Genomic DNA, 72,089 nt, shown 5'->3' on the forward strand with positions numbered 1-72,089 from the left:
TAAAAATAAAACAAAATATTATACATCTGAATTGCAGCAAGGCATATTCAGATGGCAATGCAAGAAAAAGGTTCCTCGAAAAAGACAAATGGAAGAAAAAAACATTAAAAAGTGCAGCCACTTGATTGACCTTTTCAATCAGTCAAAGAAGTAGGGAGAAGCATATCGCTTTAAGACAAAGCCACCACGTGGTAAGAGTTAGTTGAAGCAAGGTGTTAGTTAAATACACAAAGCATAAATTCCAGGACCGCTGCACACAAATAAAAAGAGTAATAGTTGCCATATTGCGATAACCTGTTTTAAATAGAAAGGAATCAGAAAGTGGAGTGTATAATTTTCCCAATTTATGTCTGAAAGCTTCACCAATTCTCAGTCCAAGAATACTATAAAATCTATGATCAGCGCAAAATGCTCCCCCAAATGGCCAGTTCAAGGGAACATTTCTCGCATTCATTCCATATATTAAATATTTCTTCTTTCTTAGACAAGGAAATAATGAAAAGCTTTCAGATGTCACATATATCATAGAGAGATTTCAAAAATGAAGGCTTTATATTAATAAAAAAAATTAAAGAAGTGAATGTCACATCAATTTATACAGCCTAATAGTTAAAGCAGAAAACATTTTAACAATGAGCAATATACAGCTTTTATTTAAAAGGGATCTCGTATAAAGTAAAATGGCATAAATAAGTCAGTTCAGGTATATATATAAAAATAGACATAAATGAATATCCTCTGGGGATCGCTTATCCCTGCAGTTGATAAGAACTCCCCAGGGAAGGTATGCATAAAAGCAAATAATTAACTTGCTGACTTAGTTAGGTCATTTGTATGGTATAATTATACAAATGCAATGAAACCAAGAGAAATATAAAATAAAAACATGTTACCTGCAATAGAAACAGAAACATCACACCAACACATATACAGAGAAATGGTTTCTGGATACTAAATGAGGAGCTGAGTACTATGAGTAACTGTGAACTACAAAATCAGATCGGGTTCGGAATACGCCTAGTCATTATGGACGGGTGGGGTGGGCGATTTTGATTTCTGGGCCAATGTTGAACTGGCAGAAGACATTTAGATGCATAATGTCCAATTTGACGGCAACGGAAACATGTCACACTAGCACGGCGATAGGGACTAGATTGGGAATCCTGGTTTCCAGCTTTAAGGCCTCTGCGATTGTCAGCATACCTGAATTGGGGGTTATGTTTTTCATAATCTGGCAAATCAGGGTAAACACGAGGGCAAGTAGTAGGTGAACTGGAACTAAGGATAACAGGGTACCTAGTGCCATGAGGAGAGGAAACCAAATATAGGGTGGACGGGGTGCTAGAACTAGAAGGTGTGGAGGGGCTGATCTTAGAGGACATCTTAGCCTTCAAATCAGCAATCTGCAACATTGTGAGATTCCTGTGCAAAACCTGGTCCCGGCGGACCTCTCTTTGCCTATTCTCAATTTGTTGCCTACAATAGTGAAGGACATGTTCCCGAACCTGTGGCCATTCCATGTGTTGTAAACCTATCGTCTTATCTAGGTTCTTCCTGACCTTAGAGGGTAAGGTCTGTTTAAGTAAGTAATAGAATACAGGGAGAGCATTGTCTGAGTCAAATCTTTCCTCAATCTCATCATGAAACAACTGCTGCATCCTAATTAGGTAAGCTTCAATCAGTTCTGACCCCACCTCCCATCGTTGTGAAGTGATGACGGAGAAATCTTTCTGGGCAGGGAAGGAAGTACGTATCTCTTGAAACAATTTTTCTTTAATCACTGTCAAGGGGGCACTATCATACTGATTCTCAGTCACAAGTTCAGCATAGCCTGCTTGTGTGAACAAATCAGTGATGCTAGCATGGGCGGTCCTGCCCAATATGGCCTTCATATTTCCTACTGAAAGAGCTGTCCCTAGAGTGGCCTGTTGTAGTTTTAGTAGCCACTTGTTCCCTCCTTTAGTAATATTCGGGAGTCGCAGAACAAGGTCATTCAGCTCAGTTGCAGACAGGGGAGTAGTAATATACTCTGTATGAGGAAGACCAGCTGACATTCTATTCAGCAGGGGGAAAAGATTTGCAGCTCGGGAAAAGTTTAGCACCCTCTCCCCAGGAGGGGGTGGTGTGAGGGTGATCATATTGATTAAAATATCCAATGGTGGAATTTCAGCAATGATCTAGAACGTAGGTAGATAACTGTGGGCTAGAGCAAATATACATGAAACCCAGGCCTAGAACCAGTGGTTTGAAGCCATAAGTTAAGGACGGGACAAAATAAGTATCAGTGATAGTTGTATAGTTGTATAATAGTGAAAATAAATTATATAATAATTTTTTTCAGAGCCGCTATAGAACCCGATTTTGAACACAGTCCTAGGACCAAGGTTTCAGAGAATACAGTAGAATTATGAAAAGAGCTAGGGGCGGTACGCCAATAGTTTACAAGAGCATGCGATACTCACGTGTCTTCTATTATACTCAAATTCTGTGTAGGAGGTCTAAAATATAAATGATCAGTCGGCATAAAGATCTACATACTAGTCGACATACAGAGGAGAGGTATAGATAATTCATATTAAGATAAAGGTAAAGATAAGAATATACGCTAGTGTGTATGCAACTATGTATAAATACTGCCTTCCAGGGTAAGCCTCTGGTCAAGAGCCAAATAAGCGCCTCATCAACCACTCTAGTCAAGAGCCCACTAAACGCTTCATCAACCACCAGGAGCCAAAATACACGCATCCCCGGTGCCAGGAGCCACAATACACGCTCACTGGTAGAGCCCTAAATCAGGGAGTGCACCCATCAAGGGATTCAAGTACCCGTGAAAAAGGTACAGTGAATCCGGAAGGCAGTAACCCAATGAGTTTTCACGTGCTAGGAGCCTTAAACGCATCAAAAACGCATCAACTGTGACAAGAACCCTAAACGCTTCAACCAGCTCCCACTGGGTTTTCAATTAATCAAACTATAAATTTACGACCTCTGATTAGACTAGCTAGTAGGAAACGGTACAGAGGCGTCCCTCAGGAGTACCGGTGCTACAGGTTCTAGCCTAATTGGAAAAGAGGCAAGTGTTATAGACTGGGGGGCCGGGCACACCCTGAAAACTGGGTGGTATTAATGGCCCAATCCCTAACAATTTAGGTACCGTCATCCATCCAAGGGACAAAAATTTTGCCCCGTAGAGGGGTGTAAGCCCTTCCCCTTACCTTTCGCCGGGCATCGGTACGTAAGCCAATGGTTCTAGCGTAACACAAATAGGAATGAGAGTAAGGGTATAGTATGTATCAGGGAAGAGTCCCTAAAATATACTTCAGAAAAGGAAAAGAGGGGTGGGTGTGGATCATTAAAAGGAGTTTAGCCTGTAACAGGAAAAAAACTTTTGGGCACCTTATGGGCGGCGGCCGATCCAGAAGACTTTAAGGATCCAGCCACGAAATAAAAATAAAGTGTACATATTATATGGAAAAAACTGGGCCTACCTAATTTGTAATGTAAGGCCAAAATAAGCTGTAAGGGTAGGTTGGGAGCTGTATATGGCATCTAAATATAGACTTTAAACAAGACATGAAACTACTACATACTATAATAAGAGGAACAGGGGAGAACCATATATATAACTGGAACACCGATTTCAACAAAAGGCAAGAAAATGTATATTAACAAAGACATTATAACATGTGTAGTCTGGAGCTATAGCCCTAGAATAAATGAAATAAAGTTAAATACATATTAAATGCTTTTGGGGCGGGTACCGGATAGGTTGGAAGTAGCATCTAAACAGGAAAATATAAGAGAAGCATATAATTCAATAAATTTTGAAACAGGACACTAGAATCGTGGTGTAAATATGACAAGTTAATACCCATAAATATGACAAATTAATACCCATACACTCAGAAAAGGAGGAAGCTTTTGTGGATAAACAGGTAAAAGGGAAAAAAAAAATAAATTAAAACATGTGATTCTTACACCAAGAACTTCCAATGATACGGCATAAAACATACATGCTAGTCAGTGACTATGTGTCTAAATGATGACAAACAGGACAGCTGCAGCATTAGAAGGAAAGAGAAGGTTGGGTTATAAAGAACCAACAGGAAATAACTGAAGAAGTGAAGTAACGCTGTATTATCATGGCACGCAGCCATCATCTTCTCAACCAAAAAGGTAAAACTTATTTTATATGCATATCTATTAAGGTAAAAGTAAAGGAATGCTTCTATATAGTACATAATACTTCTACTATCATATAAGTTATACAAGGGATTATCTAGCTCTTAATGTAACAATAAACCACTGTAATTTTATGTGACTTTCTGTGTTGGATCCCGGTTTACAATGCTGTCGAGTAAAAACAGAAAACTTTTTATAAAGACTTACACAATTTAATACATTATAGAACCATATTATTTAAAAGTGATTGTCATTCTTAGAACGTGGAAATATTCATCAAGAAATATTATAACCTAACTCATTATTACAAGTGTTTAAAATAAGCCAGGACGAAAATCACAATGCAAGCGAGGAAGTGTAGTATTTCTTGTAGATAACGTTATAATATAGTCCTTAAAATGGGACTTAAATATGAGGACAATTTATAATTCTGACAATCTATAATACTGTTCAAAAATCAATGTTTCCTGAAGATAAGCAGGCTTGTATTAAACTAACACGATAGTACGGTGCTGGGGCTGTAACTTATATTTCTTTTAAACGAGTACACCATTAAAATAGAGTACAAGAAACTAGAACCAGAGTATCGGAGATCCAAAGCATACGAGAATCTTATCTAGAGGGTAACATTGTGGTTAAAAGACTGCTTCTGGGAAGTAAAACTTTTAATATGATTTAGCAGTAATCCTGTAGAGAGTTTAAGAAGAACCAGAACATCAAAGAGGTTTACAGAAAATTGTTATAAGGATTTAATGTTGACGTGGATATTATAGGAAAAGGAGAATAAAAACCAGAAGGGAAGTGTGCTTCCTGTGCTTAATTTGAGTTTACTGCTCACTGCAAGCATTGGACATTACGGCTACTGAAAATAGAACTATACAGCACATAAAAACTGTAAGTTTAATTTTCATATTAAAACTTTCTGCTGTTATAATTAATCAGGATAGGATTTTATCAGATCAAACGTATTGCAGTTCTTAGGAACTATTGTGTAAGGAACCAGGGAGTTAATGTTTGAGAAAGTATGACAATTCTAACTGCGTTATTACTTTACTTACTCAGATAGACAGCCGTAATCATTATGTGTTCATATGAAAGCTGAAACTGTCAATTCTACACTTAATACGACAGCTCCTTTAAGGCAAAAATTTCTAATGTCTTCTACTGTGTTTTTTAAAATAACGGCAATCTAAATTTCATTACTACCAGCATATCGCTTGATTCTGTTAAGTAAGGGTTAATTTTTAGTTTCCGGACTAAGGCTTCCTAGAAGCATTGTAATGTGATCACAGGAAACCACACTAGGACAAAGAAGGAGGAAGCTGGGTTTTTTTAAAGGGGAAAGTCAAGTAATGTATGTTTGAAGGAAAGATACCCTTTTAAAACTTTGTAACCACATGGTGTGGCATGATAAGGTCTATCAAACTGTCACTTGCAGCACAAAAAGAAAGAAAAACCTGTCTCGGGGTTAAAATCACGGCTCAGAGACAGAATGAGAAAGCATTAGAGTCTCAGACGGTCTATTGTTTAAGGGAAATGAGATAAAAGAGAAAGAAACGCTCAAAAGTCAAAGCAATATGAGCAGAAAATTTTGGAAAGTGGGGGACAACGTCCTAATAAAATGACACAAAAGAGGAGAAAAAAGTATGCCCTGATAAAAGGAGAATGCAGAGTAAGACTAAAATGCAGTGCCATAATTTTAAAAGTGAAAGCAGAAATACATCCGTACAATCTTACATGCTCAGAGGTGCACGTATAACGGACTTGGCAGCATGAGGCATGAAAAGATAAGTCATTTTACAATTATGATACCTGCTAAGGAAACATACCAGAGAATCAGATAATCTCATCGGCGTTAAGGGAAGGACCCTTACATAAGTCGAGAATATGTTAAAGAAAAAGTTGTACCAATTTCGAGGGGAAACCGGAGTTGAATGATATGAAAAAGATATGAGAGGGAGTTAGTTAGATGGATTTAGAAGCAATACAGTTGACAGAGGGTTAAAAAGAATACCTGTGTAAATGACTGTTTAACTTGTACCACTTCAGCATAGAACAGGGACAAAAAACGAACGGAAAAGGGGAAAGAAAAAAAAAATCACTTTTTTGAGCTTTCAAAAGTGAACTGTAGAGCCTCCTCTGCCAAAGCAGTGCTGGACTGATAAGGCAGCTAAAGTGGGCAAGCTTCCCAGATTCTCATGTCCTTGAGATAGTGAACTACAGCACTTGTTAGGGAAAACCTTTAAAAGCTACAGAAAGAAATGGCAGTTTCGGAAGCCTGGATAAGGATGTTAAAAAAAATGTGAGAAAAAGGGGTTTAGAACTTACAACTCTTCGGGCAAGTTTAAATAGATTTACAAAGGCAGATTCGAAGCCCAAGAGGGAGTATATATTTACTAGTAATGTAATAAGCTTTGTTCCGGAAAGAGAATCAAACCTCACAGCACATGGGACTGAGAAGGAAAAAGAAAAGTTTTCTAGGAAATCAAAAAATAAAAAAAAATGATTTCTGGTTTGCACAGGAAGCCAAAAAGGTGTATGTAAGGTATTAAGTTACCCCAATTGGTACCGTGCGGGCCACACCCTTATAAATTTTACACGGACCGCAGACATATAGTGTAGGAGTCGGTAGAGCACCAGAGAGGAGGGCAGGGAGGATTATTGTGGCAGAAAAAGGGGGACAAGAACAAAATGTTGTGGAGGAAGGGATTCAGATTGGACTTAAGGAAAGAAAAATGGCTATGGGGGTGGGGTGAGAGCACAGGACTGAACAGCTGTGAAAAAGAGCAATCAGTTGAACCACGCAGTAAATAATAAAGATTTTGACAGGTGGAAATGAGAAATAAGAAAAGCAGAGACGGCAGACAGAGTGCAAAGACACACACACAGATGCAAAAGGAAAAAGAACGGAATAAGAGATACTACGCAGTTATTCATGCTGCACTATGAAAAAGAGCCGAGAAAAGTGTGGACAGGAAGGGGGGGTGTGGGCTGAGTGGTTAGAGAGAAAGCATAGTTCAGAAGACTGAAGGAACTGATTAGATAAGAGGAAAACAGCAGTTGGACGACGGTAAGCAGCTACAAAGCTGAATACCGTAATTACTGTTTCCAATAGGAAAAAAATGAGGAGGAATAATAAAAGGGACAGTCCCGAGACGTAAAAAGAATCTCGTGGATAACTGTCGCACACACAGAGTGAAGGCAATAGCAGATGTGAAAAGGTGGGGGCTGTCAGTTTTGAAGAGTGATTATAAGAACAGAGAAACCAGAAGGATTTTTAAGGGAGAGCAATCTTAAAGCGTGCTGTTCTCCTAGAGTAAAGGAAATTCCCTCGATACGGGAACATACAGAAGAGAAAAGAGCAGGATTAGACCCAGGGGACTAATAGGAGAGATAGGTAGAAGAAGTTAGGATGAAGGAGAACAGGAAAAGGGATTGGGGAGGAAAATAAGGTCGACAGAAGAAGAAAGAACAGAATACATGATAAGAACAGGGGAACAGGGATTTGAAAAGGAGGGATTAAGACAGAACACAGGGTGGGATTGGAAGCAGAAAATGCGCAATCTCTAAGGATTGTTAAGCGAGAATTGCTAGCATAAAGACCAATCCAAAGATTTTGAACATTGAAATAAGCTTACAGCAAAACCCAAATCGCAGTCGCCTGGATTCGTTGTTATGCTTCATTCACACAACAAGCACACACTTGCGCACATCACGCAAATCAAAGAGACGGACAGGATAGAAGAAATTTAGGGAAGCAGGTGTGTTAGTTCAGCGCAGGGCAAGAAGACAGCAAGAAGGTAAAAGAATATGTAAGATAGGGGTCAGAAAAAGTGTGCAAGTGTAGTGCTAAAGAAGGGAACCTGCAAAGAACAAAGGGAGAAGACAGAAAAAATAGAAAGACAGGGGTAAGAACAAGAAAATTGGACAGAACAATAGTGCCCAATACCCCTAAAGTGGGCAGTGACCATGATAGAGAAAAAAGGAAGGAATAACAGCAGGGAGATTAGGGAAGAAAAGGTGAGAGAAAAAGAGATAAAAATTGATAGAAAGTGATAAAAAGGTAACATAGAACATTTGAACGCACAAATTTAAGTATCCCCTCTTGCGTACAAATGGAGGACGAGAAGGGCAGCGAGTAAGGGCAGCGTTCGGGGTCCACCACTGTTTAAATCCCCCCCCCTTATAGACCTCTTTCTGACTCCGTCACACGGGGGACTAAAGGTACTTAGTTCATATATCAGGTTCTGTATAGTTTCTCTAACCTCCATTGTCACCCAATCATAAGGGGGTGGCATTAGGAGCCGTAATTGAAAACTAATTCCCATAACTACAGCTTTCTGTCCAAAACTGAGTGTCACTTGTATGTGATCTACCTTAGGCTAAATGTTAGGTAAAGAGAAGATAGAATCAATAAAAATAGAGACAGAGATAGGTTTAGATAGATAGGTACATTTTATTTCTTACCCAAACACAAGTCTTCCAGTTGATACAAATACAGACATCAGATTCTGGGTTTATCTGCACAGCGCCCTGCCGTCTGAGAGAAGCGTTGGGGAGGAGACCAAAACTAAGGCAAAATCTCCCCTCTTTTATACACAAACCTCTCCATAGAAGTGAATGGTGAGAAACCTTGCTCCTAATCTTTCTCACTTTCTGAGATCATACTTTCCCACGCGGTCTTATCAGCATGTTTTGGGAAGCGTTGAGATAACAGTTTCACATCTCCCTGTTGCAATACTTTTCACACCATCTTAAGAACTCTGTATGACCTCTGTATCATTTTATACAAAATTAATAAGCCCCATTTTATTCATCTGATCCATCATTCTTTCATTACAGGTGCTGTATTTGATTTAAAAAGTTGTACCAGTTTGTGTCAGGACTCATTGTTCAGACCTGCTTTTTGCAGATTCTCAAATATTAAATGATTTACTTGTTGTTTGGCCTAGTCAGTACTTTTTCAGTTGTTTTAGGCTGCATAGCTTTGGCCATCACTATTCCAGTGGTAGCCTTAAAGCCAGGCCATATATTAACATTCCCCTCTTCACCCTATCCCATAGGGTGACACCAGGGTTAACGTACCTTGGTACCATCCGTTCCAGAAGGTATTCTATGAGGCCATCAAATTATCTGAGTCTTAAGATCAACTGGTACAATTTGTTTAGTTTTCGGTTGAGACTTACTCAAACCTGTAGCGAGAAATGTTTTTATGAATGGGACTAATCCATGAGCTCATTTACAAAATCCCATGAAATATAGGTATGCGGGTAATAGCAATTTCAGGTGGATCATACTAATAGGCTGTTTAAGGTTGTAGGTATTCAGAATCCTTAAACAGGTCGGGATTCCTGGACCTTACTAGTACTCATCATTGGCATCCAATCATGAGCACTAATAAGTGGATAGCAAGTATGAGGTTGCCTCATACAGCAAAAATGGTGAGTCCTAGGAAAATTTATATTAACCAAGGTCATGCATGGATCTTGACATATGCATAATGACCTGGAAGTATGGGAAGCATTGTATATATCCGTTACCCCTCTTGGAGCTTAGTCAGACCTACAGAAAGACATGCAGCTCAAGTAAGCCTACACCAAAGTTAAACAATTGCATAACAGGTTATTAACCCTATGCTGAATCCCATCATCTACAGCCTGAGGAACAAGGAGGTCAAAGGGGCATTTAAGACATTGCTCCTAAGGAAGAAATTCTTCTAGGTCATATCAAAATTGTATCATGTGTCTTTTCTTCACTAATAAGCAAAATATTTCCTCTACAGTAGTAGAAGACTGGAAGAACCCTGAAGTTGCTTCACCGTATGTGTTGTATTGCTAACTGTATTTATCATTCTCGCTGGATATTGCAACCCAAATTGAGCTCAGATGGACTTAAGGTGTGCATGCATAGCTAGGAAAGATTTTCTTTTTCTTGCAGTCATTTTCGCCAGATTCTCTTGCCATCAAGGTGAAGCACATTACTGGTGCATGCAACTGTTAGGATTTATAGGGATTGTTGGAAGCACAGCAGTTTTGCCACTGTGGGCTTTGGATGAACTTGGCCTTGCTTTGGGGATGATGGTGTGTAGTGCGCTCGCTAGAATTCAAGCGAAGAGTCAAAGGTGAGATTCAGGATAGCAGATATCCATTTAGACAAAATGTCTATGATTTTGGGACCATCGAGTCCTTCCTTCAAACCTAAAATTCTGATATTATTGTACCTTGAATGATTAGATAAATCTATCTCTGCTTCGAGTTTTTTAAATTGTTTAGCTGTGGTGTCACAAAGCTGAGTAACAGTGCAGTTTGATCTTTGCGCTTCTCAAGCTCCTCAATTTGCAGTTGGAAGGCTGAGAGGGATGTTGTGATAACTGACATTTCTTCTTTTAATTCGCAAGTTCTCTCAAAGTGTTTAGATGATAGTTCCCATAAAGCTCAGATCTCATCTAACATAGCTTCAGCCAAGGATTGAGAACATCTTCCTGGCGCCATTTTTTCAGAGGTTGGTAGATTTGGCTTTAAGCATTTTGATCCAGTGGTAGAAGAGTTAGGAGGATCAACCTTTGTTGCTCTGGAAGCAGACATATCTCCGGTAGATGATGAAGATGTTAAAACGCCAAAATTTATATTTTTGCAGGTAAGAGGATGAAAATCTAGAATAGTAGGGGGAGAGAAGTTGAATCAGGCATCCATAATCATTTTCTGCTCACAGAAGTTCTCCCTGTTAACATTCAAGCTCACTCAGATTTAATTTGTCCATTTAATTTGGTTTGGTCTCCGGCTAAAATGAAATATTTAGGCATTAATTTATACACCACCCTTACTGAAACCATTCATCATAAGAAGCTCTAATTCATTATGTAAAATCTCTTCTTAACATTTGGCATCCCTTACATTTTCTTAGTGGGGGAGAATTGAGACTATAAAGATGATGATATCCCCTAAAGTTAACTTTGTGTTAAGTAAGCACATAGAAAAACAGTTAACACTATTCCTATGGAAATCCAAACCTGTCAAATTCTCTGGGGCCCTTTTACAAAGTGGCAGTAAGCCCAACGCGGGCTTACCGCTGGTTAAAAGGGAAGTGCCACTGGGCTACCACAGAAGCCCAGCAGTAGTTCCCTCCCCCAGTGCACGCCATTTCCAGCGAGGGAAAAATATATGCTTCTAGAGGCGTTTTCCTCCAGAAAGGATACTCTTATGCTTACATCTTGCTGGCAATGACATCAATTCTGATAACAACCTGCTAGCATTGATGTCAATTCTGATAACAACCTCCGTCAATGGTGTTAACAGCTTGATTGTCCTGGAACATCGTGACCTTATCAGCAGCTTCGAAGTATGGTAAACAAATGATGTTATTCTTCTGTTAGACTTGATGTCTCTGCATTGTTTTAGAGGCTTTATAGATGAAATGTCTGAGTTTACATATTACAATCAGGTTGTTGATGCTGATTAGTGCCATGTATGTAGGACCATATATGTTTCCATATAGTCACATGGACAGCTGGGCATAGTGCTCATAATAGTGCTGCAGTAGCTTTCTTGCTTTGCTTTTATAGCCACCTTCAAAATGGCGGTGCTGTGCCCTGCTGAGTGCATCCTAGGATGTGCTGGGCAGGGCTTCCCTACCATATTAGCATAGATCATTGGGGAGTTAATTCCCCATGCTGTTCCAGCACTATTTTTGGGGCACTATTTTGGAACAACTTGGGGAATTGATCATCAGGGCATAAGTTATCTAGATAGTTGTCTGGATAATGGTGCTGAATATCACACCTATTCACATAATTTGCTGCTCTACCTCACCTCCACCTCCAGACTGCCCCGGCACTTATCTCGTCTGGAAGGATTTTCAGCAGCACTGTCCAGATAATGCTGCTGAAAATCCAGGGATGGCTCCATTCACAGGTATTTATCTGGGTAGCAAGTACTGCTACCTGGAAATATCCTTTTGCCAGGCCCTACATATTTTTCTTTTGTTATACATTTTATTCTCTAAGCATTCCTCTAGATTATTTCATTCTGTTGTCAATGTCCTTTAGCTTATGTTACAGATTCAGTTTATTTTCTTTAACATTTTCAGAGAGTTTTCCATTATCTCACCCATTGTTCTGCCATTCCCGGATTGGCATGGAGAATTTGTTCTGACTGTTACAGATTCCTACATGTATTCCCATATTACTAAATATATTAAGTAAAAAACATTTCACCTTATTTTCCTTTATTTTGTTTTATTTGTGTTTTATTTCTATTTACTAGATTCCTACACAGAATCTACATGTTAACAGAATCCATCGCTTCGGTTGCATATGAAACACATAGACCACTACCTAATAAAGAAAAGGAAATTACCGTATTTTTCGGACTATAAGACGCACCGGACCATAAGACGCACCTAGGTTTTAGAGGAGGGAAATAGGAAAAAAAAATTTCCTTTTTCCCTCCTTTAAAACCTAGGTGCTCCGGTGCGTCTTGTCCAAATCCCTCCCTCCGAGTTCGGGATCGCCCTCCCCCGGCCCTATCACCACTTCTCCCTACTCACGTCACGCAATCTTCCCTGGTGGTCTAGTGACGTCAGGGCAGGAAAGAGCCCCCTCTTTCCTGCCCAGCACACTGCTCTCCATCCTCCTGTATGCTGCCTGACGGTCTCGGCGAGATTCAAAATGGACGCATGTAAATTAATTGAGTAACGAGCCAATTTATATCAATAATTGGGTGCTAACAAATAATTATTGATGTTACTTGACTCTGATGAAAATTTACATATGCATCTGGCTGCACACTATTCTATAAGGAATAGCACCTTATAGAAAAGGGCATATCAGGGACGTTCAAAAAGTTGCACACAGAATAATAGAGTATGGCTTCAGTGTGCCTAACTTGGGTACCAGTATTTACACCAGGTTTCAGCAGGTAGAAGTCTGGTGCCTAAAGTTAGGCCCTTTATAGAATTGTGCTTAGCGCTCATTTTTTTTTCATCTCTGAATTTTGAGCACCATTTACTGAAGCAATAAGTATAAGAAAAGCTTTTTGGAACAAAAGTGCTTTTAACATCTTATGAAAAGTCAAAACACAAGTAATGGCCCTCAAATGCTTGGATAAGGAGCTCCATAAACATGGTCCCGCTATAGAAAACATGATTATTAGGGGTGGGCAAGGATGAAAATTTTTAATCAAAATTAATCGTGGTATTAAAAATTTTAATCACACATTTAATCACTCCTCCGGGCTTAATGTCTTGGTACTAGTAAATTTGCATTGCGCAGACTGTATGGAAATTTTTTTAACCTGCTGAATATAATAAAAAGTTGCATACACACAATTCCTTCCCACAGTACATTGCTCTCCCCCCCCCCCCCCCCCCCCATACAGGTACCTACCTTTCTCTTCTCCTGCAGCATTCTTCCCATGTGCATACACCAGTGTCTCCCCTTCTACTGCTAAACCTATTACCCCTGACACACAGACATCCATTTCTCTCCTCTCTTTCTGCCACTGTTGCTGCCCCCCCCCCCCAGTACATAGGTCCAGCACCTCCCCCCTCCCCCCACATTTATATTAACATTTATCTGCCACCTTATAGGGTCTACCACAAGCTACTTGCAACTGATGCCGATGCCATCCCTCTGCTACATTATGCCAAGGTGAAATAGGATAGGCAGGGGAGAGAAAGCAATGCTGGACAACAGAGGGGAGTTAAAAAGTTTGATCAGGATTAAAAATTTAATCCTAGTTAAAAATAAATTATCAAATTAGTAGTGCACTAAAATGCCCACACCTAATGATTATGATTATCATCCAAACAAGCCTGATAAAATGAAGTTACATCAAGCAAAAAAAAACAAAAAAGTGGAAAACGGAAGAAGACTAAACAAACAAGGGTGTTTGGAAAACAATTTGCTAAACTTTAATACACCTGTAGTATAAAACTTTGTATTGCCTGACGGTCTCGGCGAGATTCAAAATGGACGCCGAGAATTGAAGTCTCGGCGGCCATTTTGAATCTCGCCGAGACCGTCAGGCTGCATACAGGAGGACGGAGAGCAGCGCGCTGGGCAGGAAAGAGGGGGCTCTTTCCTGCCCTGACGTCACTAGACCATCAGGGAAGATCGCGTGACGTGAGTAGGGAGAAGTGGTGACAGGGCCGGGGGGGAGGGTGATCCCGAATTCGGAGGGCGGGCGGGCGATCCCGAACTCGGAGGGAGGGAGGGAGGGAAAGAAATCTCTACCTTCGGACTATAAGACGCACCCCCCATTTTCCTCCCAAATTTGGGGGGAAAAAAGTGCGTCTTATAGTCCGAAAAATATAGTATGTCAGAAATATGCAAACAAAAAATGAAATGGAACCTGGAAAACCCAAGAAAACAGACTCATTGAGCCATGGAACACTGATGAAAGAGAAACAGAAATACATTTCCTCCTAAACAGAGCAAACTACAAGAAATGCACATTTTCAAAACCTATATCAACACAAAAGAGGCAGTTGTGATCCACAGATCATAGTATGAAGTAAAACAATGGATTGAAGAGGTTAAAAAAGGGCACACTTTTATTTTTAAAATAGCCCAATGTGGCATGTTTCACCTATTGCAATGTGCTTCAGGAGCAGCGACTAAAGGAGAACCTCAAATCACACTTCCCCTTAGTATAGGCAAGGAGTGCTGGCACCAGGTATGATGCTCCTTTCAGTTCTGCTTTTGGTTTTCTGGATGGGTTGGTCTTGGTCACTCTTTATCACTTACTTATGTTGGTTTTCTCTTAAGTCCTTTTCCATGATCTCATTTCCATTTTCTGTTTCTTCACCGTCTCTGTCTTCTTCCTTTCCTTCCTTACACCCATTTCTGATATTGTGTTTCTTTTCCATCTTTTATCTCTATTTCTCTCACTTGCCTTTTGATCTGCCTATAATTAGATTTCATTCCTCCTTCTTCCTCCATTCTTAGTCTCTCTCTCTTTTTACCTACATACCAGCTTTCCAATTCCTATATTTACTTCTCTAGTCCTTTCATTTCCACCTGTGTATTTCATTCCTTCCCTAGCCTCCAATTCCCTCTGTATTTAATTCACTTTCTAGTCTCTCTTTATATCTTCTGTACTCATCCCTTCTCCAGCCTCATCAATCACTGCCTCTCATCCCCTCTCCATCCCTGGTTCCTTTCTTGTCACTCATCCCTTTCCATCTCCAATCCCTTTCTTGTAAATGCTACCACCTCATTTGTCAGAATGAACAGGTAGATGATGAGATACAAACAGAAGTTAGGGAAGATAACAAAATTGATAACACAATAACAATGAGAGATTTCAAACATGCCGATATGGGCTGGGTAAATGTCACATCAAGGCATGCTAGGAAGGTCAAGTTTATAGATGAAATAAATTACCGCTTCATGGAGAATTTGTTCCAAGAAGGGAGCGATTTTGGACTTAGCCAAAAAAAAATAATGACCTCCATTCACTGAATATCTATCTCTGAGTGGCCCTTTTACTAAAGTGTTGATGTGTGGCAACGAGCTTACCGTGTGACAACCTGGAACTACCGCCAGCCCAACGTGCCATTTCTGGCCATTTCTGGCGCTAGCAGAAATATTGAAAAAATATTTCCACAGGGGGTTACCCAGCGGTAATCAGGCAGCATCACATGCTGCTCAGTTACTGCTGTGTTAGCACGGGAGCCCCTAACATCACCTCAATAGGTGGCGGTACGTGCTACTGCCCCAAATTGGCCATGTGGCACGTGTGAACTTACCGCACGGCCATTTCATTTTTGGTTATTTGCACCCGCTGCAGTAAAAGGGGTCCTGGCACATGACAAAAATGGCCACCACCACTGGTTCAGGGCCCCTTTTACTGCAGCTTAGTAAAAGGGTCCCTAAATGCCTAACTTGATGTAACTTAAATTCAGTGGTGATCCTAGGTCAGCTGCCACCCGGGGCAGATCAGTGCTGCGCACCCCCCCCCCCCCCCCCTGGGTGCAGCCGCATCCATCCCCCCAGGGTGCAGTACGACCCCCCCTGCGTATCAAGCCCTCCCCCCTCCCCCCGGATGCATTCTTAGCTGCTGGGAGCAGCCACGCAGCTGTTGGCTCCACTGGCTCCATGCTCTCTCTGCCCCAGAACAGGAAGTAACCTGTTCCGGGGCAGAGAGAGCAGGGAACCAGCAGAGCCAACAGGCACGTGGCTGCTCTCTGCACCCTCCAGCAGCGTGCACCCGGGGCAGACCGCCCCCACCACCCCGCCCCTGGTACACCACCGCTTAAATTCCCCCCCCCCCCCCCCCCCCCCCCTTTCCCGGTGCAAGCTGCAACAATAAAAGAAATGGAATGACTCCCATATGAGGAAAGACTAAAGAGTCATTCTCTTCACTTGGAGAAGAGTTATAATCTGCACCTTCTTGAATTCTGGGCAGCGTACAAAAAAACATGCATAGTCATAATCAAACCATACATCAGAAAATACTACAGTTCTGCTTGATGTGGGTATAGAAAAAGGTTTAAAAAGTACAAGGAATAATCTTGCTGTAACATGACTGTCTCTTTGGGGGTAATCTATGTATATAACAGCTGTTTGAAGAATATGGATCTGTTTTGTATAAGTTTGGAGTGATTTCTATTGTATTATGTGGATTCTTTCAATAAAGCTCCTTGTTAAAAATTAACAAAAAAAAAAAAAGAAAATGCTACAAAAGTTTTAAAAACATTAACCCTTGGATTCTATATATAACACCCTGAATTGCAAGCCCAAATTTGTGCATGCACCCAAGATGCGCATGTAAATTAATTGAGTAACGAGCCAATTTATATCAATAATTGGGTGCTAACAAATAATTATTGATGTTACTTGACTCTGATGAAAATTTACATCTGCATCTGGCTGCACACTATTCTAAAAGGAATAGCACCTTATAGAAAAGGGCATATCAGGGACGTTCCAAAAAGTTGCACAAAGAATAATAGAGTATGGCCTCAGTGTGCCTAACTTGGGTACCAGTATTTACACCAGGTTTCAGCAGGTAGAAGTCTGGTGCCTAAAGTTAGGCCCTTTATAGAATTGTGCTTAGCGCTTATTTTTTTTTTCATCTCTGAATTTTGAGCACCATTTACTGAAGCAATAAGTATAAGAAAAGCTTTTTGGAACAAAAGTGCTTTTAACATCTTATGAAAAGTCAAAACACAAGTAATGGCCCTCAAATGCTTGGATAAGGAGCTCCATAAACATGGTCCCGCTATAGAAAACATGATTATTAGGGGTGGGCAAGGATGAAAATTTTTAATCAAAATTAATCGTGGTATTAAAAATTTTAATCACACATTTAATCACTCCTCCGGGCTTAATGTCTTGGTACTAGTAAATTTGCATTGCGCAGACTGTATGGAAATTTTTTTAACCTGCTGAATATAATAAAAAGTTGCATACACACAATTCCTTCCCACAGTACATTGCTCTCCCCCCCCCCCCCCCCCCCCCCCATACAGGTACCTACCTTTCTCTTCTCCTGCAGCATTCTTCCCATGTGCATACACCAGTGTCTTTCCTTCTACTGCTAAACCTATTACCCCTGACACACAGACATCCATTTCTCTCCTCTCTTTCTGCCACTGTTGCTGCCCCCCCCCCCCAGTACATAGGTCCAGCATCTCCCCCCTCCCCCCACATTTATATTAACATTTATCTGCCACCTTATAGGGTCTCCCACACGCTACTTGCAACTGATGCCGATGCCATCCCTCTGCTACATTATGCCAAGGTGAAATAGGATAGGCAGGGGAGAGAAAGCAATGCTGGACAACAGAGGGGAGTTAAAAAGTTTGATCAGGATTAAAAATTTAATCCTAGTTAAAAATAAATTATCAAATTAGTAGTGCACTAAAATGCCCACACCTAATGATTATGATTATCATCCAAACAAGCCTGATAAAATGAAGTTACATCAAGCAAAAAAAACAAAAAAGTGGAAAACGGAAGAAGACTAAACAAACAAGGGTGTTTGGAAAACAATTTGCTAAACTTTAATACACCTGTAGTATAAAACTTTGTATTGCCACTACATAAAGAACTCGAGACAGCACCATGTTTCGGCACAGAGTGCCTGCCTCAGGAGTCTACAATATAAACAAATAAGAAGGAATAGAACCATTCATGAATAAAACCATGGACTAAAAAACATTTAAAACACATGAAAAACAGTTTTACATTTCTTGTTTATGAGGAATTTCCTTTAAAAGATAAATAATGACCTAAATTTCAAACAGTAAAACAATTGAATAGTAATGCAATGAAAATGTATGGATCAAGGAAAATAAGTGAGCAATTGAACAAATGTGTGTTTTATAAATAAAGATGCATTAAACAGATGGTGTAAAAACACAAAAATGCAGTGAAGACTTTTAGAATAACCATAAATAAACATACTCGAAATAAATATATATATGTATATGTATACACACACACGCGAAACATGGTGCTGTGTTGAGTCCTTATATATATATATATATATATATATATATATATATATTGTAAAGTGGATCCTCTTTTCTCAGCGGTTGCAGCTCTCCACAGCCTGAAGAACACCTTCCAGTACTGCTCCTTTTCCCCTCAGAAACAATGACTTTTTTTGTGGCCTAGGAGGGGCTTCCCTCCTTCCCTCAGTTGTGGCACCAAAACACAAAACAAAGCACGGTTATCATTCACCTTTCTCAATCCGGTTAGTTTCCCAGTCCAGGCTTCCACAGCTGCTTCCTCTCCCTCCCTCTTGGGGAAGAGTAGCAGCGAATAATAAAAAAAAAAGGAAAAAATACCCTGTTCAGAGTAGCGGGGTTTTCCCAAAACACAGTTCACTTTTAGCCAAGCTTTACCCCACTGCTCAGTTTAGCCAGGCTTTCAAAACACAGTTCAGTTCTAGCCAAGCTTCAAAAACATAGCTCAGTCCAGCTAGGCTTTCAAAACACAGTTCAGGTCTAGCCAAGCTTTCAAAAAATACAGTTCAGTTCTAGCCAAGCTTTCCAAAACACAGCTCAATTTAGCCAGGCTTTCAAAAACACAGTTCAGTGCTAGCCAAGCTTTCCAAAACACAGCTCAATTTAGTCAGGCTTTCAAAAACACAGTTCAGTTCTAGCCAAGCTTTCAAAACACAGCTCAGTTTAGCCAGGCTTTCAAAACACAGTTCAGTAATGGCTTTGCGCGGGCTCAAAGCCTAGGGTCCCACCCTCTTGGTCAGTCATACTCCTACCTGACCTCCTCCCGCTTGACCTGGCTTGGCCCCGCTACTTCCTTGGCTTTCGCTGAGCCAGAGCCGAAAAGTCCATCGGCTCTTCCAGGGGGCTCTCCGGTTCAGTCAACTCCATAGGGCAAGGCTCACTCTCTGCCCCTCTCTCCTCAGGAGCCCAATCCATATTCTCCTCGCCCCGCCCTTCTCCCAGCTGCTCACCCTTTCTTTCATTAAAGCTCCTTGGTGGCTCTTCTTTCTCCACCCACCTGTTCCACCACCTCTTCCACCAGGTTGGAGAATCAGCCTTATTCCTTCCCCTGCGGCCCTCCTCTGGAGACTCCTGGGACTGCACATAGTTTCTCTTATCCCCCGTCTCCCTTGGGGCATGCTGGGAGTTGTAGTTCTTTATTTCTAGTTTTTTCCTGGGGAATGCCTGCCTATAACGGGGGTATTCTGGCCTATCACAGGGTTCCTTTGGGGCCTGTCCTACATACTCTTTACATACCCCCCCCCCTTAAATTTCCACCCCCCCATTCTTTCTCCTCCTCCTCCTCCACCCGGGACAGGGCATCAACATTTCCTAAACATCGCCCGGGACGATGCTCCACAGCATATTGGAAAGGCTGCAATGCTAAGTACCATCGCATTAGTCTCCCATTATTATTCTTCATTACATTCAACCATTTTAGGGGAGCATGATCCGTTACCAACTTAAATTTTCTCCCTTCTAAATAGACACTACACTCCTGCACTGCCCATCGTATGGCTAAACACTCCTTTTCTATGGTGGAGTAATGTTCCTCATGAGGCAGGAGCTTCCGGCTTAAATAAAGCACCGGGTGTTCCTCCCCTTCATGCTCTTGGGACAGCACTGCACCTAACCCCCTCCCCGAAGCATCTGTTTGAAGGACAAAGGGCTTTTCAAAATCAACTGCTTGCAGCACAGGTTCCTGGCACAGGGCCCTCTGCATCTGTTCAAATGCCCTCAACTCCTCCCCTCCCCACCTCAAGTGGTCCGGATTCTTCCCTCTCAGCATGTCAGTCAAGGGAGTGGCCATTGCGGAAAAATGAGGGATGAACCGGCGGTAATACCCTACCATCCCCAGGAATCTACGCAATTGTTTCTTGGTGTTTGGTCTGGGAAACTCTTGGATGCTTTTAACCTTATTCAATAAGGGCCGGACCTCTCCCCTTCCCACATTATACCCTAAATACTTCACCCTGTACTGCGCAAAATAACATTTTTTTGGGTTCAGGGTGAGACCTGCCTCCCTAAAAGCCTGCAGCACTGCCTCTACCTGGTTTAAATGGGTGTTCCAGTCTCCACTATGTATTACCACATCATCCATATATGCGGCGGCATATGCCTGATGGGGTCGGAGAACCCTGTCCAGCAACCTCTGGCAACTTGCAGCAGCTGAATTAAGGCCAAAAGGCAATCTTTTGAACTGGTACAGGCCTATGGGCGTACTAAAGGCGGTCTTAGCTTGTGCCCCTGACGTAAGGGGAATCTGCCAATACCCTTTTGTCAAGTCCAGGGTGGTGAGATATTGTGCAGATCCTAGCCTGTCCACCAGCTCCTCAATATAGGGCATAGGATATGCATCTGCTTGCGAGATATTATTAAGCTGGCGGAAATCTATGCAGAATCTCCACTCCCCTTCGGGTTTTGGTACTAACACCACTGGGCTTGACCAGGGGCTATTTGACTCTTCGATCACCCCGAAGTCTAACATTTCCTGGACCTGTTTTATCACCTCCCTCCTTTTCATGGGGGACAGCCTATATGGCTTTTGCCGAACTACTTTACCCCTTTCCGTTATGATGTCATGCTCCACTAGGTGAGTATTTCCAGGGCAGGCCGTCAACACATCATCAAACCCTTTCAAGAGCCTTCCTATCTCTTTCTTTTGTACTTGTGTCAACCGGGGATTAACCCCTGGTTCACCGGGCTTGAAAATATCTCTTATTTGCGGTCCCAACTCCTCTCCCTCCTTTTCATCTCCCCGGGTCTGAAAGCCTACCCTTGCTACCCAGGGTTTCATCAGGTTAACGTGGAAGGTTTGGACCCGCCCCTTTTCGTTCGCCACCTCATATGTAAGAGGCCCAAGTCTCCTCCTCACCACCCAGGGACCCTTCCACCTAGAGGCAAACTTATGAGGATCCTCCGAGATTAGGATAAGGACCCTATCTCCTATTACAAACTCCCTCTCCCGAGTACCCTTATCATAATATTCCTTTTGCCGATTTTGGCTCTGTTCAAGCCTTTCCTGGGAATATTCCTGTAACTTATCTAATCTGGTCCTCAGATCCTGTAGGTATTCGACCACTGACTGATCGGAGGTGTCCGGGGGTACCCAGTGCTCCTGCAATATATCTAAAATTCCCCTGGGCCTCTGGCCAAACATTAGTTCATAAGGCGAAACACCTAAGGAGTCTTGCACCTTCTCCCTGTAGGCATATAGCACGAAGGGCAACAGCTGGTCCCAACCTGTCCTATCCTCGCCTAACGCTTTCTTTAACATACCCTTTAAAGTTCTATTAAAACGTTCCACCATCCCATTAGTCTGAGGATGGTAGGCCGCTGTACGGATATGTTGTATCCCAAAAGCCTCCCACACTTGCCTTAAGGTACTTGACATAAAGTTGGACCCCCTGTCGGTCAAAACTTCTTGGGGGAATCCCACCTCACAAAAGATTTTTATCAGTTCCCCGGCAATGACCTTCGCTGATATGCTTCTCAAAGGAATGGCCCAGGGGTACCTAGTGGCCATATCCATAACCACTAAAACGTAGAGGAAGCCTCTCTGAGATTTTGTTACTGGGCCAATAATATCCATGGCTATTCTCCTCCCCGGTTGTTCCACTCTAGCAAGGGGTTTTAACGGAGCCTTAGGCGGTAGCCGGTCTGTCACCTTCTGACAGTTGGGGCAGGACTTGCAATACCTCTCCACCTCCCCATAAACTCTTGGCCAATAAAACCGGCCCAATATCTGAGTCAGGGTAGCTTGGGAGCCCTTATGCCCCCCCAAAGGGTGATCATGCGCGAGCCTTACTACTAGGGGACGGAAAGCTTGGGGGACTACTAGCTGTCTCCCCGCTTCCGAGTTTTCCCAATTGGGTACCCTGCGATATAGAATGTCCCTTTCTATCATGAACCCCGGGGCTTCCTGGCCCTCCCCCTGTCGGGCCCGTTCCCAGGCATACTCTAAAGTAGGGTCCGTGGCCTGCTCCCTATGAAACTGGGGAAACTGCTCGCTCAATTCTTTCGGGGCCACTGGCAGATAACTTTCTTTTCTTGCCTGCTCCAAGGCCTCCCGTCTGCCCCTCTGCTCCTTTTTTTTCAAAGCTTTCCCCTTTCTCTCTTTTCCCGGCTCCCCTAAAACCTCCCCTTGAAAAGGAAAAATACCTCCTATTCCCTCTTCCTCAGCCTCAGGGTCTCGCCGAGCCTGCGAGCGGGTAGTGACCAACACTCTTTTTGCACTAATACACTCGGTAAAGGGGGGCCAGTCCCTTCCCAAAATCATCTCCTGTGGCAGTCTGGGCAGAACGGCAACGGCTATCTCTATCTCCCCTGTAGGCCCCTTCACGTGAACCCTATGGAGGGTATAACGAGTACTGGCCCCATGTATACATTGAATAGCCACTGCTCCCTCATAGGTATCCTTACCTCCTGTCCTCCTCTTTCTTATTTGTTCCCAAAACCTCCTGGAGATCATGGACTGGTCTGCCCCGGAGTCTAACATGGCTACAATCGGTAAACCCTCAACCTCCACCTTAGCAGTATACCGAGGCCTAAACCCTTGGGCAACCTGCGAGGTCCATCCCTCTCGACCTGGGCAATCCCTCCGGAAGTGCCCAGTCTTCCCACACTTATAACAGATTTTACCTTCATACGAGGGGGCCTTTCTTTCAGGGCCTGAGGGCACTACGGGCTTTTTACACCCCCAGCCGTAATCGGGTTTCCCCCCCTGGGGATCTAGCTTAAAGAAGGAACTTTTGGAACCCTCGCCTCCCACAGTTCGGGGCTTACCCCCTCCAGGTCAGGTTCTCCCCAATGTTGGGCTTCCAAATAACACTCCAACCCGGCTGTCACGGCCTCCACCGTCTTACAGCCCCTTTGGACCAATCCTGCCCTAATCTCCCTGGGAAGGCCCTGCAGGAACTGCTCCACTACTAATTCTTGAAGAATCTCTCCCGTGGTGTGGCGATCAGGTTCCAACCATTTTTTACCAAGTCCATCAGTCTAGTGGCCAGCGCTTTAGGGGTTTCCCCCTTTTCCCATTTAGTGGACCGAAACTTACGCCTATAAGCCTGGGTACTCAGTCCATACCGGTCTTTAATGGCCTCTCTCAACCTCCCATAGTTGGCAGCGTCCCCAGGAGCCAAGTCTCTAAAGGCTCCTAGAGCCTCCCCAGATAATGAAGGCACTAACCGCATGGCCCACTGCTCTTGTGGCCACCCTGCGGCCACTGCCACCCTCTCGAAGGCGGTCAGGAAATCATCCACATTATCCTGCTCAGACAACTTTCCCCAAGTAAGTGAGTTCAGGGATAAATGTCCTACCGCACCGCTTCCGCCTGGCCCCTGTCCAGTTGCTCCGGCTCCACCGCCCCTGGGAGCCTCGATCCCTCGCTGGAAAAAGTCCTGGAGCATATTCAGCACCGGTTGTTGCTGCTCTCGTGCCGCCGTCAAGGAGTCTTCCACCATCTTCCCCGTCAGTTCTTGCTGTTTCTGGAACTGCATCGTCATCCAAGCGAAGATCTCCTTGGGGTCCATCCTTGCTCCGGAACAGCGACTCCTGGTGGGGAAAAAAACACAGAGGACACCTCCAAGTGCGGTTTCACTACTTATGTTTCCCCTTTTACTAGGATCCCTTTATCTCCCCCAATCTAGGCCCCGCTTACCGGAACCCCAGACCGGTCTGCGCCTTTCTCAGCGTGGCCCCTCCGTCGGGCTTTTCTGTCCTGCTGGTCTTGGCCTCCTCGAGCGACAGGTCCGCGACGCGATCCCACTTCTGACACCAATTGTAAAGTGGATCCTCTTTTCTCAGCGGTTGCAGCTCTCCACAGCCTGAAGAACACCTTCCAGTACTGCTCCTTTTCCCCTCAGAAACAATGACTTTTTTTATGGCCTAGGAGGGGCTTCCCTCCTTCCCTCAGTTGTAGCACCAAAACACAAAACAAAGCACGGTTATCATTCACCTTTCTCAATCCGGTTAGTTTCCCAGTCCAGGCTTCCACAGCTGCTTCCTCTCCCTCCCTCTTGGGGAAGAGTAGCAGCGAATAATAAAAAAAAAAGGAAAAAAATACCCTGTTCAGAGTAGCGGGGTTTTCCCAAAACACAGTTCACTTTTAGCCAAGCTTTACCCCACTGCTCAGTTTAGCCAGGCTTTCAAAACACAGTTCAGTTCTAGCCAAGCTTGCAAAACACAGCTCAGTTAGCCAGGCTTTCAAAACACAGTTCAGTTCTAGCCAAGCTTCAAAAACATAGCTCAGTCCAGCTAGGCTTTCAAAACACAGTTCAGGTCTAGCCAAGCTTTCAAAAAATACAGTTCAGTTCTAGCCAAGCTTTCCAAAACACAGCTCAATTTAGCCAGGCTTTCAAAAACACAGTTCAGTGCTAGCCAAGCTTTCCAAAACACAGCTCAATTTAGTCAGGCTTTCAAAAACACAGTTCAGTTCTAGCCAAGCTTTCAAAACACAGCTCAGTTTAGCCAGGCTTTCAAAACACAGTTCAGTAATGGCTTTGCGCGGGCTCAAAGCCTAGGGTCCCACCCTCTTGGTCAGTCATACTCCTACCTGACCTCCTCCCGCTTGACCTGGCTTGGCCCCGCTACTTCCTTGGCTTTCGCTGAGCCAGAGCCGAAAAGTCCATCGGCTCTTCCAGGGGGCTCTCCGGTTCAGTCAACTCCATAGGGCAAGGCTCACTCTCTGCCCCTCTCTCCTCAGGAGCCCAATCCATATTCTCCTCGCCCCGCCCTTCTCCCAGCTGCTCACCCTTTCTTTCATTAAAGCTCCTTGGTGGCTCTTCTTTCTCCACCCACCTGTTCCACCACCTCTTCCACCAGGTTGGAGAATCAGCCTTATTCCTTCCCCTGCGGCCCTCCTCTGGAGACTCCTGGGACTGCACATAGTTTCTCTTATCCCCCGTCTCCCTTGGGGCATGCTGGGAGTTGTAGTTCTTTATTTCTAGTTTTTTCCTGGGGAATGCCTATAACGGGGGTATTCTGGCCTATCACAGGGTTCCTTTGGGGCCTGTCCTACATACTCTTTACAATATATATATATTAGGCCACTCCTCCACTCCACTCCACTAATTTAGATATATATGCCCTCAATTCCTTTGTTATATTTCCTTTATAACCTACCCCCCCCCCCCACACACACACACACACACCACCACCATTTGCTGGGCCGTGCTGGCAGCTGCCACGCGGTGGTGCCAACACGGTCCATTCAAATTAGGTGGGCTGTGTCGGCATTGGCGCAGCTTGGTAACCAGGGAGGCTAGTTTCAATGGTTTATTTCCTTTTGAATGTTCCTCCTTTTTGTGGACTGTAATGCACTGATTGTTTCTTCCAGTATAGAGGCTTTTCTTTTTTTTTCCTTTTTCTTTTCTTTTTTGCTGAATGTGTATTTCTAATACAAGTGTTGAATTAATGTACATTTACAAATTTCATTAAAAAAAAACTTGTTTTACTATTTGAAATGTAGGTCATTATTTATCTTTTAAAGAAATTCCTCATAAACAAGAAATGTAAATTTTTTTTTCATGTGTTTTAAATGTATATTATTCTTAAGCAAAAGTCACCCACACATTTTTTTTAGTCTGTGGATTTATTCATGAATGGTTCTATTTGTTCTTATTTGTTTTATCTTGTAGTCTCCAGAGGCAGGCACTTTGTACAGAAACATGGTGCCGTGTCGAGTCCTTTATGAAGTGGCAATACAAATTTTTATACTATAGGTGTATTAAAGTTTAATAAATTGTTTTTGCAAACACCCTTCTTTGTTTAGTCTTCTTCCGTTTTCCACTTTTTTGCTTTTTTGCGTTAACCACGTGGCAATCTTGTGTTCAGCTGCCTTCTGGTTTCTGTTGTATCAAGCAAATCATGAGTGAATTGGAAAAGGTAAACAAATCTGTTGTTTACTCTTTCAAAAAATACAAAAACTAGCGGACAAGCAATGGAGTTCCTGCAAAGCACATTAAAACAAATCCTAGAAAACATTATTTACTCATCGCACAATTGAGGTCTGGCACTCATTTCAGGAGGATGTGGTAAAAGAAGTTAGCATAGCTGGGTTTTAAAAAAATTGAACACGCTCCATTAAAAAATAATCAATAAACCAATATTTAACCAAGTAAACTTGGGGGGAAGATACTGCTTATCCCTAAGCATATACAGCATAAAATTTATCTACCATAGTTGAGGACAAGATAATGGGTTGATAGACCTTTATTCTGACCTAGTACAGCAATTCATATGTTCTAGCAGAAGCTGAGGATGGTATAACTAACTGTTAGTTATAAGGAAAAGCATCAGAATAAGCAAATATAAGAGAAACACAACCCTAGCACCACAATTACTATGGTAAGTCAATGAATTTCATTAGCCACACAGGGCCCAAGAGTTCAGGATCGAAATGTGTGCATTTCCTAGGTGACCCTCTTCCTTGCTATCAGTTTCTTCAATGCTCCAGAAACTTCCTTGTTCCTCAAGCTATAGATGAGGGGATTTAACATGGGAGTAAGAGTTGTATATATCACAGCTGTGACTTTCACCTCTTTATCCTGTGTATTTTTGTAATAGGGGCGGATACAGCTATAGGTTCCACTGAAGTAGAATAATGTTACCACCAACAGGTGTGAGGAACAGGTAGAAAAAGTCTTACGCCTCCCCTCTGTTGAACGGATCTTCATGATGGCATTAACAATGCAGCCATATGAAACCACAATGAGCAGAAATGGTATCATGCCACAGAGCACCACGACCACCACAAAGATAATCTTGTTGATGGTTATATCAGAGCAGGATAGTTTCAATAAAGGAGCAAAATCACAGAAGAAATGGTCAATTTTATTGGGGCCACAGAAGTCTATAGTGGAGATGGAAATAGCCTCCACCGTCAAATTCACCAAGCCAGAAAACCAACATCCAATCACCAACTTGGCACAAGTCTTCCTGTCCATCATCAATACATAACTCAGTGGGTAACAGATGGCAACATAGCGATCATAGGCCATTGCAGCTAACAAGTAACATTCTACCACCACAAAGAACTGAAAGAAACACAATTGTGTGATGCAGCCAAGGAAGGAGATGGACTTCATATCTGAGAGAAAGTTATTTAGCATGTTAGGAATGGTGATGGAGGCACAGCTCAGGTCTATAAAGGAAAGGTTGGCTAAGAAAAAGTACATAGGATTGTGCAGGCGGGAATCATTGGTTATGAGAGTGAGAATGAGGAAGTTCCCAATCAGGGTGATGAGATAGATGATGAGGAATGCCATGAAGAGGAAGATATACTGTTCTTGAGCATTGTCCAGTCCCACAATGATGAATTCGGTCACACTGGAGTAATTCCCTGGTCCATAAAATTTCTGTAGGAAGCAATGCTATCATTAATAGGTTGCTGGACATCACACATGCAATACTATTTTCACCCTTATCTCAGAAAAGTTTGCAAGAAATATTTAGTAGACTGAAAAAGATCTTGGTTATGGTAAATTCTCCAGTTAAATAGAAGTGCAATCCCCCATTATGTTACTGAGTGGTGCTGGTTCTTCTCTGGAATCACTGGGGGGGAGCAAATGAGATGTTCCTGGGTGGGAGGGAAGCCCAACCCAAGGACAGTGTGTGTGAAATAAACTGCATAAGGAAAGCAGGTTTGTTTTGTGATTGACAAGGGAGATAGAGGTTGAAGGTAATAAAAGTATTTGGTTGTGTAAGAATAGGTTCTTTGTTTGCCCAAACCCCTGCCGAGACATGGAGAAGAGGGAGGGTCCTGGAAAAGCAGAAAAAAACTAAGGCTGAGATTAAAGAGAATTTCTGCCCCTAAAATCAGTAACTATGAAGGTGAAAGAAGCTCTAGGTGGGTAACGGGAACCCGTCCTGGGAGCAGGAGACAGAGCAGGGGAAGCCTGTTCATGGCCAGGGTGCAACTCGGAGAAGCGCATTGCTGGAAGGAGAACAGCCAAAAGGGTCTGTGCCTGAGGGAGTTGGATTGTGTTCAGGAGCAGCCTTGGATTATTACTGGCTCAAAGGAATGGGTAAAAGGACAGGCGAGGTTGTACACATGTAAATAATTTGAGTTTGCTGAGTGAAATGAAGTGGAGAGGACTGAGGTTGTAATACACGGTCTTGAATGGACAGGAGAGTTGCTGGAACAAATCAGATTGTACATATGGAATTATAAAGTAGTTCACCTGCCTATTGCATAAAAGTTCAGTAAAGTTGAGTTTTGCATAAAGACAAAATCCTTGGTGTGCCACGTGGTTCTTTAGCATGGGAGTGAGGACGCTTGCTCCCCGGACTGAATGGTGAAAAATCCAGCTTGATACCCCGTCACTTTCCGGATCTCTATTCTGACCCTGACCCACACCCAAGCTCGAGTGATGATATATGTGACCATGTGTGTTGAATAAACTGATGGACAAGTGTAAATGTGGTGACCCAGGTCTGTAGGGTGTCCGAACCCTGGGACCTGAGCTAGTGGTGGCAAGATCCGGGTTACAAAAGTAAATAGTATTATAAACAAATTCTCCCCACAAAGTGCCCCTTTTAAAAACTGCCTTGCCAGTGGTGTTGATGGAAGTCTTTTCCCTGCAAAATTTGCAGCTTCAAGGCATGTAGGGAAAGTAAGTAGGAGTTGGTGCAAAGAGTTCAAAATGAAATCCCTATGCAGACTTATACTAGTCCACCCCTTCCTTATCCCCAGCACCTATCTGGAGCCTTTTCTATAAAGAAAATGAGAGCCTATTTTCTTTTATATAATATTAGTGTAACCAGGTATACATATGTATGTACGTGTTTAGGACCACTTACTGAAGCACAGAGGCATAGCCAGACCTCGATTAGGGAAGGCTGAGCCCAAAGTGGGAGGGTCACATTTTGCATCACTCTCCACCCTCACCGCAACCCCACATACCTGGCCTAGTGGAGTTCCCTAAGCCCTGCCAGCGGACGCCTTCCTGTGGTCATCTCAGCACCATTCTACCTGCTCTGCTTTCTCGCCCAGTACACATGCTTGGTTTTAGTGAAAATGCGTGCAAAGGTCACGCATGCTCAATTTCATTAAAACTGAGCATGTGTGCAAGGGAAGACAAAGCAGGGCAGGCAGCACGCTAGCGAATATCACCATAGGAAAGCTCCTGCTTGCGGTCATGGAAACCCCCGCCAGCCAGACCCCAGAATTTGGGGGGCCCAGGCCCCCCAAGGGCCCCCCCTGTGGCTTCACTACTGCTCAAGCCATAGAGCCCTGCCCATGCTCTGCCAGGACTCCACCTGCATACTACACACTGTTGAAGATAGGTGCATAGTTACAGAACAGTGTGCATGTACACGTTCACATACAAGTGAAAATGTCTTGAATATTTATTTATTTATTTGTTGCATTTGTATCCCACATTTTCCCACATGTTTGCAGGCTCAATATGGCTTACATTGTACCATGATGGCGATCGCCAATTCCGGTATTACAGATACAGAGTGGTATTGTGTTAAAGTTCATGAGTGATAGAACATATTAGGTAATCAAGGAGGAAGAGTTAAGTTCTGTCCAGTTCTAGTATTAGTTTCATTGTGTTGCAGAGTTCAGGCATTTAGGTTTAATCGTTAGGGTATGCCTTCTTGAACAAGTTGGTTTTTAATGATTTCCAGAAGTTTGTTAGGTCATGCATTGTTTTCATGATGTTTGGTAGTGCATTCCATAGTTGTGTGCTTATGTAGGAGAAGCTGGATGCATAGGTTGATTTATATTTTAGACCTTTGCAGCTTGGGTAATGGAGATTTAGATATGTGCGTGTTGATCTTTTCGTGTTTCTGGTTGGTAAGTCTATGAGGTCTGCCATGTATACCGGGGCCTCGCCGTGAATAATTTTATGAACCAGGGTGAAGATTTTGAACGCAATTCGTTCTTTGATTGGGAGCCAGTACAGTTTTTCTCGTAAGGGTTTGGCGCTTTCGAATCTCGTTTTTCCAAATATAAGTCTGGCTCCGGTGTTTTGGGCCGTTTGGAGTTTCGTAATGATTTGTTCTTTGCATCCTGCATAGATTCCACACACACACACACACACACACACACATATATATATATATATATATATATATATATATATATATATATATATATATATATATATATATATATATATATATTGGCATATATGTGCATTTGCTACCTAACATTAGGCCCTTCCTTATAGAATTACCTTCCAAGGGAGATATTCTATAAAACAGGCTCCTACATTTAGGCATCAAGAACCCACTTAACTGGCCAGAATACCAGCATGCATGTGTGCACCTATAAGCGTAAATGCTAATATTACTCCCCAAAATGGCCATGCGACAAGTGTGAATTTTTTTCTACCTTTTTACCTGCTGTGGTAAAAGGGGACTCTGTGTGTGGTAAAAAACCTGCGCTGCCGCTAGCACAGGGCCTCTTTTACCGCAGCTTACTAAAAGGGACCTTTAGCTAAGAATACAAATGAGCTCCTGGCTGAATCTGTATGTAACCTTTCATACAAAATTCCTCGCACACTCCCAGCTGTGGCAATGCATGTTGCAAAAAATATGGGGCTATTTGCAAGGCAAAGGCCGATGTTTTAAGGAGATGTGTGAGAAACATCCACCAAGGGGCCAAAATTCCCTGGTACATGAGTAACCCAAATAAATTGACTGCCCAAGTGTCAGAAGTTGAATATAGAAATCAATAAGGGTCCCCTGAGAAGTAGTGACAATCTCCACCCTCTAAAATACCAGGGTGCTGGTCTTAACTCTCCCTTGTCTTGACTCCCTACTTAACGTCAATACAAGCAATCTTGAAAAGGGCAGGAACGTTCTGATAACATCTTGGAAAATGGCAGCATCTGACCCTTAACACCATATCATATCCTGGCTTTAGGCCCTCCTCCTGAGGAGGGATCTTAGATACTCAAGTAGAAGGCTATTCGAACCACTAGCCCACTACTGACCCTTTTAAATATGAAGCTATTGCCACACAAAAGTCTAAAAAAAATAAGTGCACCCCATGGACTTGAAGTTATATAATTTTTTTTTTTTTTTTTTTGCAAAAACAGGCCAGTAAACTTTCTGTCACCAAGAAGCAAACTAGGAGCAGTGATCAACAAAATGATTTGGTACAAAATGACTAGGATATGTGGGTGATAAAGGATGAACACAATATGACACCAGTTTGGCATACAAAAATAGGTTGATTTCCTGGAAATGCTCCAAGAGTTAACGCTTCTCCAATGATACCTTTCTAAGGCAGAAGAGGAAATCAGGGTGGAGCTGAAGGCCTTAGTTGACCACCTTACCCTAAACAAGATACACATTGTGAGCTGATAGATGCTATTACAATTTTTCAGACTAAATGTAAGCAAATTGAAACTCTTGTGAAGGAATCAAAAGAATACCAGGATGAGCTGGAGAATAGACACAGAAGATGAAAATATATGTATGTATTTATTTATTTATTAGGATTTATTTGCCGCCTTTTTGAAGGAATACACTCAAGGCGGTGTACAGTAAGAATAAATCAAACATGAGCATATGGGTCTTCAGGCTTCATGATCCTCCAGAATATGCAGCGAACAGTCCAGGATATCTTTGCTTTTTGTGTCCTGGTGACTAAATCTAGAGTTCATATTGAACTTGACTCACAAAACTGAAGAGAAAAGCTGGAACAAGCTGGATGCTATCAGACCCATTATAGCTTGCTTCCACTATTTTGTAGATAGACAAGCGCTCCTGCAAAGTATTCAGAGGAGCCATACTATCATGTTCCAGAAACAAAATCTTCAGATATACGCAGATCTGTCTCCATACTCCTTGGAGAAAAGATGGTATTTTAAACCACTAATTCAGTTACTCCAAAACAAGAGAGCAAAATACCACTGGGGTTTCCTTTTAGTACAAATTTTCAAATGAGCAACATGAATTACTAGATTACTAAAATTAAAAGATGTCTAGAATTGCTAGATGAACTAATAGGTACCAGAAGATCAAGATCAGTGCCTCAAAATCAGTCCCAGAACTCCGAATGGACAGCATCTATCCCAATGAGGAGGAGGAAGATTCCAGAAAGCAAAAGACAACTAATGATGTCCCTACCAAATGCTACCAAAAAAGAGATATTGCCACCCAACTATAACCAAATTTGTGGTAGGACTAGAAATACCTGTGAAACAATTTGATGTGGTTTATGCTTAAACCCTGAATAGTTCAAGTAGCAAATAAAAAATGCAGCTGGAAAAGGAATGGATACCTATGTCTCTATCTTACTTTTGTATCCTTCTTTAATATCTCTCCCTCTCTCTCAACTTTCACCTTATCTATATATTATTTTTCAACTTACCCATCTTCTGCTCTTCAAATTCTAATTTCTTTCTGGAGAGGTGTTTGGGAGAGAAGATGCAACCTGAGATTTACCATCTGTGTCTCATGATAGGACACACCTTTTTGTGTTTTCCTATGCTTTTTAATTGAGGGTTATGTAGGGGAAGAGGGAAGATTTGGGAACTTGGGAAGCAAGGGTGATATAAGGTTGAATGCAGAAAATAAATTATGGAATACAAAGTAGGAGGGCAAGGGATTTGATGGTTTTGAACAACAAAGGTTGAAGCTCAGTGAAAATGATTAGGCTCTTAAAATGGAATGTTTGGGGGTTGAATACCTATATTAAACATAAAAAGGTATTGACTCAGCTCAGGAAGGAAAAGACAGATCTGACATTTGTCCATCGTATGCTAATAGCAGATCACTTGAAAAAAAGGGAAAGGGATAAACCAAATCTTTCCTTCAGCCCACAGATCCTGCTATTCTTACTTCCTGAAACTGGGGTTTTTCCCCAACTAAACAAATTGTAGATAAACAAGGTTGCTATATTATTATAAATGGTGCTTGGAATATTAAGGTTACCCTGACCAAGGTTTATGCTACAAATGCAAATTTTTGGTCACTTTTTCAAGCATTTTTTGATTATTTAAAATGTACTCTTGATTGGCGCTGTTATGATGATATATTATTGTAAGCCACATTGAGTCTGCAAATAGGTGGAAAAATGTGAGATACAAATGCAACAAATAAATAAATAAATAATATAGAGGGACTACTTTATTTAGCAGGGGATTTCAACAGTACTCTGCTACCCTTAGATAAATCTGAGAACAAACTACCCAACAAAGTTGGTTTCCCATGTGCTGCTCTCCTACATTGCAGAAATAAGCTTAATAGATGTTTGACACTGTTTCCATCCACATGAGAGAGATCATACTTGGTACTCTGCTGCCACCAGACTTATTCCAGGATTGATTTATAGTTTGTCTACAAAAGCATGAGGGAAGATGTTAAAGCATGCTCTATTAGTCCCATACTAATATCAGATCATACAAAGGTGATCTTGGAGATATCAAATATACCCTATTAAAAGTCACCCAGGTTGGTCTAGGAATCCCCTTGAAGACCCACTTTTCTGAGACAAATTGTTGAAGGTGTGGGAGCAATTTGTCTGGTGTAACGGGACCATAGAAATAGGGTCCTACCAATTATGGAAAAACAGCAAAAGCAGTGATAAGGGGAATATCACATCCACTACTGCTAATCATTTCTATAGTGCAACTAGACCTATGAAGCACTGGATACATAATATGCAGGTACTTTCTCAGTCCTAGAGGGCTCATAATCTAAGGGGTCCTTTTACTATGCCGCAGTAAAATGTGGCCTGCGGTAGTGTGTGTGTGTGTGTGTGTGTGTGTGTGTGTGTGTGTGTGTTTTGAGCGCACGCTAGACCATTTTTTTACCGCGGCTTGGAAAAAGGTCTTTTTTTAATGGGCCGGGAAATGGGCATATGATGAAATTAAAACTAGTGCATGCCTATTTATGGCCTGAGCCCTTACCGCCACCCATTGACTTAGTAGTAAGGGCTTAGCAGTAACCAGGGGAGTAGCCAGACCGGCAGGAGGGGGGTCCAAAGTCCGAGGTGAGGGGGCACATTTTAGCCCCCCCCCTGGTGCCGCCGACCCCCCCACCACCATTTTAACCCCCTGCCACCATTTTTGACCCCCCCACCACCACCACCTTTGACCCCCCCGGTGCCAACCCTTTCCACCCCCTCTTCCCTCTGCCGCCAACCCTCCCCCGCCATTGCCATCAGGTACCTTTGCTGGCGGGGGTCCCCAACCCCCGCCAGCCGAAGTCCTCTTCTCCGGCATGGCCGCATTGCTGATCTGAAAGGACAGGCTTCTGTTTCTGTGAGTCTGATGTCCTGGGGGGTTGAAGGGGTTGGTGGCGGGAGGGGCCAGGGCCAAATCTAAGAGGGTCCATGCCCCCGTGGCCCCACGTAGCTACGCCCCTGGCAGTAACCATGCAGCACGCACCAACTGCTGATTACCACTGGGAACACCCTCCGTGGTAGAAAATAATTTTCTATTTTCTACCGTGGGATTCAGCACACGCCAAACTCAGAATTACCGCTGGGTGCACATGCTAGTCTGGCGGTAGTGCCGAATTGACGCACACTACCCTCGTGTTAGCCCTCCCTCATATTAGTAAAAGGGCCCATAAGTTTTTTGTACCTGAGGCAATGGAGGGTTAAGTGACTTGTTCAAGGTCACATGAAGCTGCAATGGCAATTCAGCCCAGATTGCTAGGATCAAGGTCCACTGCACTAACCATTAGGCTACTCCACCACTCTATTAGGCTACAAAAGCAGGTCCTCAGAGAGACATCAGGGGCTGGATTCTGTAAATGGCATTCAAAATTTGGCGCTGAATGGTATTCTGTAACTGGCATTCCAGGATCATTGCCCTTTATAGAATAGCATGTAGTGCTGGGATCTGGGCACAAGGAGCTACACCAACTGAAACCAGGAGTAAATCCTGGAGCGCAGGCTGGGCATTCTATAACACTGCATGCATTGTAATGGAACGCCCCTGACCTGCCCATGCCCCTCCCATGGCCACACCCCCTTCACAGATCTGTGTGGAAACAAGCACTATTTACTTTGTAAATGGGTGTGTAAGCGTGTTTTCACGCAAATCTGCCATTTCTGCTCCATTTCAGTGCCTTGCATTTGTTAGAATGCTTTTCGGCATGGAAGTAGTGCCTAACATTCAGTGCTATATATAGAATTCTCCCGTAAATTCCATAATTCTGCCTAAACGCTATCCTGCAAATACTCGCTTATGTGCATAGGAGAGGAGCATGGACAGGACTCAAACTTGCATTTGTAATTTATTATAAGTTATGCACTTATATGCGGTAACGAGGCAGTAAAACACCAGCTCTGTGACTGGAGTAAGTGCTCGTGGTGTACTGAATATCGAAACATAATTCAGTCGCATCGGCCAGCTTTTAAAACAACATTGACGGCTGCCGGCTGAATATTACCGCCATATATTCTAAGTGAAGAATTAGGAAATGAAACCAAAGGGGAGAAATAGCCTAGTGATTAGAGCAGCATGCCAAGAATCAGGAAAAGTCAGCATTAAACTCCTGCTTCTTCCACTGATGATCCTAGTGATTTTGAGCAAGCTATTTCACCCTCAAATACAACTTTGATTATAAGTCCACTTGGACAGAAAAATAACTTATAAGTTGCCTGGAGCTCAGACTTTGAAAAAGCCAAGTAATTAAATCCAATCCAAGAAGAAAACCATTGGCTGTGTTAGGTTATAGTTTGTTTTGATATTAGTTTTTTCAAGTTAATGAGGGTTCAAATGCTGCTGTATGTTTTGTTGATGCTGAGTAACTTTAAAAATATCTAAATAAGCATAAACTTACAAAAAAAAAATAGTTGTGCGACAATGACCCATCAGCTGATGCCTTTGTTTGTTTCTGCTTTGTGACTCTTGGCTGACATTTACTTGCCACACGCCAATTACTGCACAATATCAATGGATGAGAAAGCTTAGAATTTGTTTTGTGTTGGTATTAGTCTTCCTCCAGTCATAGAAATCCCTCTGCAAGAATGATTTACTATAAACGATGTATGTATTTTTTTTCTGTTCTCTAACTTCCAGTTCAGGTCTCTCATTTTACTGGCATGTATAGCATAGTGCTACTCAGTAACAACAGAGAGGGGCAATAGATAATGAAGTTCAGAATGTGTTCTTCTGCTTATAAAAGCCCCTGTGTAGCAATGAGTGTTGTCGGTGAAGCTCAGGTGTGTGTGCATGTTGGCCTCTTGACTTCTTACTCAGATCTGTTTCCGCTTACTAGTTAAAAAGATTATGTTTTCATTTTACTTTACTGCAGAGAGAAAACAGATGCTAAAGATCAGAGGGGGTGTGTAATATATTTTAGAGTACAAAAACCATTGTGCAGGGAGGTAAGAACACTTACCATAGGTGGCCTCCCACGCTCCATGAGCCCACGTGAATGACCCTACTCCAGTAAGAGTGGACAGCTATCATGAAGTGGCAAAGAAAGCCACAGTGGTCTCCTTTTGTGCAGAAATAACAGGAGGGAAATACACTGGCTCTCGCTGAGTCTCAATTTATGATTTATGGTTTATTTGGTATTATCTCTACCACCTTTAGAGGAAACATCAGTTTGCTTTATAACATCTCCAGGGATCTGAGTTCTAACACTACTCATTTTCTTCTCCCTGCTGTAATAATTCTTCCCTCAGGTTTTGGACTGAAAGGAACACACTAGTGCTCAAGGAAAACAAAGGTCAAATTGCTCTCTGAAAATGAAATAAACAATTGCCACAGCCAAGCAGATCTGAGGTTCAGAGTCATCAATTAATAATCTTTATTTCACAAATCTAATAGTCTTCCAAAATGTGATAAAAATAGGCTGGACATTAGATTATGAAGAGTTATTGAATAGCAAAGATACATCTTAAATGATTTGCTAGTACTTAAAACACTGCTATGAAAAAAAGGAACAAAGACATCTGGATCCCTGTGTTTACTAATAGTATCAGTGTCCGTAGTATTAGATGATTTTTCCAGTGATAGTATGTTCTAATTAGGCAAATTCTAAATATTTGTACTCCAGTGTTGGAAACATACTTCTATTATGCCTAAACTGAAAGAACCTTGGGACCCACTCATCCTTCCAATTTCTGCCCTATAGCGCAGCTTCCATTTATATCCAAACTAGCTGAACAGATTGTTCGCTCCCAGCTTGAACAATATTTGGAACAACAGTCAGTCCTTCATCCCCAGCAAACTGGGTTCAGAAAGCATCAGAGTACAGAAACGGCTCTCCTTGATCTCCTTACATGCCTATTAGACTTCCATGCCCAGAATTAGCCAGTGATCCTGATTTCCCTAGATCTCTCTATGGCCTTTGATGTTGTGGACCATGCTCTCCTCCTAGCTCATCTTTCTACAGTAGGCACTCAAGGCAAAGCGCTAGCCTGGTTAAAGTCTTTCCTCCAAAATAGAAAGAACAAGGTCCGCTATAGGGATTCCACCTCTCCTTCCTACATCACCCCCTGCGATGTTCCACAAGGCACAGTCCTAGCGCCACTGCTATTCAATGTCTTCCTTTCCTCGCTATTATTCTTTGCCAAATCCCTTGGAGTCACCATCTTTATCTATGCCGACGATATACAAATTCTTGCTCAAATAAATTCTATTGACCCTCTTTCCATCCCAGTCCCTTAACATTAAATTAATTACATTAGCAACCTGGCCCTGCGCCCATAAACTCACACTCAACTATAAGAAATGCACGGGCACTATATTCGCCCATCAAACTTCTCCCTCCCCTATTGACCCAATCACTATAGCCAGTCATGCCCTTTCACCTGTACATTTCCAAAATAGTGCAGACTTGCTTTTTTAAACTGAAAATGCTTTGTTCTGATTGCCAACTGTTTACCACCTCAGCACTTCACATACTCGTTCATTCACTGGTTCTCTCAAGACTAGATTACTGTAACAGACTGCTGCAGGGAGTTTGGTAGCAAGATATACAAAGCCTTTAATTGGTACAGAAAGTGGCTATTCGACTTCTTACCGGAGCTAAACACTTCGACCACACAACACTGAAGGCGCTAAGTTCCTTGCAAGCTCACCTAATACAAGTTCCTTCCTTATGTTCTGTTCATCTTTCTACTGTTTGCACCCATATATTTACTTGATAGGCCCCACCCTTTGGAACTCACTCCCTCTGTCTCTATGGCTAGAAACTTCCCTGTCCATTTTTAAGTCCCAGCTTAAAGCTCATTTGTTCACACTTGCCTTTGATTCCAGGCAGCCTTCATTGACCATGGGTGCAGCTCGAGCTACATGATGATGTCCACTTTGCCCCTTGTCTATTCCCATACCTATCTTCTTGGTCCTGTAGGGGATTTTTCTTCCATCTCACCTTTGCTGTTCTGAGACCTGGTTAGGCCTGAATCATCTTTTCGGAACCAATATGAATTCTGCAGCCTGTGGCCTGAATGCAACATGAACCAGCTCTTGCAAAGAAAAATACTTCTTGGCACAGCCGTGCTAGTGACTTTATTGAAGGACATGATGTTCACTTTCACTAGCCTTCCAGTTTATCTCCTGGGAAGGTATGGAGGAGCAAGCTTGACAGGGACAGAATCTCCGGTACCATCTGTGAACCATACAGGGGAGTTTGGTACTCTGAGCCTACTACTGATAAGCTGTTCTTGCTGGATGCTCACAAGGCCCCTCATTGTCATGACCCTATGTAACCTGGACAGATGAACAGACGGTTCATGATTGGTCTATGATTGTCATCTGTGGACCTAGGGGGCAGTGCCAATGCGGGGCATAAGGGAGAGAGAGAAGGAAGAAGAGCTGATGGAGTATGCAATCTCTCTTGGAGGAAAGAGACTGATTTACCCAAACACCTGTGAACTGTAATTGCTTGTGCTAAGTGCAGCCCAAGGCCAAGTTCCAAAGCAGTCTCTGTGGCTTTATACATATGGAGTAACAAGCTGCATAGTGCAGGGACCTCAGACTAAAACCTGATCAGAAGTGGCTCGGAGATGGGAATTCTGCTAGAGCCTGAAAAGGAGTTGCCGATTCATCACTCCATCTGGACTCCAAAGCTATGGACCATGAGGGTGAGAGAGAAGGAATCTTTCTTCTTATGCTCAGGGTTAGTTAGTTTGGTCTTTGCCAGTGAGAGACAGGTTTTTCTCAGGCAAGTGGTCTAGCCTAATTTAGCTGCTAAGTGGTCATTTCTCCTCAGGTATACTATAGTAGTGTAGTTACAAATTTACATATCTATAAACAAACACTGGTATACTCATCAGTATTTTGTGCTAAGTGCATATTTGTATTGTGCTTTGCTATTTTCTTACATATATAATAAATATATATACATTTTACTTCGGCATTATTCCTTTCATTGTGGACATCCTGGCAAGAACCTAAGGCTAATTTAGGCACTGTTCACACCTCTAGACATACGAGTCCAGAGTATTGTTGTCTAAGTGATTTTCCCAGGATACCTTGGTGTTGGAGGCAGATGAGTTCCCTGTCCCTCCACAAAATAGGAAAATGTTTCACGATCCAGAGTCCGAAAGGTCTTCTGAATGTGTTGTTTATTTGTCCATATGATAGAGAATTGGCCTCAGTAAGGTTAGAGAAAGACCATCTACTCCTCACTGGTGGTTCAGAGAATGGGGAGGTATTTTCTGGTTTACCTCACCTAAGTTCACAGACAGTGCACATTGTGTAGACAGTCACTTTGCATGGCAATGTAGAAGAGTTGGTGGAAATTGACAGCAATCACCCTTTTCTGGGGTTCAGGATTATGGTATAGGAACAAGTCACCCAGGCTGGTGCCTGTACCACTGATGAAGAAAGACAACAACTTAGGGACCTGATCTATAGGTACCAGGATCTCTTTGCTATGGACTCTTTATGATTGTGGATCCAACCAAACCCAATGGTAAACCTGTCTCATGCACCAATATAAAATCTCATTGGCATCTTATGAGTCTGTGGAAGAGATCTTGAACACCTTGGAAGATTGAAGCATCATCTGACAGTGCAACAAAACCTAAAATTCACCCATATGGCCCATTTTGAAGAAAAACAACACTTGGAGGTTCACGGTGAACTATTGTCAGCTGAACAAGCGAATACCTCTGTCTCAGTGGCCAATGGCCCCTTGGACCAGAATCTTGTCACCATAAGAGGCTCAAAGTAGTTCACCAACTTAGACTTAGCTTCAGGCTTTTGGACCATTCCCTGTGCATCCTGGTGATCAATACAAGCTTGCATTTACTTTTGTAACAAACAATATGCCTGGAATAGAACACCTTTTTGATAACTCAGTTCCCCAGTAGAAGTTAACATTTTCCAACACAAGGCACTTTCTTGTATGTAGATGACATCTTGATAAAAATTGCAATTCTCTTGGAACATCTCATGGAGATTGAACACATCTTCCAACAATTAAAAGAAGCAGGTGCTAAATTATCACTGGCAAAAGGACAGTGGTGTCACAGTTCACTCATTTACTTAAGGTATGAGGCATCTGCAGAAGAAAAGATAATCAAGCAGTTCATGCAAGCAGAACTGAAATCAGTTTAAATCAGCATGGCTGCGACACTCTCAGAATACAGAGGTTAAATCATGTAGGAACATACCACTTAACACTCTAGCAATCTAAAACCATTATATCTTAGTGGAATCTACAGTCTGTAGGTGCAATACAGAACAAACACACTTTGGAGTGTTATTGGGGTACCTGACACAGTATAAATTCTGAAAGAAATGGATCCCAAGTAAGACTTTTATTAGTGAATAAAGTATCAAATGCAAATGTGTTTCCTGTTATCCTTAGATCCAAGCCCACTGCACCAAAATAATAAAAAGAACTAAGTCAACAATCCTGCTTATAATCGAATGAGAAAAACGCCCAAGTTCCGACCTAAATCGGGAGATGGACGTTTATCTCACAAAAACGAATAACACGGTATAATCGAAAGCCGAACTTGGACGTTTTCAACTGCACTTCATCGCGGAAGCGTACAAAGTTGACGGGGGCATGTCGGAGGCATGGTGAAGGCGGGACTGGGGCATGGTTATCACCCGAACAGAGATGGGCGCCTTTCGCCGATAATGGAAAAAAAGTATGCGTTTGTAGCTAGAATTTAGGGCACTTTTCCTGGACCCTGTTTTTTGACGAATAAGGCCCCAAAAAGTGCCCTAAATGACCAGATTACCACCAGAGGGAATCGGGGATGACCTCCCCTGACTCCCCCAGTGGTCACTAACCCCCTCCCACCACAAAAAATGATGTTTCACAACTTTTTATTTTCACCCTCAAATGTCATACCCACCTCCCTGGCAGCAGTATGCAGGTCCCTGGAGCAGTTGTTAGGGGGTGCAGTGGACTTCAGGCAGGTGGACCCTGGCCCATCCCCCCCCTACCTGTTACAATTGTGCTGCTTAATGCTTAGTCGTCCAACCCCCCCAAACCCACTGTACCCACATGTAGGTGCCCCCCTTCACCCCTTAAGGCTATAGTAATGGTGTAGACTTGTGGGCAGTGGGTTTTGAGGGGGATTTGGGGGGCTCAACACACAAGGGAAGGGTGCTATGCACCTGGGAGGTGTTTTACCTTTTTTTTTGTTTTTGTAAAAGTGCCCCCTAGGGTGCCCGGTTGGTGTCCTGGCATGTGAGGGGGACCAGTGCATTATGAATCCTGGCCCCTCCCACGAACAAATGCCTTGGATTTATTCATTTTTGAGCTGGGCGCTTTCATTTTCCATTATCGCTGAAAAGCAAAAACGCCCAGCTCACAAATTGTCGAATAAAACATGGACGTCTATTTTTTTCGAAAATATGGTTCGGTCCGCCCCTTCACGGACCCGTTCTTGGAGATAAACGCCCATGGAGATAGGCGTTTGCGTTCGATTATGCCCCTCAATGTAATACAAAAATAAGGCAATTATTTTATTTACAAAAGCATCAAAAATAATGTTTAGAGAAGGCAAGAATAAAGAAATAGATTAGAGTAAAGGCATATTAATCCCTAGATGGAGTTCTAATCCAATTTGGCTACGTTTTCCCCACAGAGCAATAATACAGAGATGCACAGTACATATACAACCTGATGCAGACCTCCAGATTGCAGTGTGTCCCTCAGATGGTTAGTCAGGTCCACGCAGGTCTGTTCCCCGGGTGAGATGCCAGCACAGTACCCCTTATCTTTGTTAAGAGCCCCTATTTATAGAAAAATCACAGATTGTTGCTATTCTGATTATGCAAATCCTGGCCTTGTGACCCATGTATACATGACATTGTTATTCTTCATTGTTGTGATTTCAGGGGCCAAATGATTTTCTCATTGGAACCACATCCAGGGGCACCTTGACTAAGAGCCAGGGTTACATAAACAATGTACAGTTTTGCCAGTCACAGTGTCTCTCCAACTGCAAAGATCAGTCCAAGAATCCTTGGTTGTCCTAGCCATGACGTCAATTCTGATAACAACCTTGTCCTAGTACATTGAGAATCTTGTTTTGTTTTAGCAGTCTTTGTCTGTATGCAAGGTCACAGCTTCATGAAGCAACAACCTTTAAAGATGAAATGTCTGAGTTTATATATTGTAATCAGGTTGTTAATGCTGAACACTGCCATGTATTTATGAATCCATATATTTTGCCCTACATGTACATGCAGGGCTGTACATAGTGCTTCATAGTGCTTGTGTTGCTCCTACAATACAGTGGGAAAGACCAAATGTAAAGAACTTATGATCAAGATCTTTCAAGATAAAAACTTTTATTGTTAAACATCTTATGATGTACAATGGTTGATAGGTATGGACTTGACACATGCCGGGTTTCAGCACAATTGCCTTTATCAGGAGTGCAATCATCAACTAAGAAGAAATATAAATAAAAATGTATAAACATTTGTGAAAATATATATCATCCCCCAGATTCTATATAAGGCACAGCGAGTAGCATGCATTAAATTGTGTATGCAACCAATTTACGCATGCTACTCCATTGAGCAATGAGCTGATTAGTCATGATAATTGGCCGATAACCAATTATCATCACTAATCGGCAATAATTGGATTTTATGCATGCTTCTTTTTAGGCATATTCTAAAAATAGGTGTGTGTAAATTTTAACACACGTAGCTGAAAAGGGGACATGGCCATGGGAGAAGTGTAGGCATGTCAGGGGTGTCAATCACATTTATGCACAATTTTATAGAATTCAGTTAGGGGAATGAGTATATATTTAGGTGCAGCCTAGTGTTGATATAATGCAAATACAAGGAGTTATAATAAATTCAAAGTGCAAAAAAAAATGAAAAATACATCAGAACTGATAACATATATCTATGCATAATATCACATGGTTTAGAGCTTGCATGATATAACAAAATGATTTCAGTAATACATTAAACAATCATTGACATTGCAAATTAAAATATGTACAGAAGCACCTGACAAAAGTAAGGCAATATTAATAAGCAATTCAAAAACCTCTCCCATACAGTTTAAGATAATCAAGTGGCTTCCATATATGCGCAAGAGTTTTTATTCAAAAATGCTTCCCACAACCTTGGGTCATCAAATTATTTTGTGTGATTAAACAAAGTTACATGCATACATGCTGGATAGAATAATCCAAAGAGGGCAGCATCCAGTTAAAATTTGGGATGAAGATCCAAAAATTCCTTCCTTTTTCAGGCTGCTGTCTTATTGAGATCTGATAAAATGTGACCTTCATAATTAATAGGAGATTTAACATGTTATTGTGGATTCTGAAATTTTGTTTTATGTAACAGGAGATGGTCACCTGCTCCTCAAGGTAAGTTTATTTCTTTGAGGAAAACGGAGGAAATAGCCATATGAAGTTTTGACACATTTGACAAATGAATGATAATAGAAAATGGACCGATGAAGAGATATAATCAAGCACTATATTACATTCAATACTGTGTGATAAGCTTACCTCTGATAGTCAGAAAAAATTTTGATATTAATGATTAGTAATAATTTCTTTAGCGGACTATTGTTTGTAGAATCTTATTGCTCTGAAAGTAAGACAATAACACTAGAATAGGGTAGATTTAAAACAAATAGGAGAAAGTTTTTCTTTACTCAGTGTGTAGTTGGACTCTGGAACTCGTTGCCGGAGAATGTGGTGGCAGCGGCTGGCCTTACAGAGTTTAAGGGGGGTTTGGACAGATTCCTGAAAGAAAAGTCCATTGAACATTATTAATTTTTTTTTTTTTGGGGGGGGGGGGTTGCCAGGTTCTCGAAGTCTGGATTGGCCGCTGTCGGAGACAGGATGCTGGGCTTGATGGACCCTTGGTCTTTTCCCAGTGTGGCGGTGCTTATGTGCTTATGTATACAAAGCCTGTTTCCTTCACAGGCTGAATAAACTAAGAACAAAATTCTCTTTAAGTTCATGTAACAATCTTCCTGCAGGCCCGTCCCTGACACTTTTCTTAAAGGTTAATCAGAACCAGGCCTGGTTGTGGCTTGGACTCAAGGATCAGCAGTTCACAAGGAGCCAAATTCTGTAAATGCTGCTGAAAATTCAGCATTGAAAAAAATGAGCACTAAGGGCTTTTCTATAAACAGTTCTCCAAGTTGGGCACCTTTTATAGAATAGTGTTTAGCACCAGGATCTGTGCCTAAGTTTTAGGCACAAGGATTTACACCAACTGTAACCTAGTATAAATCCTTGTGCCTAAATTAGCTGCGGTTCGGATGTATTCTGTAACAGTGTACACAAATTCTTGAAATGCCCATGAACCGTCCATGCCCCTCCCATGGCCATGCTCCATTTTCAGAACCATGCATTAAAATGTACACATGCAATTTTATAGAATAGTGCCTAGTAAGTTGTGCATGTAAATTCTAATTGTTGTCAATTAGTATCAATAATTGATTATTATCACCCAATTATCATCACTGGTTCGTTAGTCAATTAAATTGCACATGTAAATTGGGCGCACACCCACATTTTCTGCGTGTAATTTTGAGCATCATATATAGAATCCAGGGGAAGGTTCCAAGGTAAAACTTGGCCTACCTGAATTAAGCTTCTGCTGCTTACAGATATATGGTAAAGATATCTGCTAGAGGTCTGCTCTTGCCTTCCTTGGGCCTCTCTAGCTTAGCAGTACTCAGGAGTTTTATCTTGCCTGGGCCACAGCCTCCCTGTTCTGCACTCACTGAGCCACGCCCTTCCTGCTCTGTATAGAGGGATTAAAGTGTCTCTGTGAGGGAGTGTTATTAAAAGGGACCAGTAACCTCCTATACACTCTTTCACAGGGCAACTATTTGAATAATACGGAGGCTTTTTAATGTTGAATTGGAAGAACTAGTGGTATAGCAACTTAGTGTTTGTATGTGTGCTTTATAATGTTTGCTAATGCCGTAACCATACACAGCACAGTTTTATTTATTTGGCTTTTATCTGAGTTTGACCTATTTTATAGGTGGTAAGGACTCATGCATTAATCCCATGCTCATCACCATGTCGCAATATAGCTACACTGATTAGCACAGAAATTCCCATGCTCTGCCCCTCAGACATACCCTCTCTGTGGAAAATTAAAATGTATTTTTTAGTGTGCGGTTTACGCACACGGATTGTAAAATTACAATGGGACACCTCAGTGCTTCCCACGGTAAGCCTTTTTAAGCTGCAGTAGTAAAAGGAGCCCGTAACCAATTCTGCCATCTGGTAAGTGACCTTTTATGCACTCTTTGTTATCTTCGTATTCTTTGGAACAAAAATTGGTCATGTCCATGTGTTGTACATCTTACAGAGTTGAGATATCGCATGAGAGTCTACCAGGTACTTGTAACCTGGATTGACCACTGTTGGAAGCAAGATACTGGGCTAGATGGACTATTGGTCTGACCTAATATCTCTATTCTTATGTTCTTTTGTTATGATCACATATTAAACCTGATTCAGGCATTGCTTGTTCTTCTTAGTGAAATTTTGTCATAAGGCGAGTGTTTAACATATAATGTGATTTTTCTGAAAGCAAAGATAAAGTTCTGCTTAGAAATGCAAAAAGTGGATATGGCCTGCTTTTGCTTTGAAGGGCTCAATTTGCCTGGTAAACATTTTTCAGTTTAGTAGTGCTTGGTTCCCAAAATATTGAAAGCCCTGTGGAGGCACTCTAAATTCCTGGAGACATTAGGGTATCTGACTGGTATCAGCTAAGACAAGGGCTTGAAATTTAGAAACAGGTATTTTATAACTAAAAATGAAGCTAAGAAATAGATATGGTACAGAGTACTACCTCATTATTATGGGCTACAAAGTTTCAATGTGTTATTATAAGAAGATTCCCAAACAATACTCCTGCAGAAAATTACACCTGCTCTGAAGATGGGATAACTTTTCTTCATAGCTTTGCATGAGTAGGTACATATCTCGGAATTCCATCCCAGCTCTACTCAACCTTACCCCCCATTATAGTACTTTTACGTATTTAGTTTTAACCATGGACAATTTTATAGGCTCCTATTTCTGCTCAAAAAAGGTTTATAAATTTACCCTCAAAGGGGCCAATAGATATATTTTTATCATCAGATTATCTATGGCACTCATTTTCAAAAGAGAAAAACATCTCAAAAGCGGCACAGAGCTGCAGATGGACATTTTTTCACAAAAATGTCCAAGATGCAGTTTTCAAAACTCATATTTGAGATGTTTTTCTCCTCAGTTCTTCTAAACCACAAGGGGTGGGATTTGGGAGGGCCCAGAATTTGAACATTTTCAGCACCTGCTCCCACCCCTCACCTAAGAGGTGACAGTGACAGTACATACCAGGCTCTATGTCAGCTTCAGATGTCATGGTCATTCCTATTAGAGCAGCAACCCGGTCCTAGGAGTAGGATACTGGTCAGTGCAATGGACTGTAGCGAAAAGGACCATGGTCCATATCCAACTCTAACTAGTACACTTGTAGTGGAAATTGTGATCTCTGCAAAAATCACAAACTACCCACTGTACCTATATATGGGAGACACCTACAGGCTTGAGTGCTATTGTTGAAGTGTCCACTTAGGTACAGTAGGTTTTATGGTGTTCCTGGAGGGCTTACAATACAAAATAAGAGTGTTAAGGTAGTATTTGTACCAGGACCTTTTATATGAATTCCACTGCAGTTCCCCCTTGTTTGCCCCACTACTCTGTTGGAATGTTTGCATGGCCAATCTGCTAAGGATGCTGGTCTACAGACATCCCAATGTCTTGTTTTTGTGCATTTTTCTCTAGGACATTTTCTTAATGGTACCTAGAGAAATATATACTGAGCACAAAAATGTCAAAAAAAAAGTGATATTCAAAACAGAATAAGACTTCCATTTCGAAAATTGCTATGTTCAAGATGAGTTTCTAGATGTTTTCAGTAAAACGTCTACAATTTGACTTGGATGTCATATTGAAAATGACCCTTCACGAGTAATAGTGTATAGGCAGAATTACAAGATCCTAATTATGACTGATTATGAAAAATTAAATTAAGACCTTCTGAACTGACCAATAGGAAATATTCAGTCTCTTTTTATAGCACTTGGAGAGAATTGAGAATATATGCAAACTAAATATTATGAATCAATGGCTTTGAACCTCATTTCTGCATGACCACAACAGTTATTCACCTCCTGTACAAAAAGCATTCTGCTTGCCTCACACATTGTGTGTTCAGTCTAACCCTGAGGGGAGAATTATTAGATCGGGGAGAAGAAAACATGTAACATTAAAACTCAGATCCCCAGAGATGATTTAGAGCAAGCTGTACTACTTCAGGGAGAATCAGAATCCCTTCTTCTTGGTATTTCTGCAGAAAACGTGAAGGTTTTGTGGCTTTCTGTGGCACTCCGAGATATTTGTTCATTCTTACTGGAGCAGTTTCATGTGAAATGTGCTTATGGAGCATGGCAAGCCACCTACAGTAAGTGATTGTACCTCTCTGCACAATGTGTTTTTGATAGAGCACATAACCTACTATCCTCCTGATCTGTTTTCTCTCTGCAGTAAATTAATATAAAAACCTGATCTTTTGAAACTAGTAAACTGAAGTTGATTGGTACAGGGCGTTAAAGGCCAGCACATACACATACTCTATCAACACCTGAAGGGCTTATTGCTACACAGAGATATGTATCACCAAAGGAAAACAAATCCATTCTGAACTTCAGTATATATTACCTCCTTGTAGTTACTGTGTGGCAAAGTGATATGTAGGCATCAAACCAAGAGAGACTCAAGCTGGGAGACACAGATCAGACACAGACACAAGCATTGTCCAAAAGAAATCATTTTTGCATGAGGAAACTAAGAATGTGTTTTGTGCTGGTACTAATCTTCCTGCAGTGATAGAAATCACTGCTGCACAAGGATTTTTTTTTTTTTTTTTAATCACCAGAGGAAGATTAGTACAAACACAATGAAAATTCTGAGTTTCCTCTCCATTGCTAGCATACAGTAACTGAGTGATAAAGTGATGTGTAGAAGGTGAATGTAGGTAGATATCAACTAGGAGTCACAAAACATAAATGTGTGCAGGTATCACCTGATGGGTCATTTGACAAATTTTACCCCATGTTTCATTTCGTGCTTTTCTACTTAAAATATATACGTGGAGGGGCAACGTCCAAAATCTGAATAAGAAAGAAGTTAATTTTCCAAAAAGAAAAACGTCTGTCTTTTGTTTTCGAAAACAATGTTTCTAACAAGGTTTTGTGCTTTGTCCATTTAAAAAAAAATGTCCAAGTGAAAAACGTAGAAAATCAAGCCATTGGGATGTAGGAGGGGTCAGCATTTTTAGTAGACTGGTCTCATAAATGAGGCACCCTAGTGGACTTCAAAAACATGCTCCCAGGTACACATCTTACCATTGCTTCCTTATCTTGTCTACTGAGTCCCCTAAAACCCACCCAAACCCTACTGCCCAAAGCTGTACACAGCAGCCCTTATGGGTGAAGAGGCACCTATATGTGGGTACAGTGGGTTTCTGGTGAGTTTTGGAGGGCTCACAGTTTCCACCACAAATGTGACAGGTAGAGGGAGATAGGGACCAGAATCCCCCACGCCATGGTGCACTGCACTGACCACTACACTACTCCAGGGACCTGCATGCTGCTCTAATAGACCTGGCTCTAACATCTGAGGCTGTCATAGAGGTTGCTAAATCATATTTGTATTCACATTTGTGGGGGGTGGGAGGGAGTCAGTGACCACTGGGGAGTATTGGGGGGGTCACTCCTGATTCTCTCCAGTGGTCATCTGGTCATTTAGGGCACCTTTTTGAGCTTAATTGGTTATAAAAACAGGTCTAGCTCAAAATGTCTTAGTTTTGGATGGTTTTGTTTTATTCTATTATGGTTGAAAAACATCCAAGTAATAGGAACGCCAAGAACCCACCTTTAACATGCCCCTGACACGCCCCTTTGTGATTTGAACGCACTTCTGATGACTTCATAGGAAAACATCTAAAAATTGGTTTTGAAAATACCAATTTGGACGTTTTTGTGAGAAAAACATTCAAATGCAGATTTATGCCACTTTTTGGACATTTTTCTCTCCATAGTAACATAGTAGTTGACAGCAGATAAAGACCCATATGGCCCATCCATATAGTATGATGCGATACTACATATGTATACATGATTTTCATTTGTATTTACCATTTTTAGGGCACAGACCGTAAAAGTCTGCCCGGCACTGGCCTTGTTCTCCAGTCACTGAAGTTGTCATCCAAGTTTCATTCCAGCCTATTCAAACCTGTCCAACCATGATCAGGGCACAGACTATAGAAGTCTGCTCAGCACTGGCCTATCTGTCCAGCCATGATCAGGGCACAGGCCATAGAAGTTTGCCTGGTACTGGCTTTGCTTCCCAATTACTGGTGTGGCCATCTAAGCTTGTTTGGTTCCATGTCTTCTATATAGGATTTCTTTGTGTTTATCTCACTTATTTTTGAATTCTATTATCATTTTCATCTCCACCACTTCCCACAGGAGAGCATTCCAGGTATCTACCACCACCTCTGTGAAAAAGTACTTCCTGACATTATTCCTCAGTTGGCGCCCTCGCAACCTCAAATCATGTCCTCTAATTCTACCACCTTCCCATCTGTGAGAAAGGCTTGTTTGTAGATTAATATCTTTCAAATATTGGAATGTCTGTACCATATCACCTCTGCCTCTCCTTTCTTCCAGGGTATACATGTTCAGATCCTCAAGACTCTCCTCATACGTCTTGCGATGCAAACCCCATTCTATTTTTGTCGCTTTTCTCTGAACCTCTTCAAATCTTTTTATGTCATTAGCAAGATTCGGCCTCCAAAACTGAACACAATGACTTGTACAGGGGTATCAACACCTCCTTTCTTCTGCTGATTATACTCCTCTCTGTGCAGCCTAGCAACCTTCTATAAGTCATCCCAACTGTTCTTCAAAAACAAATGCCTTCCTTACAAATTCCTTTCCACACACCCTTGATTATGAAATAGCATTGAGTGGGATGTACTCTTTCAACACTAATGGCATCAGGTGGGACTCTTGCATTCAACCTTTCCTCCAGCACTCTCCTGTTCTACTCTTCCTTTCCATTTTCCAACTTCCAGCATACAGATAGCTCATAGTGTATGCAATCAGAGGAAGGTAATGACCCCTAAGATAAGTGGGTTTAGTGATAAATGTCTGTGCATCATCTTGACAGCACTGAATGATGAGGAACTCAGCTCTGCCCGGGCTGAAGGATTCTTATCCTCTACCTTCTCCATTAACTTGTATCCCTTCACTTTTTTATGCTTTCTGAAGTCTATTCTCCATCCTTTCTATCTCAGTAAAATTTCCAACATGATCAATCAGTAAGAGGTACATTTTATTTTCTGAATTTCAAATGTGTCAGTCTCCTAGTGCCTCAGCTCTTATCTCTGGTTCTGCCATTGATTATTTCTGTGCAAACTTGGATGATGTAATGAAACATAGAAGCAGAGAATGTGAGAGCAGACAGATTTAGATTCTAAAGCCCATCAATTCTATCCAATTTATTTTCTATTTCTATACTGGGGATGTCATTTGATCACCAGCTTTGTCTTTACCTTTTCTCAGCTAAGGCTTCCCTGTGTCTTTGAATTCATTTACTCTTTTGGTCACTGTCTCTTGCATGGAGAAATATTTCCTTATCTTCCATCTGAGTCTAGAACTCAGCCTTTGTGAAGCTTCGCATTCTAGAATTTCCTTTACATTAAAAAGCTTGTTTCTTTTGAATTCTTTATTTTGTTGAGGTATTAGAATGTTTCTCTACTTCAATCTTCATTTACATATTTAAGTTTTCCATCAAAGTGCTTCTAGTGCAGATGTTACCTGATTTTGGTAGCTTTTCTCTGGGTGATCTCTGTTTTGTCTGTAGTTTTTGATGCTGGAGTTGCGATCCCCAGAAGTGGGCACAATACTCCATTGATTTGTAAAGATGAATTCTCATCTTTTTTTTTTCTACTAGTAATAAGTTCTCTCTGTGTTCCCTAGCATTCCTCTAGCTGTGGCTGTTGTCTTGTCACACCAGTTTCCAACCTTGAGATTATTGAATAGGATTTCCTTGAGGTATCTATCCTGCTTGATTCATATTAATATCTTCCTTCAAACCTCCCCCCTAAAAATAAAGAAACTTAGAAAATGATGGCAAATAAAGATCATGTGGTATTTTCAGTCTGTCCATCCATATCATCTATTTATTTTATCTATCCAAAATTTGTTATACTGCTATATTATAAGTGTTACAAAGTGATTTACAGTCTCAATGTAGGCACGTGTTCAAAGAGACAGAGATTAGCTAGTAAACAAAATACGTTTTTATTGACACAAAAGGGCGGTGACTAGAACAACAATATTTGCCTTAGACTGTCAGACATGTAACAGTCACACACGCTATTATCTCCTCCTCTCCCTTAGAGATTCTATGTGCTTTTCCCAAGTTTTCTTGAATTCAGATACAATCTTCATCTCCATCACCTCTGCCGAAAGGCTATTTCATGCATCCACCAGCCTTTCCATGAAAAAGTATTTCCTTGGGTTACTCCTGAATGTAAAACCTTCTAACTTCATTCCATGCCCTCTCATTCCACAACTTCCTTTCAAATGAAAGAAACTTGCCCCTTGTGCATTTATACCATGGAAGTATTTAAGCATATCTATCGTATTTCCCCTCGCCCATCTTTCTTTCAGAGTGTACATATTAAACTCTTTGTCTGCCTTAGTACACTTTATGATGAACACCACTGACCATTTTAGCAGCCACCCCGTAGACCAACTCCATTCTGATTATATCTTTTTGAATGTGGGGCCTCCAGAATTATACTCAGGACTTTAAATGGGTTCTTAGCAGAGACTTATACAGAGGTGCTATCATCTCCTTTTATCCTGCTGGCCATTCCTCTCCCTATGTACCTAAGCATCCTTTTGGCTTTTGCCGATGCATTTTCTACCTGTTTGCCCACCTTAAGATTATCATCTCCAAGTGCTGCTCTTCTTTTATACATAGAATCACTTTACCCACTATACCGTACAGCTCCCTCGAATGCATGAACCTGCATGTTTTTATCAACAAATTATAGTTACTAAATTCTAAACCAATCTTCAAGCTTCATCAAATCCCTCCTCATGTTATCCACACCCTTAGGGGTGTTTATCCTATTGCAGATTTTGATATCTGCTCACTTGGATTTCCCCCATTTCAACTGACCTTACACATTTTTTGTAGTGAATCTTAACTGTTGAGTACTTGACCGTTCCTCAACATTTCTTGTCACTTCTCATTCTGTCTTTTGTATATAATACGTGTAGTGAACATAAACTCAGATTTCCTTTTGAATTGATGCTGCTTTTGAGGCTTTATGATTGCTGTTTTGTCTTTTATAAGTCACTGTTTCACCCTAAACAATGAGATGGTTCATGGATTTAATTCAATACTTCTTTGTTCTTACTGGTCTCCCTTCCTTACATTCATCCCATTTTCTGTTTTCTTAATACGATCTTTTTCTCAGAGAAGAGGTCTTTATATGCTGAGGGTAGATGGGCATAAGAGAGAGGAGAGAGCTTGTAAGTAAGAAGAAAGGAACATGTAACTACAGCCAGAAAAATGCTTCACCTCAGTCTCCAGGTAGAGAAAGTAAGTGGCAAAAGACAATTCAACAATAATAACGCTACAAAGAGCAGTTTTCACAAAAAAATATTAAAAAGTCACATTCGCTTAAAAGTATGAAAGAACAACAATCAAACAGCAAATTCCCGTGTCTACTTAATAATATGTCCAGGCCTCCAAATAGACAAATAAAGGCTGAAGATGGAGATCACGTGATTCAGTGAGTTAGGCAAGACATGTGTCTGACCAGCTCCGGGGCTTCTGACTCCATTCAACTCCGAGTATTAGTACCCTCACCACTTTCAATGTTCTTCATTGCATCCTTAATTACATGGACAAATTTTTGGCTAAGTTGGGAGAGGTGATGGTGCCTAAATCTGCCAAAAAGAGATTGTGACTGCTCTAAACAGAAAGATGACAACATGGTGTGGTTGGCCCTAGTAGTGCTGTTTCACAGATTACAGAGTTAGCAGATTTGACATGGGCAGTGTCCTTGGCCCTGGCTCCCAGATTTGAGCAGCTTTTGTGGCAAATTTCAAAATTGGGAAATCTGCTGTCAGAAACAGCTAGCTTTAACTATTGATCTTGAACAATAGGTGTCTGAATTGGAGGATGTCATCAATAATTGGCTTTTTAACAAGCAATTATTGGCACTAATTAGATTTAATTGGGTGTTGTGCATGTAAAGTTGGGCACAGGATCTGTACCTAAATTTTACTTGCAGCCCAAAAAGGGGGCACAGAAAGGGGATATCATGGGCATTGTGGGGCAGAACAGGGTCGTGACTTTAAATTGCACACATAATTACAGAATAACAGTACTCTGCATGTAAATTTAGGAGCAGGCATTTGTACCATGTTTTCACTGGTGCATAGGGTTAGGCCTAAATTTATGTGAGACTGTAATGCTTAAGCATTATTCTATCAACCATGCTAAACTTTAGGTGTGGCTTATAGAATAACACTTGGGTTTTTTCTAACACTGATTTATAGGCGTCATTTACTGAATCTACCCCAACCGCTAATATTCAGCCGAGATAGCCTGTTATCTCACACTGAATATTAGCATTTATTTATTTATTTATAACATGTGTATCCCACATTTTCCCACCTATTTGCAGGCTCAATGTGGCTTACATAATTCCGTAAGTGAGCCAGTTTTTGGCTATTTAACCAGCCAGGAGCCATTTCTAGCCAATTAAAAAGTGCTGAATATTGGGGGAAATATGTTGTATAGATGTGGCAATACCCAGTAATAGAAGAATTGATGAAAACAGCTGGGAAAAAATAGCAAAATACCATGATTTATCAATTGAAATGGAAAGGCTTTCAAGCAAAATATCAAATGGTAATACCGGCTCTCACTGGTGTTCTTGTATCAATACCAATTGGATTCCCATATACTTGAAAATTTTAAATGTAAGATGTAACCCCATCAATTTTGCAAAACATTCTTACTTAGAACAGCATACATTTTGTGCTGATACCTCTATGATTCCCAAATACTTGGGCAGGACTCGAATTAACGGAGCTAAAGCCAGTCAGCACTGGCTGTGATGTGCCAGCCTTGACGATATAATAATAATGGGGTAGACATTCAGAGTTGATTAAACAGGTAGGAAAGGCTGCTGCACACACTGAACTAGATGGCCACCAATATTCAGCATCACTTACCATGATAGTGTTGCTAAATGTTGGCTGTAAATGCCAAGACACTGTCTGACACTGCTGGGATAGTCTGGGGACAGAAACGGGGTGGTCCCAAAAGTTATGGGGCACCAATGATGTTCAGTGCTCAATCAAGCCTGCATAGTTATCTGAGCGTGTGGGACCACATAAATAGCAGTCCTAACTTTGCCCAATGAGCTATATGGGTGCAAAACTTAAGGGTCTTTTACTTAGACGCACTGGCGTTTTTAGCGCATGTTAAATATAGGCGCAAGCTAAACATTAAAGACACCCATAGGAACGCATAGGCATCTTTAGCATATAGCGCACATCTATTTTTAACGCGGGTTAAAAATGCCAGCGTGTCTTAGTAAAAGCTTCCCTAATATCGGATGTAACCTCATAACTTCTCCATATTGCTACTCATCCAGACATGGTCCAGCAATGAATATCCAGGTCTAATTTGGCCAACAGCAATAAGTGGTTAGTAAAAAGCTCACTACTGGCAGCTAAATATTTACCATAATAATAATAAACTCACAGGCACAATACTAAAAATCAGTTTCAAAATAAAAGCCATATTTTCTGTTTATGATAATAAGAGCAAAGGACTGTATTTACTACAGTGCACTAGCATTTGTATTTTCATATTTTCAGAAAAAATTAATATTATGGCTCTAGTTGAATTTTTAAGAAACTATGGAGCCCTTTTACTAAGCCGCATAAGTGTCTATCCAGCTTATAATCGCAAAAGCAGCTAAAAGCGTATAATCGAAAGCTGGCTTTTTAACAGCATCGCCGCTTTCCCGTCGCCTCGCCGGCGAAAGTTCAAGGGGGCGTGTCACCGGCGAAGCGAAGGCAGGGCATGGGCGGGCATGGGCGTGGCTACCAGATGGCCAGCTTTTGGCGATAATGGGAAACAAAAGCGGCGTTAAGCGGTATTTGACCGGGTTTACTTGGTCCTTTTATTTTCACGACTTAGTCTCAAAAAGGTGCCCCAACTGACCAGATGACCACCGGACGGAATGGGGGATAACCTCCCCTTACTCCCCCAGTGGTCACCAACCCCCTCCCATACTACAAAAGTTAAAATGAAAACCTTTTTTGCCAGCCTGTATGCCAGCCTCAAATCCCGTACCCACCTCCATGACAGCAGAATGTGTTGTATCGTCTGACAGCTTTTCCGTGGTTGCGATGTGGCTCTCGGGTGAGTGTAACACCTTTTCTGTTAGGTGTCCTGCAGAGTCACATCAGCAATGCATTGTGGTGGGTGTAGGGTACTGGGCTCTACTCCCATGGTGCTTTCCCCCCCTGCTAACTGGGTCAGAGTGTGCCCTGTTTTGTTTCCGGTAGTCCATGAGGTAGTGGCCATTTTTGTAAGCCAGTTTTAGATCCCTTTCATGTGTTACCCACATTAGAAAACGTTATTACCTTGAATGTTGCTGAAAGAGGGCATTGTACAGCATTCTGCCAGCTCGGACCTACTGCTAATCTCAGTATCAGGGAGACTCTTTGCCAGTGGGGCACAACCTCTGATCTGCAGTTAACTGTGAGTAAAGGTGCTTATTCAAATAAAGCACTTTTTCAAAGACATTAGTCTTCAGATGTCAACTGCTGTGCCAAGGTTATACAGCAGCAACAAGTCCTAGAGGCCTGAGTGTGTGCAGGTCCCTGGAGCACTTTTAGTGGGTGCACATTTGTGGGTAGGGGGTTTGAGGGGGGGCTCAGCACCCACAGTAAGGGAGCTATGCATGTGGGAGCTGTTTCTGAAGTCCACCACACTGACCCCTAGGGTGCCCAGTTGGTGTCCTGGCATGTAAGTGCACTACAAATGCTGGCTCCTCCCACGACCAAATGCCTTGGATGTCGCCAGGTTGGAGATGGCCGACATTTTTTTCCATTAACGCTGAAAAACAAAATCGGCCATCTCAAACCCAGCGACATCCAAGGCATTTGGCCGGTCTAAACTGTATTATCGAAAAAAAAATGGCCGGCCATCTTTTTGATAATACGGTTCCAGCCAGCTGTTGCGCCACCGCCAAAATAGATCGCCGGCGATCTATTTCGTTGGCGACGTTTGATTATTCCCCTCCACGCATGCTCAATGCATGCCAAAATGGAGTTACTACCTGGCTACCGCGTGGCTCTTGCGGTAATTTCATTTTTTGCATGCATTGGATGCACGCAACTGAAAATGTTATTTTTGGATGTGCGTATTGGGCGTGCGCCAAGTGGCATTTGATGCGCATAGGTCATTACCGCCTGGTTACCGTGTGAGACTTTACCACTAGGTCAATGGCTGGTGGTAAGGTCTCAGACCCAAAATAGACGCGCGGCAATTTTCATTTTGCCGCACGTCCATTTTCAGCAAAAAAGTTTAGAAGGCATTTTTTACAGGTGCGCTGAAAAATGATTCTGTGCACACTCAAAACACACGTCTACACTACCGCAGGCCATTTTTCAGCGCGCCTTTGTAAAAGGGCCCCTATGGAATTTTGCTATAGTCTATTTTCAGTTTGTTATCGCTATATGAAAAGTTGTACAAAAAAATGTTAAAGCGTAATCTTTGTGCTTTTGGTATTAATTTTTCCATCTGTTAATAAACAATCAATTAAAGAGTGTTATGCATTAATCCCCTCGTTCTATAATCTTAATGCCCAAATGTAAGTAAAGTGGGGTCCTTTTACAAAGGTACGCTAAAAATAAGCACATGCTAAAAGTTAGAATCGCCCATATATTTCTATGGGTATCACTAGCGTTTAGCATGCACTAATGATTAGTAAGCCCTAAAACCACTAGTGCACCTTTGTAAAAGGACCCCCATGTGCGCTAAGATTACAGAATACTAGCACTTACGGGCATGAATGTAACATTCACACACATAAGTGCTCTTTGCATGCTAAGCACTACTCTGAAAATTACACACACAACACGCATAGCATGTCTGCAAGAGGATGTATCAATGGGCGGGACATATACTCAACAATACTCCTTAAACAGAGAATGCAACTGAATATATGTATAAATTTCGGAACCAGGGCCACACTTAACTTTCAACAGTGGCCGCTCCACCTGAAATCGAGCCCAGTGTTGCATTTCTGACCTTCAACAACCTATTGATAATTGCTTGCTTTTTACAGAGATCTTATGGACTGGGGAATCACTCCAGTGTGACTGAAATCCTCATAATGGGATTGGCCAATGCCCAAGAACAGCAGATTTTCTTCTTTTTCATATTCCTCATCATCTACCTAATCACATTTATTGGGAACCTGCTTATCCTCACTCTCATAACCAGTGACTCCCGCCTCCACAGTCCAATGTACTTCTTCTTAGCCAACCTCTCCTTCATAGATCTGACTTGTGCCTCTATCACCGTTCCTAAGATGCTAGAGAACTTCTTGTCATACAGGAAGTCCATCTCTTTCTTGGGCTGCATGATGCAGTTATGTTGCTTTCAGTTCTTCATAGTAGTGGAATGTTACCTTTTAGCCGCAATGGCCTATGATCGTTATGTTGCCATCTGTTATCCATTGAGTTATACACTGATAATGGACAGGAAGACTCGTGCCAAGCTGGTGGTTGGATGTTGGTTTGCTGGCTTGGTGAATTTGATTGTAGAGGCTACTTCCATCTCTACTCTAGACTTCTGTGGCCCCAATAAAATTGACCACTTCTTCTGTGACTTCACACCTTTATTGAAGCTTTCCTGCTCTGACATATCCATACATGAAATCATATTTGTGGTGGTTGTGGTGTTCTGTGGTATGATCCCATTTCTGCTCATTGTAGCTTCTTATGGTTGTATTGTTGATGCCATCTTGAAGATTCGTTCAGCAGAGGGACGGCGTAAGTCTTTTTCAACCTGCACCTCACACCTATTGGTAGTAACGTTATTCTATCTCAGTGGAATCTATAGTTATATGCGCCCCTACTCCAAGAATACACTGGATGAAGATGTGAAGGTGGTAGCAGTGATATATACAATTCTAACTCCCATGCTAAATCCTCTCATCTACAGCCTGAGGAACAAGGAAGTTAAGGGGGCATTGAGAAGGATGATAGCACAAAAGAGGTTTTCCCAGGCAATGCAGACATTTTGATCCTGATATCTTCTAGAGATCAATCAAATTCACTTATTTAGCATGGTAATTGTGATGCTAGATTTTTGTTTCTCTTATATTTGCATATTATGGTGGATGTTGCTTCTGGTGAACAGTTAGTCATGAGGCAACTGGATGCACAGCTCACTTTTCCTATAATGGGCAACTGGTTTTACTGCTATTTACTACATTTATTGAGGCCTACATTCCCCAAATCTCTAGGTGATGTACATAAATGCAAATGAGAAATGATATAAAACAAGAATTAAATAGCATAAACATAAAAACTCAAAACATTACAATAAAAACAAGCACATGAACAAAATAAAAATAATTTAAACAGCTATAACATGAAAGCCAATTACCTATACAATCAAAATCTCCATAGAATTTACATATACAGTGATCCATCTTTTTTTATCCCAAATGAGAAAATAAAATTCACACAAGTCACTTCTCTTGAAATTGAACTAACAACCAGGTTTTCAAACATTTCTTAAAACAAAGATCATCCTGGAAACATCTCAGTTCCATTGAAAGTAAATTCCAGACTTTTGGATCACAGTATGGAAAAGCTCTTTTTGATGTTTTCACATAGTTGGCTTTTGGTACCACCAGCAATTCTGGCTGCCTTCAAGTCTAGGCTTAAAGCCCACCTCTTTGCTACTGCTTTCGACTCCTAACCATGACTCTCTTACTCAACACCCTCACTTATCACCCCTACCACTGCAATTTCCCCACCCCTAGCTGTCTGTTCGTCTGTCCAATTTAGATTGTAAGCTCTGTTGAGCAGGGACTGTCTTTTTCATGTTGATTTGTACAGCGCTGCGTAAGTCTAGTAGCGCTATAGAAATGTTTAATAGTAGTAGTAGTAGTAGTAGTAATTCTCCTGAACTAAATGCAAAAATCTTTCTGGTAAGTACCATTGCAGCACACTGGTCTTCAAAGATTTGAAAACTAACAATAACAAATTAAATTGTATCCTATCCAGCCAAGAAAGCCATTGTAGCTCACACAACAATGGACATGCATGGTTACATCGTTTAGGACTCAGCACAATCCTGACTGCTTTATCGTGTATCAGCTGCTACTGTTTCTTAATCATCCCCATCAACGATAAATTACAGTAGTTGATAGTTTGTTATTGAGATGGACGTGGTGGAAGCCACTGCTTGCCTCGGGTTTGGTAGCATGGAATGGTGCTACTATTTGGGTTTCTGTCAGGTACTTGTGACCTGCACTGGCCACTGTTGAATGTAGTATACTGGGCTAGATGGACCATTGGCCTGACCTGTATGGCTATTCTATTCTTATGTTCATAGTAGATGACAGCACATAAAGACCTGTACAGTTCATCCAAAACTGCCCAACAAGATAAAGCATGTTATGCTATGAGTTTATCTTGTTGGGCCATCTCGGCCATCTCCCTGTAATATGGGCATGCAGTACTTTTAACAAATCCTGATCTATGTTCCCCTGTTTCTATTTTATTTATTTAGATTTATTTATTTAGATTTTGCTGACACCTTTTTCAGTAGTAGCTCAAGGTGAGTTACATTCACATACTCTGGATATTTCTCTGTCCCAGGAGGGCTCACAATCTAAGTTTGTACCTGAGGCAAAGGAGGGTTAAGTGACTTGCCCAAGATCACAAGGAGCATCAGTGGGAGTTGAACTGGCCACCTCTGGATTGCAAGACTAACCACTAGGCCACTCCTCCAGTCTGCCATTCCACTTCTATAAAGTTGCATGCACAACGTTGCACTTAGGATACAAAGTTACAAGATCAAGTTATAGAAGAATGGTAGTTGTACATGTAACTTAATTAATGAGCTGCTAATTGGAGTTAACAAGCAATAATTGGCTATAATTTATGTTAATTGTTGCTCATTGGCACATATTTGCAGTTACATGCATAACTGCCCTTAGTCAGAAATTGTGCATGCAAAATCCATAGCACATAACTGCAAGGGGTTGTGGGCATGGGAGGGGCAAGGGTGGGTCAGCAGCAAGCCTAGCACTTACGTGTATGAGTTATAGAATATTATCAGCTACATGTCTAGCTGACATTTGTTAGGCATGATCATTTACACCAGCCTTTGACATGGGTATCAATGCTCGAGCCTAAATTAAGTATGTAACTGCAGACAAACTAGTATTCTATATCGACAATTACACATGTAATTGCTGATATAGAATTTGTGCTTAGCACGTATCAACCCTGTGACTAACATTAGGAATTACCCCCTTATGGACATAAACTTTCAATAATCCATAGCTGTCCACAACAATCCTGCACAATATTACTGATGATCCTACATACTCAATGAAGTCACTTGGGACTCCCAAAATCTTCACCTGAGACTGTAAGACAAATACCTGACCTTTAAATATCAGCTGTTTTGGTGGTGGTGGAAAATCATCAATATAAGTTTGGTAACATAAGCCCTCACGGATAAAAAAAAAAAAAAAGGGACCCTTTTACCAAGCTGCGTCAAAAGGGGGCCTGCGCTGGCATCAGCACGTGTTTTTGATGCGTACCGAGGCCCCCTTGTACCGCAGCTGGTAAAAGGCAGGTCTTTCTTATTTTTTTAGAACTGGCCATGCGGCAAGTTAAGCACTTGCCGCACGGCCATTTCGGAGGGGAGCGCTTACCACCACCGACTGAGGTGGCGGTAAGGACTCCAGCGGTAACCGAGTAGCAGATGGCACTGCCCGATTACCGCCACTTACACACCGGCGCTACAAAAATAAATATATTTTTGTAGCACCGGATATGATGGCATGCTGGGGGTGGGAAGTACTGTCCGACTGCTGCGGTAGCCCAAAGGTACTTCCTTTTTAGCAAGTGGTAAGCCCGCGTTGGGCTTACCACCGCTTTGTAACAGGGGCCCAAAATGGCCCAGAGGCTGAAAATGGCTATTGAATAAGCGTGAAAATAATACAGAGGCCCACATCAGCCTGGGTTCCAGAAAATCCTACCGTACCAATACTCTGAATTCTTCCTGAACGATAAAACTCAAGCCAATAAGCAACAGTTCTATCAGTCCCAAACCTGGCAAGATACTGTAATAAACACTAATGTTCAGCAGTATGAAATGCTATGGCGAAGTCCAAGGCCACCACTACAGCATTCTAACCCTTATTTTAACATCCCTGTAAATCATCCATTTGATTGTATGGCACATTCCACTTCCAATGGCTGATTAATGATACCATGGGCTCTCCTTGTGATTATTGTTTATAAAGCATGTTCTTCTTTGTACATAACTGATAGTTATACCATGCTCTGCTCACTGCATAATGGACAATTAGTTTTACAGTATGCTTAGCTTAAAATGAACATTGTTGAAGCATGATCTTCTCATAACAGTCCAACAGCATACTCTAGATATGAAGGATACTAGAACACAGCATGCTCTGTATATAACGCTCAGTTGATTATGCAGCAAACTCTAGGGGCCCTTGCTGTAGGGTAACATATTTTGCTTATAATAATTACATACACACTTTTCAATCCTTGTAACAAATAATCAAGATTGGCCCATGCTTTGCTCAAAACTCACAACCCCCTACTTATGTAGGTCTGATCTAAAACTCTACAGCATAAAATAACCTTTGTATTATTCAGAATTTTGGGAAACCAACACTTATGGAGTTAATTTCTGCCATTTACTATGTTGTTATATTTCGCCTGAAGAAGGGCTTCCACCAAGAAAATGGGATTTATAGAGGTATCATTCATGCTTGCTGCAGGAGGAGCCAATTAGGAGCGAGATTTTAGTGTTGCTGCTAGAGTTCATTTCAGAGACATTTCAATAGAGTCTTCGCTTGCAGATTTGAAGAGTGGCCTAGTGGTTAAAACACTGGTTTTGCAATCCAGAGGTGGCCAGTTCAAATCCCACTGCTGCTCCTTGTGATCTTGGACAAGTCATTTAACTCTCCATTGCCTCAGGTACAAACTTAGATTATGAGCCCTCCTGAGACAGAGAAATATCCAGTGTACCTGAATGTAACTCACTTTGAGCTACTACTGAAAAAGGTGTGAGCAAAATCTAAATAAATTGCAGTTCAAAAAGCCACCACAGCAGAGAAAGAAGTCCTACCTCCCTACAAAATTAGAGGAGAACACTTTTAAACCATCATGTTTCATCTGTTGTGAAAAACGTGGGTGTATTATTTGATGCTGTGCTGTCTTTTTCCCCTTAGATTCATTCTGTGGTGAAAAAATCATTTTACAATTTGCATTTACTCTGTAAATTACACCCACTGATTTCATATTATGCTCCAGAGTTTGGTTTTGAGGGGTTTAGACTACTGCAGTATCGGTTATGTAGGTCTGCCTGCAGTCCACTTACAGGCATTGCAGGTAGTTATGAATTCAACTGTGCACCTGTTATATGCAGAGGCATAGCTAGGTGGGACCACGAGGGCATGGCCCCTGCAGATTTAGCCCTGGCCCCCTGCTTTCACCCCACCACCACCGACCCTCCCCCGCCACATTCGACCCCCCCCCCCCCCCCCGCTGCCAACACTCCCCCGCTGCCACCAGGTACCTTTGCTGGCGGAGGTCCCCAACCCCCGCCAGCCAAAGTCCTCTTCAGTGCCAGTCTCCGGCGCATTGCTGATCTGGATTCTGTTTCTGGACTGACAGAAACAGAATCCAGATCAGCAAATGCACCAGACTCGGAGACCGACGCCAAAGGGGACTTCGGCTTGCGGGGGTTGGGGACACCCACCAGCAAAGGTACCTGGCGGTGGCGGGGGAAGTTTGGCGGCGGCAGCGGGAGGGGGGTCGGTGGCACCAGGGGGAGCTACAATGTGCCCCCTCACCTCGGGCTCTGGACCCTCCCGCCAATGTCTGGCTACGCCCCTGGTTATATGGACTTTCAAAATATGATTGTTACTCGCAGTTTTAGGAAATGAATTGGTTATCTATGCAAGATGGAATTAGATATAAATTGTTGATGATGGTTCATTACTGTGTACATCATGATTCATCTCAGTACCTAGTGGATTGTCTTCATTCATATTGCCTGGCGCAGGTGCTTCATTCAGACACCAGTTTGTTGGCAATTCCAGATTTTTGACTGTTTCATGTAGAAGATACAAGGAAACGTATCTTTTCTTTTGCTGGCCCGAAAAAGTGGAATAAATTGCCTGGGCCTCTTAGGACACAGAAGAATTCAAGTTTGTTTAACAGACTGCTGAAACAGTATTTTCTGGTACAAGCTACACAGTGACCTGGACAGCCAGTGGACATTTCATGATAATTTGTTGTGTGATGTTTTCAATGAGTTTGTATTACTTTTGGTGTGTATTGTTTTATATCTTTTATTATGTATGTATGTTTGATTTGTTCACCACTCTGGATAAGAGCGGTATACAAATGGTAATAAATGAAATGAAAAAAAAATCATATTGATTGGACAATAAACCTGAATCCAGGGGTCTGTGAGTGAAATGGTAAAGGGGAGGTGATGAAAAATAAAGATAGAAGGCAGACATCAATCCTGCATAGTACTTAGTGCCTGGCTATCTGCAGTGATCACAGTGGTCAGTTCAACTCCTATAAACCACACAAAGTCATAGTACTAGAATAAGAACAAGCTAAGGGACCCGTTTACTAAAGCTTAGCACGTGCTAAATGCTAAGAAGCCCATAGGTATAAAATGAGCTTCTAAGCATTTAGCACACACAAATTCCATTAGTGCACACTAAGCTTAAGTAAAAGGTCCCCTAAGAGTCCAAATTGAGGGAGTCTTTCACTAAGCCGTGGTAGCATTTTTAGCTCATGGTAGAAATCAGCTGGTGGTAAACGCCGAGAACCCCATAAGAATATGATTTCTACCATGAGCTAAAAATGCTACTGCAGCTTATTAAAAGACACCCTGAATTTCTTAGCATTTTCAGTGTATCTAAATTATTTACTGGTACTCATTTTTATTTTTTAAAATATATATTCTGCCTTCCTAGATTAATCAGAGAATTACAGAAAATATATAATCCATATAATATAAAAACAATAAAACAAGATAAAATTAAAAAGAAAGGAACAACTGAGCATGTTAATTAATAACATTGCTATGTAAAACATAAGAACATAAACATTGTCATATTGGGACAGACTGAAGGTCCATCAAGCCCAGCATCCTGTTTCCAGCAGTGGCCAATCCGGGGTGCAAGTACCTGGCAAGACCCCAAGATACATTTTATGCTGCTTATAAGCAGTGGATTTTTCCTGAGTCCATCTTAATAATTGCTTATAGACTTTTCTTTTAGGAAGTTAGTCAAACGTTTTTAAACCCTGCTAAACTAACTGCTTTACCACATTCATAGCCTCATTTGAACAACTGGAGAGACAAACTGCTACAAGGACAAAGCTCAAGTTTACAGCAAATGAAAAAGAACTCTGCTGCCTATGTCTATATAGACTGTTTCTCTATTCCTGTGTATCAATTTAGGAAGCAGTGCTGCCCGCTAGATTATCAGCATACAAATTTTCAGTGATTCTTGTGGTCATCTGGGACTTAATTTTCATTGAAAATACTTCTGCTGCTTTAATATTGGACATTTTGAAGGTTATTTTATAACAAGTAGCCTGGGTTGGGAGGTCAAATGGGATGTTGAGGATGTGTGAAGCTTATTGTTGATATTACAGTGCAGGGTGGGGAGCAGGGGTTCAATATTTGTCTTAGGCATAGTGCTGTCCTATTGGGAACCTGAGCAGATTGAACAGGACTAGAAAACTCCCAAAGTATTGTTTCTGCCTTAGAGTAAAAGGCTGCCTTTTTTTCTCAAAAAGAAATGGCCGTGTGGTAAGTGAACCAATTGCTGCGCAGCCATTTTGAGGGGAGCTCTTACCGCCACCCATTGAGGTGGCGGTAAGGGCTCCCGTGCTAACCCAGCAGTAACACTGCCCGATTGCCACCGGGTAAGCACCGACACTACAAAAATAGAAAATATTTTGTAGCGACGGAAATGGTGTGTGCTGGGGGGTGAGAACTAACGCCGGGCTCCTGCGGTAGCCCGGTGGTAGATCCATATTGGCAAGGTCCCTAAGATCCTTATATGGCCAAACTCCAGATTCTTAACCACAGCTTTTTCAATTAAAGGCACCCATCAATAGATGGCACAAAAGAAAGAATCCTCCTTTCTTGTCTGGAAAATCACATATACCACCTAATTCTATATATAGCTCTCAAAATTGCACGCACAAATTTAGGCGCATAATTTAATTACTTAATGAGTCAATTAGTGCCAATAATTAGGCACTAACAAGTATTAGTGTTTATTGGCAATCATTAGAATTTATGTGCGCATCTTTATAATCACTATTCTATAAAGATGTGTGCATAAATTTTTCTGCAGAGATCCAAAAAGGGGCATGGCCATGGGAGGGGCATGGGAGAGTTAGGGGTGTTTCTAGGAGTTGCACGCAGTGTTATAAATTCGGGGGACCTGCACATAAATTAGGCGCAGGGATTTATACCACGGTTCAGTTGGTGTAAATCCAGACACCCAAAATTGGGCACAGATCCCGGCACTAAGTGGTATTCTATAAACAGCACCCAAGTTGGAGCTTGTTTTATAGAATAGTGCTTAGCACGCATTTTTTTTGGCGTCCAAATTTGGGCACCATTTACAGATTTGAATCCATAATGTATTTTGTCATGATTAATTTATAATTCATTCTTCTTGAACCACTGAGAATCTCATCACTTCAGAGTAAAATACTGATCCTATTTCAAGCTAAAGTACCACTATAATCCGTGATTTCTATAATAACAACTACAGAACAGACACAGGGGTCCTTTTACTAAGATGCGCTGAAAAATGGCTTACAGTAATGTAGGCATGGGTTTTGCGCACGCGCAGAATCATTTTTCAGCGCACCTGTAAAAAATGCCCTTTTTAAATTTTTTGCCAACAATGGACGTGCAGCAAAATCAAAATTACCGCACGTCCACTTTAGGCCTGCGACCTTACTGCCAGCTATTGACCTAGCGGTAAAGTCTCACACTTTAACCGGGCAGTAATGACCTACGTGCGCCAAATGCCATGTGGCCATTTGGGAGGGAAGCCCTTACTGCCACCACTGAGGTGGTAGTAAGGGCTCCCATGCTAACTTGGCGGTAACTGGGCAGCGCACAGCACTGCCCGATTACCACTGGGTACACACAAAAATAAATATATTTTTTTAGTGCCGGATATGGCGGCGTGCTGGGGGATGGAAACTACTGCTGGGCTGCTGCAGTAGCCCAGCAGTAGTTCCTTTTTAGCGAGTGGTAAGCCCGCGTTGGCCTTAACGCCACTTTGTAAAATGTTTGCAAACATTGGGTGAGAGTCTTTTAAATAAAAATGTGGACCTCACTTCATAGCTTCTGCCACCTCTGCCAAGCAATTCCTATCCTCTCTTAACTTCTCCTTATATATATTTAGGCCAGTTTCTCTCTCTCTCTTTCTTTCTCTCTCTCTCTCTCTCTCTCTCTCTCTCTCTCTCTCTCTCTCTCTCTCTCTCTCTCTCTCTCTCTCTCTCTCGTTCTCTGCTCTGGACCAGGGATGTAAATTATGACCAAAAATATTATAATGCCTCTGTATCACTCCATGATGCAACCTCACCTTGAATATTGTGTTCAATTCTGGACGCCATATCTCAAAAAAGATATAGCAGAATTAGAAAAGGTTCAAAGACGAGCAAGCAACATGATAGAGGAGATGGATGCTCCCATATGAGGAAAGGTTAAAGAGGTTAGGGCTCTTCAGCTTGGAAAAGAGACAGCTGAGGAGGGGGTATGATTGTGGTCTACAAAATCCTGAGTGGTATGGCGTGGGTGGAAGTAAATCGATTTTTCACTCATTCAAAAAGGAACACTCAATGAAATTGCATGGAAATAGTTTTAAAACAAATAGGAGGAAATATTTTTTCACTCAAGGAATAGTTAAGCTCTGGAACTTTTTGCCGGAGGATATGGTAATGGTGGTTAGCGTATCTGGGTTTAAAAAAGGCTTGGACAAGTTCCTGGAGGAAAAGTCCATAGTATGTTATTGAGATGGAAATGGGGGAAGCTACTGCTTACCGTGGGATTTGTAGCATGGAATGGTGCTGCTAATTGGGTTTCTGCCAGGTACTTGTGAACTGGATTGGCCACTGCCGGAAGCAGGATACTGGGCTAGATAGACCATTGGTCATACCCAGTATGGCTATTCTTATGTGGCTACTTTCTTTTTCTTTTCTTTTCTTTTCTTTTCTTTGTTTTTTTAAGCAAGTCTTCACCTGGATCTGTCCCCAGTTGGGAACAAACTTTCAAGCAGCCCAGAACTCCACTTGGGCCCACTGCCAGCAATGCCCTGGAGCCTCTTCAAGCCCACAGGACCCTAGGTCAAAATTTTATATTTAATATTTTTCACTCATTCACAATAACACATGAATATCTAAGATACAAAATTAAGCAAAACAGGTCATTACTTGTTAATGCATTGATTGAATCATATGTGCTAAAACTTGCAAAACACAGGACCATTAGCATATAAAATATAACTACAAGGAGATGTAGTTAACTTTTTATAATAACACTCATATTTATGTACTAATATTAATGCTACAAAAACAATAAACTTCCCGAGCTAAAATGCACAATGTTTTGGGTGAAGAAATAAGTCCTCAGACACAGAGCAGCGTAAACGTTTAATCTCACAAATTATCAGACATTGAGCAGAATAGCTCTGCATCTGTCAGGCCTTAATTGTCAAGCACTGGATTCTTTCTCACATTTTGTGTTCATTATTCAAAATATAGGAGTCCTTTTATTAAGGCTCTGTAGGCCTAATGCGGGCCAACCACATGCTAAAAGGGCACTACCGCAGGACACGCTGAGACATCCTGCAGTAGTTTCCTGCTCAGCGCACCCTAATCCTGTGCTGGAAAATATTTTTTATTTTCCAGAGAAGGAGGCATGCCCATGGGTAGGGAGTCGGCATGCCTGCGCTAATTGGGTAGCTTGGGCACATTACCACGTGCTACCTGATTAGTGTGGGAGTAGCGCAGGTAGCGCGGAAGCCCATACCGCCTCCTAAATTGGTGGTGGTATGGGCTTCTGCAGTAATGACCCTGCGCTAATGGGGAAATTAGCGTATGGCCATTACAAAAAAGCCTGGCACCATGGCCAGTTTACTGCCACACTAAAAGTGGCTGCAGTGCACGGAAAACCCATGCGCTAGCACCAGCATCAGCTACTTTTTAGCGCGGCTTGGTAAAAGGGCCCCATAAAGTGAAAATAACAGTCCCTTTTTTTCCAAAAGTGTCCTCATACATCTCTGTATTGCACATGTCACTCTATAAATATGGTGTATGGGAATAAAGTTGCTCTTATTACATTATTTGAAGATTTATCTTTTTATCATGTTGTATCTTGTCCCACTGCTGCACATATCAATCGCCAGTAGTCTGTAAGACTGAGGGAACGTATATAACCCAGTCATCAGTAGGTCTACAATAATAGAGGTGATTATTGCCCTTATTTTAGAAGCCCTATTCGCGTTTTTGGACATCTGAAAATGGCATTTAGACATCCATATTGCATGGACATCCAAATACGATTTTATAGAGCCAGGATATGGACATCTAAAACTGCAGTACATTCTTATATCAAGGGAATGTGGTCTGGGTGTGTTTTGGGCTAGACTAAAGAGAGGCCAAATATGTATATCCAATTTCAACTTCAGAATGGAAAAGGACATCCATGTCTTTAAAGATGGATGTTGTTATTTAGGCCTGGTACTGATTGAGCTGCTGTCCACTGGAGGGATTAAGGCAAGCCACCTCCTTAATACCCCAGTGGCCACTGATCCTCTCCTTCCCCCAAATGTAAAACTAGCAAGGAATTCTGGACTGTGTGACAGCTTCAGGGACTATGGGCGTTCATGGTACTAAAATCTCTTCTAAATTAACTTCTTAAGAAACTTCCATACAGCATTGAGGACTAGCCTAATGGTAAGTGCAGTAGGCTGAGAACCAAGGGACCCAGTTCAAATCCTACTTGATCTGTTTGTTTGGGGGTTTTTTGCTTCTTAAATTGTGAGCCCTCCAGAGGCAGAAAAATACTGTGCCTGAATGTATAAGAAACCTACATGCATGAAGGCTATTGAAGTGGTATAAGTTCAGGTACGGTAAGTATTTTTCTATCCCTGAAGGGCTCACAATTAAAAAAAAAAATCACAAAGAGCTGAAGTGGGATTTGAATCAGGGTTTTCAGCCCACTGCTCTATCATTACCGCCCGGATTCTTTACCACTAAGTCAATGGCTGGCAGTAAGGTCTCAGATCCAAAATGGACACGCGGCAATTTTGATTTTGCCGCACGTCCATTTTCGGCAAAAAAAGGCCTTTTTTATAGGTGCGCTAAAAAAAAGATTGGCCTGTGCCTACACTACCGCAAGCCATTTTTCAGCGCACCTTTGTAAAAGGACCCCTTAGGGCTCTATATTCAACACAAAAATACAAAAGAAGAGATGATCTTTAGTACATAGGCCCCTTAGGTAGTTAGGGATCTCCTTTTGCCTTAACTAAGGGCCCCTTTTACAAAGCTGCGGTAAAAAGAGCCCTACGGTAGCATCGGTGCTTGGATTTGTTACGCGCCAAGGCCTCTTTTACCACAGAAAGATTTTTTTTTTTTAAAAAGGAAATGGCTATGCAGTAAGTACAAGCTTGCCACGTGGCCATTTCCTGTGGGAACCCTTACCGTCTCCTATTTCAGAGGTGGTATGGGCTCCTGTGATTACTGCTGGGTGAGTCCTCAGCAGTAAAAATGTAAAATATTTCCGGTCATGCTGGAAATGGCGCACGCTGGGGGCAGCACTACCCCCAGTTCCCGTAGTGGGCCGGCAGTAGTGCCAAAATTTTGTGCGGCAAAGCAGCGGTAAAAAGGGACCCTTAGGGAGCTGCACTTTTAACGGACTACTAGTCCGTGATTTCGAGCCAGAACATATCAGGAAGTTTAGGAATACATGGTTGAGCAATACACTGGGGGTGTTGCAGTGAGAGTGATAAACACCACATAGATTTAATTCCCCAATGAAAACAAGAAAAAGTTAGTAGAAAGATGATTGTGTTTATTTCTTTTTCTAATATCAAATGTGTTCACAAGAGAACTGTAAGTAAACTTGCAACAGGTGGCATCCGGCAAGTTGAATATACTCTCCTCTGCTGCCCAAGCAGCACCAAGCACGCTCATCTCCTAATATCCTACTATTATGTGCCCTAATGGATTCCATCTCCCTAGTCCCTCTACGTCCTCTCTGTCATTCCTTCCTCTCCTACCTTCTCCCACCAACCCCCATCCCCACCCATCAACTACCCATCCAATCTGAGACAGTGCATTCAGGACAAAGCATCTATCTATCTTCCTGCTTGCTGCTTGACTCCCAGGTGATGGGAGGGGGAGGTTTGGAGAGAAGTTGAAACTTCTAGAGATATGCTATAAAAGTCAACAGCCTCCTGTCATATTGCAATGATCCTTGAACAGCAAAAGAAGTTGGCTCCTCCTTCTATCCCTGTGTTCTCAATAATGCAGCAGTCATGATTCATAGCTCGTGGACCTAACAAGTTGCAACTCTTTTTGGGCTGAGATCC

General features: G+C 41.9%; 2 protein-coding genes across 2 annotated transcripts; one reads left to right on the forward strand and one right to left on the reverse strand.

Annotated features, from left to right (window-relative positions):
• Window positions 1–27,047: 27,047 nt before the first annotated feature.
• On the reverse strand, window positions 27,048–38,894 carry LOC115461963 (olfactory receptor 1009-like). Its single transcript, XM_030192014.1, has 2 exons — window positions 38,811–38,894; window positions 27,048–27,992 (listed from the first exon to the last, which is right to left on the reverse strand). Exons 1-2 carry the CDS (start codon window positions 38,892–38,894, stop codon window positions 27,048–27,050), a joined length of 1,029 nt encoding a protein of 342 aa, XP_030047874.1.
• A 126-nt stretch (window positions 38,895–39,020) lies between these two features.
• LOC115461964 (olfactory receptor 1019-like) lies at window positions 39,021–59,459 on the forward strand. The gene is made up of 3 exons (XM_030192015.1): window positions 39,021–39,198; window positions 44,352–44,374; window positions 58,497–59,459. Exons 1-3 carry the CDS (start codon window positions 39,021–39,023, stop codon window positions 59,457–59,459), a joined length of 1,164 nt encoding a protein of 387 aa, XP_030047875.1.
• Window positions 59,460–72,089: the final 12,630 nt, after the last annotated feature.

The sequence above is a fragment of the Microcaecilia unicolor genome, chromosome 2 (assembly GCF_901765095.1).
Source record: "Microcaecilia unicolor chromosome 2, aMicUni1.1, whole genome shotgun sequence".
NCBI lineage: Eukaryota > Metazoa > Chordata > Amphibia > Gymnophiona > Siphonopidae > Microcaecilia > Microcaecilia unicolor.

What these genes read in the sequence shown, in the direction of transcription:
- LOC115461963 (XM_030192014.1), bottom strand. Translation starts at nt 38,894, where the DNA reads ATGGGAATAGACAAGGGGCAAAGTGGACATCATCATGTAGCTCGAGCT. An exon ending in AAGGCTGCCTGGAATCAAAG is followed by an intron (nt 27,993 to 38,810) that starts GCAAGTGTGAAC and finishes TGCTTCCTACAG; the next exon opens with AAATTTTATGGACCAGGGAA.
- LOC115461964 (XM_030192015.1), top strand. Translation starts at nt 39,021, where the DNA reads ATGAACCAGCTCTTGCAAAGAAAAATACTTCTTGGCACAGCCGTGCTA. An exon ending in GAACCATACAGGGGAGTTTG is followed by an intron (nt 39,199 to 44,351) that starts GTACTCTGAGCC and finishes TTTATGTAACAG; the next exon opens with GAGATGGTCACCTGCTCCTC. An exon ending in ATGGTCACCTGCTCCTCAAG is followed by an intron (nt 44,375 to 58,496) that starts GTAAGTTTATTT and finishes TGCTTTTTACAG; the next exon opens with AGATCTTATGGACTGGGGAA.